General features: G+C 28.9%; 6 protein-coding genes across 7 annotated transcripts in view; 1 reads left to right on the plus strand and 5 right to left on the minus strand.

Annotated features, from left to right (window-relative positions):
- Window positions 1–14,171: 14,171 nt before the first annotated feature.
- Window positions 14,172–14,636, minus strand: LOC132932836 (piggyBac transposable element-derived protein 3-like). Its single transcript, XM_060999188.1, has one exon. The coding sequence runs from the start codon at window positions 14,634–14,636 to the stop codon at window positions 14,172–14,174; it is 465 nt and encodes a 154-aa protein (XP_060855171.1).
- Window positions 14,637–17,903: 3,267 nt separating this feature from the next.
- LOC132932837 (zinc finger BED domain-containing protein 5-like) lies at window positions 17,904–19,844 on the minus strand. The gene is made up of 2 exons (XM_060999190.1): window positions 19,717–19,844; window positions 17,904–19,668 (listed from the first exon to the last, which is right to left on the minus strand). Exons 1-2 carry the CDS (start codon window positions 19,842–19,844, stop codon window positions 17,904–17,906), a joined length of 1,893 nt encoding a protein of 630 aa, XP_060855173.1.
- A 1,424-nt stretch (window positions 19,845–21,268) lies between these two features.
- Window positions 21,269–21,753, plus strand: LOC132932838 (uncharacterized). Its single transcript, XM_060999191.1, has 2 exons — window positions 21,269–21,416; window positions 21,488–21,753. Exons 1-2 carry the CDS (start codon window positions 21,269–21,271, stop codon window positions 21,751–21,753), a joined length of 414 nt encoding a protein of 137 aa, XP_060855174.1.
- A 1,298-nt stretch (window positions 21,754–23,051) lies between these two features.
- LOC132932839 (uncharacterized) lies at window positions 23,052–23,540 on the minus strand. Its single transcript, XM_060999192.1, has one exon. The coding sequence runs from the start codon at window positions 23,538–23,540 to the stop codon at window positions 23,052–23,054; it is 489 nt and encodes a 162-aa protein (XP_060855175.1).
- A 26,138-nt stretch (window positions 23,541–49,678) lies between these two features.
- Window positions 49,679–57,788, minus strand: LOC132932840 (uncharacterized). Its single transcript, XM_060999193.1, has 11 exons — window positions 57,704–57,788; window positions 53,799–54,008; window positions 53,661–53,729; window positions 53,526–53,594; window positions 53,391–53,459; window positions 53,223–53,324; window positions 52,940–53,113; window positions 52,827–52,880; window positions 51,398–52,555; window positions 50,889–51,155; window positions 49,679–50,823 (listed from the first exon to the last, which is right to left on the minus strand). Exons 1-11 carry the CDS (start codon window positions 57,786–57,788, stop codon window positions 49,943–49,945), a joined length of 3,138 nt encoding a protein of 1,045 aa, XP_060855176.1. The 3' UTR covers window positions 49,679–49,942.
- A 14,153-nt stretch (window positions 57,789–71,941) lies between these two features.
- The window catches only part of LOC132937327 (uncharacterized), a 1,193-nt gene continuing 1,045 nt past the window's right edge, over window positions 71,942–72,089 (minus strand). For both annotated transcript variants that reach the window (XM_061004152.1, XM_061004153.1), the window contains one exon: window positions 71,942–72,089. This exon is cut by the window's right edge and continues 87 nt beyond it. In XM_061004152.1, the coding sequence (XP_060860135.1) occupies window positions 71,952–72,089 (138 nt within the window). In that variant the 3' untranslated portion in view covers window positions 71,942–71,951.

A 72,089-nucleotide genomic window follows, 5' to 3' on the forward strand; every position in this document is an offset into this window, starting at 1 on the left:
GCGATATGTTCTTTTTGGTCTTGTAACTGCTAGGAAAGTTTTAATAAATTTATCTTGTTGAATCTTGCTAGACAATTTTGATAAGTTATAACGGAACAAATTCAAATCTTCAATTGGCAGTTTAAAAATTTGACATTGAATATTTCTTTATGACCACAGTTGTTTTCAAAAGACCAATCTGAGTTTATATGATTTTTAACTAATTGTTTTTGTTTTTTCTGATTAATTGAGTTTCGTTTTTTACCATAGACTTCTACTTTTACAGGTTCGGGAAACTCTGGATTAGAACTTATCGAAGATAACTTGGATGTTGATGATTGAAAATTAGATATACTTGTGTTCATAAGAAGATTTGGAGTTGGATTTACAGTATCTAATATATTAATGACAGAATGTGCAAGACTATTATTGAAAGCTGAAGGTATTTCGATAACAACAAATTAATTATTGGTCACATCTTTATTAGGGTCATCGAAACAAAATTCCACATCCATATTTTCAAAATTTAGTACATTCATATCCTGTGTCATATACATGTCTTCATAAAATTAAAATAAATGTATTTCTGTATTAATTTAAGAATTCTTACATTTTGTCTTGGAATTATGGTTTCTTTGACAGAATTTATTGATACTAATAATTCAGAGTCAATGCAACTCATATTTTTTGATTTTTGTCTTTATCAACTTTTTTGAAACTGCTGTGATGGTATACATAATCTTTTCTGAAATATAAATGTACAGTACTTATGTATATTATATTTACATTAGACACTTCATTATTAACTCTTTAAAATGTACATACCTAAATACAAAACGTTCACTAATTTTATTGGAATTTATTACGATCCAATTTATGTAAGTCCGCGATGAAAATTAATTTACCCATTTGTCACATTGTTCAAAATTTAGTATATTTGAACGAAGTGTATAGTTATTTCCACTAGAAATAAACAAAATGTTGTTAACAAACGACGTGGTAAATTTGATAAATTTAAATAGGACGATTCCATTTTCTAAAATTCTAATTATTTAATCTATATAATCGTATTATAATATTATTATATAAATTATAATAAAGGTAATATAATAAAATATAATCAATAATAATGGTAGTATCAATTATACTACCTTTTTATTATATTCTATTCTATTTTTAGACGTGATGTTTTAGTAGTTGATACTGGAATTAATACTTGATACTTAATAAATGATAATAATTATGGAAAACATTTTGAATATCATAATTCATAATAAGAAGCAAACAGTGAAAATTTTAATAAATTAATGACACACAAACAATAAAAAAATATTTTTAATTACTTTCTAGTAAAATTATGTTTTGTATCTATTATAATATATGTACACACACACAAACACAATCAAATGGGAATACTTACATCTTCGTTTGATGAGCTTTCGTCAGTTAGGTACATTGGTATATGAAGACACTGACATACTGACAACCACAGGTACCGCATTCCACATATATAGCTTACCTGAAGAAAGAACCTTAAAAATAGTTATTAAAGGTCTCCTTAGGGAAATATCAGAAGCAGAAGTATTGGAAGAACTAGTCCAACTAGGATTCACAGCAACTAATGTTAGACAATTTGGAAAAAACTACCAAAAACTACCAACTCACATGGTAGTGTTAAAAAACTCACCAGAAAACAAAGGTATTTTCAACTTGCGTTCAATGTTTTACATGACGGTAAAAATAGAACGCTACAAGTCAAATACTCCACTACAGTGTTTTAACTGTCAAAAATTTGGCCACTCTAGTGCTCACTGTGGAGCTGCGCCCAGATGCGTTAAATGCGCTGGGAACCACCAAACTAAAGACTGCATTAAACCTTATGATGAAATGCCAAAATGCACAAATTGCGAAGGAGAGCACACTGCAAACTACAGGAAATGCCCAGCTTTCTCACAAGAGACAGAAAAAAGGCGTCCAATCAATCGTAATATAATAGGTCAATACACACATCCAAAACACCCATCATCAGTTCAAACGACATCGTTAGATGTAAACATACCCAACCTCATTCAATCAAACATGACCTATGCTGTTCGTAGAAAATCAAAAGACAACACAATCATTAAGCCTATTTCCAACCAACTCTAGAAAACCTAGTTGCAGTCATCACCTCAGGAAACACCGATGTTCAAACGATCATATCCACTGTAGTGGCACTACTTCCACTATAATTAAATCTCCTCAACCAATTATGAATTACACCAGAATCATGTTTTGGAACTGTCAAGGTGTAATTCGGAAACGCCTTGAACTCCTCAATTTAGTCCAGGAAAAGAAAATTGACATAATCCTACTGAATGAAACCCATCTGTCAACAAACAAAGAATTCAAACTCCCAAATTTCATCACATACACAACCAACAAAACCTTGGTCAGTGGGCGTCCACCAGCTGGTGGTACTGCTATTTTGGTTAACCGAAAATTCAGCCACATACAAGTCGAAATCGGCGGAGAACTATTTCAGCTCAACGATGGCGAAGGGTTAACACTGGGCTACGCTAGCAGGATACTAAAACTAGTGGAAACTCGATACACAACCACCGAGCAAGAGGCATTAGCTATTGTATACTGCTGCGCAAAATTTAGGCGATACATAATTGGTCACAAAAAAATTGCGCAAACCGACCACCAGGCACTGGTCCACCAAGGACAAAAACATGTTCAAAAACATGAGCAAAAAGGTAGCAAATATTATAAATACATGCGACGAATGCCAAAAGAACAAACCAATCAACTTTAAAGTTACAGGAAACATTATGGCACACAAACCAACGAAGCTGCTAGAAAGAATATCCGTCGACCTGATGGGACCATTACCAACCGGAAGGGGCGGAGTGCATTACATACTAGCAATATTAGACACGTTCTCAAAGTATATACGATTATATGCGTTAAAGAGAGCCACAACCAAAGCAATACTAAACAAGATCGAGTTAGACTACATCAAAACCATAGGCAAACCTGAATCGATACTTACAGACAATGGCACTCAATTCGCTAACAAAAAATGGCGTGAAAAAATGAACGAACTGGGAATAAAAGTATTTTCGACAATATACCACCAACAATCAAATCCAGTCGAGAGATACAATAGAGAAATCGGCAGAATACTGCGAACTTACTGTAACAACCAACATACTGCATGGCCAAATATGTTGGGAAAAGTAGAGGAATGGATGAACAAAATGAAATCCGAAATAACAGAAGAAACTCCATACGAAATCATGTTTAAAAAGAAACCAAGCAACCAAATACACAAGTTATTATATTAATATTATTCCCCGACCAACCAGGAACAGATACTGACATTATTTCTTTACCAAGGCAGAGAGAAGAGAAAAGAGAAAGGTAAACGCCAAAAGACACATATACGAAGTCGGACAACAAGTATTAATTAAAAACCACCAGCTGTCAAACGCGGAAAATGGTGAAATAAAAAAACTATTCAACCTATTTAACGGGCCATATGAAATAATCAAAGTGATTAGCCAAAATACCTTGGTGATACAGGAACATAAATATCATATCCGTCAACAAAAAGAGAGCAATTAACAAACGTGGCCGAAATCCGGCCATATTACCACTCAAACAACTGTCAGTAAGAAAAATGACACACGATTGGTCGATCGGATAAGCCAATCAAAACACACAACGGAACTAAGAATAAAGTATATAAGGACCGACACTTTACACAAGCAAACATCAGTTGTATTTAAGCCGGAACAATGGAGTCCAACGGTAAATACGAACAGTTGAAAAAAGCCGCAGCAGAAGCACGAAAACGTTCAGCTGAAGCCAACAAAGAAAACGAATATGGAGTAGCGTCAATCCGCCCGGTGAAAACAACATGTCACATTAAAGAAGAAGTGCGCAGAAAAAACAATGAAAAACATCTATATATGATAAAATGGGTCACGGAAGTAAACGTGGCCAGACAAAAAAACGACCGCGAGTGGAACACACCAGCGGACTGGAGAATGGTCACAGAAAGAACGTCCGTACATGTTTTCGCCCAAAATCGACCTTTTGGTTTTTGCCCAAATAATCTTTTTTACCCAAACACAAAAAAGAGTGATTTGGTTTTCGCCCAAAGAAATATTATTTATAGTAAACGAAATAACATTTTGGTTACCACTGTATTTTTTTTTTTATTGAGAATGTGTCTAAATGACTATACGTATACCTACATAATATTTAATAAACATAAGTTTATAGGTGTAAAACATTTAAAAAAAAATAGTATAATAATAAAAATCTAATAATTCGTCGAAGTTATGGCAGATATAGATTAGTGTAAAACATACTATAAAAAAAACCAAATAAATAGTCAATGTAAATTATATATGTAAAAACACAGAAAATAGATTTTAAATGATATATATAAGTGTAAGACATTTAAAAAAAAAATAATATTATAATAAAAATCTAATTATTTGACAAAGTTATGGCACATAGATCGCATATAATCGTAGTATTTTGTTAATTTATCATAAATTGGACAATCTTCCATTAAATCCTCAACAAAACAGTCAGAAACTTCTTCAGGCTCTAAAAATATTAAACCAAATGTACTATGTAACACAGTGGTTCAAAATTTAAAAAGGTGGCCAAAACTCCGAATTGTCAAACATTTTCCAAAACAATATATAATATAATATATAAAAACATTTAAAAACATTTTATACTCAAAATTTTTTTATTCAAACAATTTTTATTGTATATAAAAAAAAATACATTTTATTAATTGTCATCGCTACTATCACTATCTAAAATTATGAGTTCTTTTACATGAGGATGTAATTTTCGTTTTTTTTTTTTAACTTCCCTTAAATTACTTAAAAGAGGATCTGAAGATAATAATAAACGATTAAAAATATCCGTATTTGTATCAATTCTTGATGTTTTACGAGAATGATATTCACGGAAATTTTTTATGTCTTTATTTTTTGTCTCTTGCGCTTCTTCACTGAGTTGTCCTATTGGGATCATAAATGATTTTGCTATTGAGGACCCATAGCATAAAATTTTGTGAACGGAAGGTGGCATATAATACCAATTATATAATTAATTATATAATTATAATTTATATTTATTATTTTTATACATACATTTCTGCAGTTTCCCAACAATAATTTCCAAATTTGATAAAATTAATATTATAACCACTGGATAAACATTGGAGAATAATATAAAACCGAATAATAAGGTTTTTGTCGATACCAGTTATTTCTGCAGATATATCGTAGTTTTTAGAAAAACGTCTAGCCGTGTTGCCATCATTACTGCTGCCAAATCCTTGTTTTGGAAAATCAACAAGTAAACCCAACCTCTCGCGAAATTCATTTTGTATTTTAATTTTTCTATTTTTCATAATTGCATCATATCCACCCTTCTTGCTTGCCTGAAATAACCACACAGACATATAAGATTGTTATCATTTTATAAATAAAATATAATATATATATTATATAATACCTTCCACTTTTTAAAATCCAGTCTGTAAGATATGTGAAGAAGACATTCAAAAAATCGTATGTAGGCATGCAGCGTTGAAAGACCAAATCTTTAATAATGTTTTATTTAAACTTCAGAATTATGTGATTTAATTTATAATTATAATTAGTACTCACTTAAATGATGATTGCACCTCTCTTGTTTCTTTAATTAAAGTTAAATTGTTCATTTGTGATATTTTTAAACCACATACGTAACAAACCATTGACGAATTTTCATTTATTAGCATTGCATACCTATATTTATAATTTAATACAATTAAATAATACTCGTAATATTACATATAAATACAAAACAATATTTTTTTAATCCCTTTCCGTCAATCATTGTAAGTTCCAAATTGAAATTCACTGTCCCAAAGTCACTTATGTACGAAGAAAGATTTTTAAATTGTTCACTTATATATTTTCCTTCGTTTTGTGATACTTCAGTTGATTCTTTTAGGTATTGAAGTCTTATTAGTCTACAATATCGGACTGAAGAACACGTATGATTTTGCCATATTACATCATTTTTCGATTGGTTTACTAATCGAATAGGTACAATTGATGTTACAAACAACGAATCATGTACCAATAATTGATGAACTATCATTGTAATCACTGACTAAACCAAATTTTTGTATGCTTCGCCACCATGACTGCGTGAGGTGAAACCCTACAACCAATTATATGACTTGAAGGCCCAACTTTTGTAACGGCAATATGTATTGACATTTCAAAATCAATTACTACTTGTTCGGGTAAAAAAGTTTCTCCGATTCGATTACATTTATTGATAATTTGATTAAACACATATGCATAAGTTTCAGTTATTTTATTGGGCAACAAACAAATAAGCAATGGTATGTAATTTCCATTTTTAGAGCCATGTATAGTAAACATTTGAGTCCAAAATCGAGCACAGCATTTAAATGTTCCGTCAATGTAAATTGAATGGACCTCGCATAACATTTTTAAATTTGTATCGCATGAAAAAATAACAACATTTTTTATTTGATCATTGAGAATTAAAAATTGTTCACCTTTACAAGTTATTACATTCGTATTTCCTAAAGCTAAATGAGCTTCAATAATATTTTTAGGAATTGCTGGAAGAACTTTTCTACGACTGTCATATATAACATTTCTAATTTTATTTATATCGTCATTGGTGAAATTCTCTATAAAAGAACTATTTTGTGTTAACTCTTTTAGTATAATTTTTTTTTGGATAAGTATGGGCATCATCTATTGTCTTACTTTTTCACGCTGTACTTACAATTTGCCTATTAATTTCGTTTACATTTGATGGATCATGGTCGTGTTCAATGGAATCTAGTTCGCTCGTTAATATTCCTGCTGCAGTCGTGTATATCTTCGTTGTACAAATACGTTTAATACAGCGCCAACGAATTAAGCCAGTTGTAATATTTTCCGAACCAAAATTGAGGCGCATAGAACCACAACAGCTTAACCCACAAAAAATCAAATTATCTTTTATGTGACAAATTGTTTCAGATTGATATAATATTTGAAATCTACTATGGCCTATCCCTCAAAAAAAATTATTCGCTAGATGGCAGCACATAATTCGTTTTGGCATTGATAATTAAATTATTATTTTCAGTGCTAAAATGGCCTAACCCGTTGATAGCGGGTTAGGCCATTTTAGTTTTCAAATTAATTTGCCGCCAATATGTTAGGCAACTGATAAAAAAATAATAAAGTTACCATTATAATGTTATTTTCAATCTGTGAATCTTATCTAATAATAGATTATTAATTGGTATTTGGTACACTAAGTCTTACAAGGTTAAGTAGTGAACTTGTACTGTTGTACTAAATTATCTTTTATTCATTAATTTAATATGGAATTTATTGAGATTTGACCATAATTTTCCAAAAGTTATTAAATAACAATGGATGAGGAGGATATAAATTATGTTTTAGAAGCAGGTAAGAAACAAACATAAGATAAATAGTTAAAATAAATATTGTTTATGCATAGTTTATAATAATTTATTCTAAATAAATATTTGTAAATAGATTCTGAATCAGACTTTTTTGAGGATTCTGGATCTGACTATATACCTGTTTGGGCTGCCGGCTATTAGCTTGCATTTGGCCGGGCAGCTACTTAAATATAGGGAAAATGGTGTTCAACTTGGGACGGGATAGGTGACCACTAAATATAAATGATAGCACGTCGTATATAAATGATAATAGTATATTAAAGATACAACAAATTTGTATGTCGGTCGAGAAAACGTGTCTTCCCGAGCACGACTTAAAACAATAATAATAACAGAGATGATATAATAATAGATAGGTATATATTACCGATCGGCACATACGCCGCGGCGGGGCGGGGTATCGGCGGCGGCTGCAACAGCTGATGCGGCTATGTGACGACACGCAGGTGAACGGGGAGTGGCGGCTGCGACTGCGACACCGGACGATGGCAAGCGGCCGGATACGCAACTGACCGGATTACGTAAGGCGCAAAGGACGTAATCCCGGCACTGAAAACGTCGTCGAACGCGGAACACACGCAATAATAATATTGACGGTGGACGATATACGCGGTCGAACACGACGACAACGGCGTCGAAAACACGATAATCGCGCGCGCGCGAAATAACAATACACGACTCGGTACGCGTATAAAATAATAAATATGCCCGGATAATTCGCACCACATGCGGCTATCGATGAACGGCACAAAAACAACGGCCGGACGCGACGCACGCACGGTCTGCTTGCGTAGAGCGTAGGGCAAAGACAAGTTCTAAATCGCCGGCGACGACTCGGCCGGAGGCCGGCGTCCGTGGGCTGCGCGTTGCGCTGTCTCGCGGACCGGTTGCTGAATGTCGCGACGAAAACGGCGGCAAGTTCAAACAATACCTGATGGTTATGATTCTAACAGGTCACACGTTAGTGACTCTGAGGAAGAAAGAGCTGAAAATAATTCAAACGATGTGAATAATTATGTTTTACAAACAGGTAAGAAATAAAATTAAAAATAATAGTTTATGCTTAATATTTCATAATTACTGACTATTAACAGATTCTGAAACAGTATTAGACAGAAGAAATGAAAATTTGGAAGGTGAACCTAGGATTGTTTCTAAAAAGAGAAAACAGAATAAAGACACTTGGGTTAAAAATGTAAGAAAAATTAAAAATCTTCGAGGTGAAAGCTATACTAGTTCAAGGAGAAATTTAATGCCACCAAAAACATTTTTACCAGTAGTATGTAAGTGTTTCAATAAATGCCATAATTTAATCCCAGATTCAAAACAAAAATATCTTAATTCTAAGTTATTTCAAATGGATAGTTATGATTTACAATCAGCTTTTCTATTTGGTTTGATAAAAGTTATTGACAAAAAAAGAAGTTATACAAAAAATCAAGACACTTCAAGAAGAAAATTTACAAGAGAATATTATTTGCCAGTAGAAAATGGAAAAGATGAAAAAGTGTGCAAAGATTTTTTTAAAAAATTATTTTTGTTATCTGATGGTCGAATATCAAGACTCGTTAAGTCCAAAATGGTTTCTAATACTCCACCAAGGGACAAAAGAGGTAAACACACTCCGTTCAACAAAACTGATAACTTGAAAATTGCTAAAATAAAAGAATTTATCAACAAATTTCCAAGCTATGAGTCCCATTACTCCAGGATAAAAAATTTGAACAGAAAATATTTATCTCCAAATTTAAATTTAAAAATGATGTACAATCTTTATAAAAATTATAGCTCAAGCCCTGTATCATTTTATATTTTTCAAGAAATTTTTTACAAGCAATTTAATTTGCATTTCCACGCTCCTATCTCAGACAGCTGTAAAAAATTTGAGACATTTAACATGAAATTAAAGTTTTCAAATGATAATGAGGAAAAAGCTGTGTTGGAAAATGAAAGAGAACTTCATCAAAGGAAAGCTGATAGTGCTCGTGAAGGATTGCAACTTGATGGAATTAGAGCAAAAGGAAATGACAATATCACGTGCATTGCATTTGATCTTATGAAGACCTTAGCAACTCCTGTCTTGTCAACTGGCATATGTTACTATAAAAGAAAACTATGGACATATTGCTTTGGAGTTCATAACCTTGGTAACAATAATGTTATTATGTATGTTTGGGATGAATCCATTGCATCAAGAGGACCTCAAGAAGTAGGATCTTGCATCTTACATTATATAAAAATTATGTCACTTCTCAAAAACTTATAATGTATTCTGACCAGTGCGGTGGTCAGAACAGAAATATTAAAATGGCTGTTCTGTGTAATTATATAGTTGCAAGTCTCTCATTTACAGTAAATGAAATAGATCATAAATTTTTAGTTAGTGGGCATTCGTTTCTACCATGTGACCAAGATTTTGGTCTGATAGAGAAACAAAAAAAATTTCATTCTGAAATTCATGTACCAGATGATTGGAAGTCAGTGATAACATCTGCTAGGAAAAGAAATCCATTTCAAATTGTCAATATGACAAAAAATGATTTTTTTTCAAGTCCCTGGAGAAGCAAATTACTAATAGAAAAATTGATACAACAGATCAGAAAGTAGAATGGCTTAAAATACAATGGTTAAATTATAAAAATGACCAGCATTTTAAATTTAACTATAAATATTCCAACAATTCTGATTTCCCATTTAACAGTGTTTATATTGGTAAAAGGATATCTAAAATTGAAGATTATACTGGAATGTTAGATCTATTGTATCCCAATGGGCATACAATAACCGAAGCAAAAAAAAAAGATTTGTTAGATTTACTTGCATTTATACCACCAATAAAACATCAATTTTATAATAATCTTAAAGTTGATAAAAATCATGATGAAGATTATCCAGATCGAAACGAAGATGAACATAGTGTACATAGATAACTTGCAACCATAAAAATAATATTTTATAATTATTATTACCCATTATTATTAAAATGTATATGATTTTAAATTATATTATTAAGTTTAAATTTATGATTTTTAAAGGTTTATAAGAGTTCTCTGACATTAATATTATTTAAGTTTTTCACCCAGTGTTATTAGTTTGTTTTTATTTTTAATTGATTTTTATTTGAAGACTGATAATGTGATATCAATAATTATTATTAATCTGAAAGATCTCAGAGTTGTTTTCATAAAAAAAATATTGTAAATAGATAACTATTGTTTTTTTTTTTTTTTTAGTTTCCTTGTTGATTGAAGTAATTTGATGAAGAATAAAGTCTTATAATATTTCTTTAAATAATATTTATGTACATTACAAAGAAACTGATTAATGAAAATGAGTATAGAAGTAAATTCAAATTGTATATGTTTTTTGCACTAAGCTCAGAACACTGATTTTATCATGTGATGAAAATATTATAATCATAAAAATATATTTCAATCATCAATTATATTTTAATTGTATACTACAACTTGAAACCAGTACAATCAAGTTAATATTATTAAAAGAATCAGATCAAAGTAAATAACACATTTTCAATGACCGACCTAACCCACCTGACATTGCATATAATAAATATTTTTCAAAATATTGAGTGGCCTAACCCACATTAAAACTTAACCAATATTAAGTGGGTTAATGCTTTATAGATGGTTTTAAAGGCAAGGATTTATAATATATTTAGTTGAGTTTATTTTCTATAAGTGGATTTTATAAGAAAAAATTTTTTTTGAAAAATAGTCAAATCTATAATTGGCCATACTGTATAAAAGCACTTTTGTGGGTTAAGCTGTTGTGGTTCTATGCGTCTCAATTATACTTATAGTTCTTGAAAGCATTCATTTTTTTTCCTCTTTTACTTTCTAAAAACACCACATCCATTTTAAGTTTTAAGTAAAATGATATATCGGCACGAGCGAACGACTGCGGTATGTGATTTTATTTGGAATATTGTATCCGTACATTCAGTGCAATTATCGATTATAACTTATCTTTATCGGCAAGTAATGATAAGATGATCGCTAAACTAATTGTGGTACTAATTGGGTAAGCCAATAAAACTTTATCGGTCACAGATAAGGCGTACATATTAATATATTATAACATTGTCGTCGTATGTACCAATTTTAAATGACTATTGTACTGTTCGTACAACTGAAAAATTAAAAATATTCTTATGAACAAACGGGATGATAATAACTCTTTTTTGTCTACTAAAGATTATAGTAAATAATAAATAAATAATAATAATGCATTTTTTTTTACCAATAGGTACATCATTTTTCAAATTGTAGTATTTGAGAACATTAATTACCTGTGTATTTATTACTTGGTATTTTCCATTTAACGCCATTTACCTAACATATTTTTTAATTTAGAATATGGAGCTTTTAACTGGAATGCATTTTGATGTTTTTTTTTTTTATATTAATAGACAGTGATAACCAAAATGTCTTTTCGTTTACTATACATAATATTTCTTTGGGCGAAAACCAAATCACTCTTTTTTGTGTTTGGGTAAAAAAGGTCATTTGGGCAAAAACCAAAAGGTCGATTTTGGGCGAAACCCGATTCTCCCGAAAGAACAATCCACCGATACATTCAATTTGTACGAAAGAACATTCAGTTATCAGACGTAGTCAACTATATAACGGAATGCCTAGCAAAGTATGGAAAACCGAAAAATACAAAGTCTGCCATAGAAGAAATTACCCCGTTGTGGTATTTATCCCGAAACAAGTTACAGAGCGTATTGGAAGTTAACTGTGTGTTTGGAAAATGTATGGAAAATGTCAGAAAACGAATGTTAATGACACTAGTTTCTAACGAGAAAAAAGCTCATTGTTTGATGTGTAAAGCGATATTTAAAGATAGATCAATTTACTCAAAAAAATTAATGGCAATTCACATGAATAATGAAAAAATTAAGTTTGATAAACCTATTTATGTTGGATTTGCAATATTAGATATTTCAAAAACGATAATGTATCATTTTCATTATAATACAATGAAAAACATGTATGGAAATAAAATTGATATTGTATATTCAGATACTGATTCACTAGTTTATGAAATTAGAACTTTAAACTTTTTTGATGACATAAAACATAAATTGTTGATACTTTTATTGATACTTCAAACTATCCTAAAAATCACTATTGTTATAGTGATCTTAGAAAAAATCAACAGGGGAAATTTAAAGATGATATTAAATCTGAAATAATATTAGAATTCATTGCTTTACGTCCTAAACTTTATGCATATAAAATAAATAACGAAGAAGTAAAAAAAGCTAAGGGTGTAAAAAAGTATGTAATTGATAAACACATGGAATTCAGCGAATATTTAGAAATATTAAATGCTTATACCAATAATTTATCTGATCAAAAAATATGTAAAACAATGAATTTTATATAGTCGAAAGAAAATTGCTCTTAGTGCTAATGATGATAAAAGAATTATTATGCATGATGGTATTAATACTATTGCATATGGACACTATCTTTTAAAAAAAAAGTACATATTGTATTTTATTTTTAATCGAATAAAAGTGAATAATACATAAAAAAAAAATGTAAAAATTAATACCTACTAAATAAATTAAATATAGATGGAATAAAAAAAAAACTCACAAATAATATAACAAAACATTAATTAATTTTTATTATAATTTCAAAATTCATATTTAACCCCTTCATACAGGAATTTTTATTTTTTTGCGAAAAAAAATGTACTTATGTACAAATACATCGAAAGTTTAGTTTGTGCCAAATATGGCATATACGGCCACCAAGCATTAAATAGTAAAATTTTTATTTATCCCATTTTGGAAACATGCACTCAAAATATATTTTTGTCATTATTGATGGGTACTCATGCAATGGTCCAAGTGACTTTCTTGCATTAAAAATGTATTTAATACAAATAAAAAACACATTTAACTTATAAGAAAATTTATTAAACAGTCTTTGGTTTCTTTTACATAACAAATAACATTTTCAGTATTAACATTGGCATAATTAATTGAAATATTATAATATGTAATAACAATATCCTCTTGTCTTAATTATGAATAGAAATTTAATAAAGAAAATACCTACTTTATAACAGTCTTATGTTTTTTTTATATCACAAATTTAATTTTCAGTTTCAACTGTAGTAATTATTTAAAATTTAATATAGTATAATAAAAATATCCTCTTGTAATGGTTTAAAATTAAACATAACAAAAAATAACAATAAAATAAAATAAATAATACTTAGTAATAAAACAGCCTTGTTTTTTTTTCAATTTAAATGCTAAAAAAAACTTAATAAAATAATATAATACATTTTACTCATCGTATCACTGTGTATGAAATAATAGGAAGCAGTTTCTTTCTTGGTTGAAACATAATGGTAATGTACATTTAATACAAGAGGCCATCGTTTTAGACTTGCAAGTTGGATACTTACAACGAGAACGGCTTATTAGTTGAATTGGAAGGTGGTCCATCCCATCAAGCCTTAACTCTTCTGCTGGTAGTTCACTGCAAGGACCTCTTCTCTTCTTTTAGCATTATACAAAGATTGAGTTGTATTTTCTGATGATAATGGACGACCTTTTTTTTCGTGGACTTGGTTTTAAGACCTCACATAGAACCTCTGATATTAATAGTTTAAAATCCACCTATGGTATATGTATCTGGATACAGGTACGGTACAAAAGCCAGGCGTTTACCACACATAAATCAATCATATGATAGAACATCTTCATGTAGTACTTTCTTGATATTAATGATATTCTATAATAAACTAACATAGAATCAAGTAAGTCCACTCCACCCATATACTGATTGTATACATCAACTGCCTTTGGACATGGTACCATTTTCTTAATTTTTAATGACCTGAAGAACCGTCGTTTCTCTACAGTGGGTTGACTTCCAACATAGGTTGATACCATTGTGACTACTTTGTTGTCAAACCACGACACTGCAGATACTTTAACATTGTCAATTGTTGTAGTTTTTTCACACATTGAACCTCCTCCTAGTTTTTTAAACTCTTTCTCATTTGGCATTATCAGTCCTGAAATACGATTTAAACGAGCTGTTCCTAAAGGAAGTATACCTTCTTTATCTAAATATACCATAAGCGACAAACTTGTGAACCAACTATCAAAAAATAATTTATAATTTTGTTGACGAATTTTTTTAAGAATTACTCTGACATTGATTGACGATTTTGTGCTTATGGTTTATAACCTAATACAGTAACAGTTTTAATTCAAGAGATGGAGACGAACGTCGGTCTTCGAGAGTTCGAACCCAAGTACAATAATTAATGTACAATGTGTCTTCGTTTCATATCAAAATAAAATAAGTAAAAATAAATATTGTTAAAGCTAAATGTTTCTTATAAAACAAAAATAGATTGATACGTTTATTATTATTTTATATTTAAATTAAAACTGGTGACAGATAACAGGTCTGCGTTGTTATAATATCTATACAATATCATAATTTTTCAAAGATAAATATAGAACACACGACACACGCATTCACTATTCATAATTTTTGTTATTCTTTGTTTAAATAACCTTAATCCTTATCCAAGTTATGGACACGGTACACAGTAAATTAATGTATTTTATTTTAAACTGTGTTGTTAACTTGTAGCCTGTAGCTGTAGGTATTAAGGTAACTATGTAATATTATGTTCACAGGTTTATACAAATTACAATTATGCCTACTAAATTATATTATACACCCCAGTGCCAACAAACGCCCACCCACCCAATTTAGGTGGTTCATTTGAACCACCTAAAGTACGTACTCGGCGCCACTGGCACTCCCCAGTTTTTTTTTAAAATTAAAATTTAAAAGTAATTTAATAGGTATGTATTAGAAAATATGTAATAACAAATATAGGTGCTTTACCTGAATGATCCACGTAAGCTTTGTATTTTTTTTGACAACAAATTCCCTATTGGCTTCTGGAAAACTGGGCTTGCAAAAATTAACCATCTCATCGTATGCATCATTGCGTAGATGTTTGTTGCTATAATCTTTTGATTTACTTTTCCAAAGGCAGGAAAAGGACTTATAAATGTTTAAGAAATCTATTAAGAATTCTTTGGACCAACAGCGAACATCAGACATGCTAAGATACTTGAATAAAATAAATTATAATGTAATATTTATATTTTATTCTTAATGTTTATTAATAATAATTAAAAAATATATACATTATTTTAAATTATATGTACTTACGTATTAAAATATCATAGGTACCAGTAACCTGTTCGCTTAATTAATATTTAATAGTCTTCAATAATTAAATTTCTTAAATATCGGAATTCAAAATAATTACGCGGGCAGTGATTGAACGGCGCGTCGTCACAAAAATGAAAAAAAAAAAACGATAAAATGATTAACCACGCGCAAGAACGGGCAACAACCGTACAGGTTTGAACACGATCAATCCTGCAAGACGTTAAATCGTTTAGACGGAAATTCTTTCCCGCGTGATAGCCCTCACGCCATTCAATTGCGCGGTCAAAACTCTACGTGTGTAGTCCGCTTAAGTGTTTCCGAGAATCACTGTTACGTCGCGTCGGGCAGCCGCGCCGCGAATGCAACTCGCGCACATGTCAATACTCGCGAAAAACGAAATATATTTTTATATGCACAACCTATAAAAACTACTAAAAGCGGTAGTAAATTAAACATACTTCCTGAAGTTCAATTTTAATTTCGAAAAAAGGGTTAAATTCGTAAGCTTCTAGACTATGCTTTGTAGGAACCACTTTTTTGATTTAAGACCAGATGTTCCCAAAATAAACATAAATGTAATGCAATTATTTCATGAGGTTTTTTAAAACTAATTTCTTAATTTTAAGGTCCTTTAAAATTGAAAATTGAAAATCGACTTCCTAGAAAGCCTAGTAATTTTGTCAAAGAGTACATACATGTATTAAAAATTAAAATCAGACATTCGGAAGTATGCATATTTTACTACCGCTTATTGGTCTAAAACATACGAAAAATACGTATGATGCGATCCCCTTAATATCATCGATAAATGATAATCAGCGATATAGTTACTCGAGAAAACCATTATAACATTGATACATAGCTGATGCCTAAGTTAAATAATGCCGTGGTTATCTAACAAATTATCAAAGGTAGGTAATTTATTTTATTGGATTTTTTCCCCATAACGTATATTTTAACTATTCCAGTATCGTTGCAGACATCGTATTCGTTTGACATCGCTTTGATTCGCAGTTCATCAGTTCGAAATTTCGCAGTTCACCCGTTCAAGTGTCATTGCATTTTTAAATATTTATTTTTTATTTACGTAAAATATTAAATATGGATGTAGATACTATGCGTAGTAAACTCAACGATTTATTTAATAAGTTAATTAGTCAAAAACGGACTGACAATAATTCTTATTTTAGTTTATCGGAGTATAGTGAGCAAATTTCCAAAGTTAAAGAGTCAAAAAAAATATTAAGTAGGTACTAAGGGATTGAAAAAATCGGTAAAAGATTACAGGATGGTTCGTAAGTATGAAATATTAATGGTTAATGGAAAAGAACGCTTGATAAAACCAGTACCAGAAAATAATAATACTATGCTTTATTATGAATCAAATGAAGAGCTTTTTGATATTCTTCATACTACTCATTCGTCTATTGGACATGGTGGGAGAAATCGAATGGTTGCGGAAATAAAAAATAAGTATTGTAATATAACTAATGAATCAATTATGCTATATTTACAACTTTGTTCACACTGTCAAAAGAAATCTACAAATAGAAAAAGAGGACTGGTTTCCAAACCAATATTACACAATGCTTTTAACTCGAAAGCACAAGTAGATTTAATAGATATGCATTCCCAACATTTTAACGATTTTCGGTTTATTTTTGTTATCAAGACCATTTAACGAAATTCGTAATTTTAAGGCCTTTAAAAAGTAAACGTGCAGAGAAGATTGCATATAATTTACTTGACATTTACACGACCTTTGGCGCACCAGCTATTTGGCAGTCAGATAATGGCCGTGAATTCGTAAATTCGACTGTAACTGAACTGCACAATACGTGGGAAGACGTCAAAATTGTTCATGGTAAACCGAGGCACAGCCAGAGCCAAGGTTCTGTGGAACGAGCAAATAGAGATGTAGAGCAGCGATTCTCAACCTTTTTTCATTCACGCACCCCTTGACCACTCACTACTACTTTACGGACCCCCAAATGCCAATTTGTCATATATTTTTACATAAGATAGATATGAATTTACGAAATAAGTTTAATAATGAAAAATTTGATTTATTTTGATCAACATGCGCAATACATTGTATGTATAAAAATAAATAATAAAAATAATATTGAGTTAAAAATGTAATTTTAATGTGATCCTTGAGCTTGTTTGTTAGCACTTAACTTTTTGAAATCTGGCTCCACGGATGATAAAAAAACTCGTAAGTCTGAACTCACCGAGAGTCTATTGCGGTACCTATTTTTAATAAATGTGTATGACGAAAAGGCTCTTTCCACTAATACAGAGCTCGTAAACGGTAGCAAAACATTGAATGCTTTGTAAGAAAGCTCAGGATATTCGTCTTTCACATTAGCCCAAAAGGTGATCAGTGATTTTTTTTCAAGAAATGCTACTTGGAGTGAAGAGTCCGTTTTCAGTTCAATCAATTTTTCTTTTTCACGGGCTGATAAAACTGCAGATTTGAAATAAATTTCACTGAAAGGGAACATAATCCAGTGGTCTTCTTTTCCACATTTAGGGAAGTATTTTGCAAAAGCTGTTTTAAGCTCATTCAAATGTTGAACAATTTGGTGTTTGATGCCTTGTGATAAGTTCATATCAGTTTCACTGAGAAAATCATGCAGTGCTTCAAAAATTTCTGGTTGGTTATTCTCAATACACGTTTTCCAAAACTCTAACTTTTTAACAAAAGATTCTATTTTGTCATTAACTTGGAATATTGTCACTGCACTGTTTTGAAGAGTCAAATTTAGATTGTTTAATTTCAAAAAAACATCGGATAAGTATGCTAGTTTTTGAAGCCATTCATGGTCGTTAAATTTTGATGACAGTCGAAAAGGGTGGTCTTCAAAAAACATTTGAACTTCATGCCTAAGTTCAAACAAACGAGTAAGGACTTTACCTCGTGATAACCATCGAACCTCAGTATGAAGAAGGAGGGTTTTGTGAAGACTTCCCATGTCTTCACACAATAATGAAAATATTCTGGAGTTCGTGTGGCGAGACTTGATGAAATTGACCACTTTACAAGAATCGTCCAGAACGTCCTTCAAATCTGCAGGAAGAGGTTTCGATGCAAGAGCTTGCCGATGGATACAACAATGAGTCCACTTTATTAGTGGGGAAACTGCCTTAACACGTGCAAGAAGACCAGAGTAACAACCTGACATAGACTTACCACCATCAGTACTTAAACCACAGCATTGTGACCACTTTATTTTTTTTTCGGCGAAGTAAGAATCAATAGCATGAAAAATATCTGCACCTGTTGTGCGTCCAGTCAAAGGATGGCAGAGCAAAAGACCTTCTTCGCTTTCATTTTGTTTTATATATCTTGCAATAACTAACAAAACAGCTAATTGTGCTACATCAGTACTCTCGTCAACTTGAATGGAAAACAATTCACTGTTATTGATGTCTTTTAGTATTGTCTCCTCAATATCATAAGAAATGTCTTTGATTCTACGACTGACTGTGTCATTTGATAGTGGGATAGCATTTATTTTATTGACATATTTTTCTCCGAACATACAATGAACTGCATCTTTAATGCTTGGCAAAATCAAATTTTCACCGATTGTGTGATTTTTACCACTTCTGGCGATATTATAACTAATTCGAAACGATGCTTCAACTGCATCTACGTTAGCATTACCAGAAGAGAGGTAGGTTTGCATATTGCACTTATTTTTATTTTCAAGTAAACGTTTGAAAAAAGTTACATCTTTGTCCTTTAAATCTGAATGTTTAGTAATCAAATGACGAGTAAGTTGTGAAGGTTTCATACTGCTATTAGCTAGTATTTCCCCACAGATAACACATTCAGGTTTAGCGACATTATCAATCGCAATGAACGAAAACCCGTGGCAAAAATATTCTTCTGAATATTTCCTAATTTTTCCCGGCACTAGAAATTTAGTATTACTAACCTATGGTAACTTCTTAAGATTTTCTGTGGAAATATTAGTAATTGATGACGGCACTTCTTGAGTATGAATAGGATCGTTTGATTCAGTAGTTTTCCTTTTACTTTTACTGACGCTACCAGTTTTTAACCAATGATCCATGTTCGAAAAGTGTGAAAATGTTAAACAATGTCAAAAAAAAATAGTAATTACAAATACGTTGTGTGTGTGACACGGTCTCTTTGAAAGCAAGTGACTGACTAAATATTGGAATACAAATATCAAACAAATCATTCACAAGAATAGTTTTATCTGAATTTAAGATAAAAATAGTATGTAATTGTGACGAGCAACGCCACATTACCAGATTACATACAATCTTATCGTACCGCCGCGCCGCCTAGAATGATATATTATACCTATTATAGTATTATACACTTATACTAAATCGTATAAGTTACGAAAAACCTATTTACAACATTTACAATATTTCACTACTAGTTTCACAAGTAATTTCAATTAATTACAACAAATTTCAATTTTTCCGCCATTACGCTTTTTTCCGGGGACCCCCTAATACCTACTCGCGGACCCCTAGGGGTCCGCGGACCCCCGGTTGAGAATCGCTGATGTAGAGGATATATTATGTTGGCTACGTGGATGGCAGAAAACAAAAGTACGGATTGGCCCTCTGGTTTGAAATTTATTCAGTTTCAGAAAAACCGAGCTCTTCATTCAGGTAAAAAAAAGTATTTAGTATAATATTAAAATAATATAAAATAATTAGGTAATATAAAGTACGTACCAGACTACCAGCTATCACGATTCACGATATTATATATCGCGATATTATTATAATATATTAAATTTAAACTATTTCAGTATTATACATTTATATTTTATACTATTACCTACCTTTATAGATTATTTAGTATTTACAGTTTAGATTAATTAATAACAAATTTATTATATATAGTTATTATCAGTGATGTAGTCCTAAAAAAATGCATAGGTACACGCCTTAATAATTATAAAAAATAACTGTATTATATTTATTGTGCTAAAAAGTTTTAGGCTACTATAATTGTTCCAGGCTCAACTATGGTTTTTTATGGTAGTTATTAAAAATAGTTTTTACTTTTTTCAAGGTATTGGAAGATCTCCTTATGAGGCCATGTTTGGCTGTACTGCCAGAACAGGACTATTATCGTTTGGTCTACCAAATTATGAAATAAATTCATTAAAAACAGAAGAAGATATAGAAGAAATGTTTAAACAAATGCAAGAAACTGGATTACACGATTCAAAACAAATTATTGAAGAAGTTTTTTCACCGATTTCAGAACAGCAAGAAAATATGATAGATACAGGTAAATTAATATTATATTTAAAATTTTAAATATTATAAAAAATAACATACCTACTATTTAAACATATTAGATACAAACCTAAGGAAATGTGAAAGATGTTTTATTTTCCTCGAAGCAGACAATGAAAGTACAAATTGCATGAGTTGCCAACGCCATGAGCAAATACCGAATGCACTACATAAATCAAGTGAATGTTTAAAGAAACAAGCTAAAAAAATGATGACTATTTCAAATAAGAAATTTACTCCGCTAGAAGTTGGTACCGCAGTTAAAGTTTCAATACCCGATGTTGATCGAGCACGTGGATCACCACGAAACCTATTGGCAGTTATTATCCAGGTTGAAGATGATTTATATAAATTAGGTACTTATAAAATTATAATTATATTATTTAGATATATTTATTTGAATTTATAAATGCTTATCTTTAATTAGGTACAGAGAACGGCATTATTAAACATTTGTGTACTCGATCGCAGATCGATCCCTGCAAAGAATGTTTCATTGATTTGGTATCTGTAAATACCGAAAAAGAAATTGGACTGAGAGAAGCTGCAGGATTTAGTAGTGTCACTGGATCACAAGGTTACAAAAGGTGTAATTGCAAACTAAAGTGCAGAACAAACAAATGCATTTGTCGATTAGCGGGAATATTGTATGATTCAAAATGTCACAACAGCATGCCTTGCGAAAATATATAATTAATAATAAATATAATATATAATTAATAATAAAAAAAATTATAATATAATTAATATTAATAACTGTAGTCTGTAATTAATTAAATTAATGTGTATTTTCAGTCATTTACGTAATTGACTAACAGTCATTGGTTAATAACGTTAATATTCGATCATTGAGGTAAAATTGATTTATTTTGTTTTGTAATTTACAACAATAATCTATTATCTTGGAAACTGACGTTATTGCCCGGTAGCTTACGAAAATAACCTAGCAACTTGGCTTCTAACGTTAATGACCGGTTAATAACGTAAATGTTCAGTTTTCATCATTGACCGTAACATATATACTTCATAATTGTATTAAATCTGATAGACGTTTAACCACTAAGCCTCTAACAATTTTCCAATCCTTATACAACTTTACGTTACAGTTATCACGTTTTAAAATACAGCAACCTCTATCTAAATCAAAATACAGTTCCCTGATATTTTCAATATCAATTTCCATCAGATTTGGTATTTTAGGTTTAGATCGAATATTTGGTTTTGCATAAAGTATAGGTTTGTGCATACTGAAAAAAAAATGTAATATATATGTTATACAGCTTATGCTGCATAGTTAAATGTTTAACCCCACCATGCATGTAGTGCCATTTAATAAGTTTTTCATAGTTTCCAGCTTTGATAATAAAGTTACAACGTTACTGCATAGATGGCCAGATTCGGCACAAAAAAGCGAACTTGTAAGGTTGATGTAAGGTACCTACGTCTATCTAGCAGTAAAATTACGAACTAATGGTGAAAAATAAAGAATGTGAATAAAGAAAAAGCAAAAATGTTATTCGGATAATATATCTGTTTGTGATATAGCGATTATATGTTTTTAATAATTAATAACACTTAAAATTTAAATATTATAATTCATTAAATATAATTTTGGTTTAGAAAAGAAATGAAAAAAGTGATGGAAAGCCAACGTAGTGGTTCTTTTAAGGATGATATTTATGTACCTACACTGTGGTTTTATGATTTATTATTATTCACTAAAGACCAAGAAATACCCACGGACAGTATTTCAAATTTGGGTGAAAATGAATGTCCTGTGATGAATGAAACGATGCTTGATGATGATGAATCAAATGATATAACTGACAACACAGAACCAATTAGTTCAATTGTATCTGAGGATCAACCACAAAACACGGTAATATTCTATTCATATTTAAATTTCATTATTTAATTAATAGTATAATATATTCAACTATAATAATAATAATAATAATAATAGTAACAATGAATACACAAAGTTATAGATGCTAAGCTCTTCCAGCTCTAATCATAGCATCTTGCCATTCAACTCTTCCTTCAGTATTAAAGAATTCTTTATAATGATCTCTGTTTATTTTTGCTCTTATAGTAACAGTTCTTGAATTAACTGGCTGTAAACCCACTAATTCCACTGCATTGTTCCTCCAATCCTCTTGGTGTTTTTCACAACCATCTGTATCCTCGCTATCAACTGTGGTTGGTGAAATGTATGCATTGCATCTTCTTCTTAAAAAGTTATGTAAAACACATATCACTAATATAACATAAGATATATTTTTTGGCTTCATGTTGATAGGTGTGTGCAAAATACGAAACCTTGAAGAAATAATCCCAAATGCATTTTCAACTACATTACGAGCTCTGGACAATCTGTAATTGAAAATCCTTTTTTCAGAATTCAAATCTTTCTGGGCATACGGTTTTAAAAAATGTTCTTCCAAAGAAAATGCCTCGTCACCAATAAACACATAGTTCATATTATTCACAGTTGCGTTAGTATCTGGCAAGTTTAATTTCTTAGCCAATAATTTTCTGCCAAATTCTGTATATTCAAAAACACCCCCATCAGATAATCTGCCATTTTTTCCAACATCAACATAAATTCATAATTAGAGTTGACTAAAGCCATTAAAACAATGCTATTAAAATTTTTGTAATTATAGTATGTTGATCCAGATTTTGGAGGTGGAACAATACGTATGTGTTTTCCATCCATCGATCCTCCACAATTAACAAATTGCCATCTATTTTGAAAATCTTTAGCCACTTGAAGCCATTCATCTTTTGTTGTAGGAAACTAAAAAATATCAGAAAAACTACAAATATATTTTTATGTTGATGAAATATTTATAAGATAATTTCATATTATTTAAATAATGATTAATAGTCTGTTAGTTTGATATGTACCTATTTGCAAATTAAGTAGAATAATTTTAACTAAATTACGTTATTATTTTGTTTATAAAATTAAATTGTTAAATTAAATATTAATTCATGGTTGTTTAGAGTGGCATATTTGCAACACCTTCGTCAATTCGTCCTGGTATTAAAAAAAAAAATGAAAATGGCTGATACACAATTGGAATTTATGAAAGTATGTACAGCTGCTTTAAAAACTCAAAATGTTACTGATGTCAGTGAGTGTGAAGCAATCGGCATTACTGTGACCAAGAAGTTAGGAAGAATGGATCCAATTCAAATGGTTTATGCCGAATCGATAATAAATACAGTTTTACGTAGAGGCTTACTTAATACATTGACAGATGACACAAATGTATGTGATAATAAATGTTTTTCTCATTTGCTTTCTATCCCATCAACACATAATGCCGCACCATCTCTAACATCTAACCACTATCAAAATGTAACTCGGACATATCCATTGGAGTATACAGCCACACCTTCACGCCCAACACCACAATACTATACAGAAGAAATGTCATCTCATGGTCCACCTTCAACTCCAGATTCATATGCAGAAGAAATGTCATCTCATAGTCCACCTTCAATTCCAGAATGTACAGATGATTCATCGTTTATAGAAAACAGCAATCAACTTAGAATTTTAAAAACCTTTTATGAAAGTATAGGTTCAGAAACTTCAAAAAGTCATCTATAATTTCCATTTAAAAGTTTAAACGTAAAATAAAAATGTGAATAAGTTGGTTAATACTAAAAGACTAGGTCAACCTAACTTAACACAAAGTAAAGTTTTCTAATAACTATTCTAACCTGTGATGAAAACATTTTTCTGCGCCTACCTATGTGTTATTGTATTTAAAAATAATTAATTTATACTTAAATCAATGCTTTAATATAATATGTTAAACCAATGTTATACATTTAAAAAAAAACCATTTCTGTTTGTTGAAGTTAATGATTTATTAATTGTTACACCATTCATAATATACCAAGTCAGTAGTCACCAACATAATATTGTTAATTATTCCCAGATTTAAATTTATTAAATGTATTTATCTATTATATTGTTAACACTTTACACTAAAATACAGGTGCTAGTAACTATAATATAGTACCTATGTTCAATGTTATGTAATTATGTTCTAATTATTTTAATTGTAATTATATTGTAAAGTCAACTGAAGTTAGAATAATTTTATTGAAATTATAATGTTCTTAAATAAAAACCTAAGACATCTAAAAAATAATGTATTACCTACATTTATTGTTATGTAATTATATTCTTAAGTAAAGTGAAGTTTGAATAATTTTATTGTAATTATGATTTTATTAAATGAATCTAAGCCATCTTAACAAATAACAGTTGACCTAACCTATATGGGGCATGGTTGAGTATTTGATATTAGGTATTATATTTAGGTGATATTTCTAGATATAATACTAATAATACTATGATATTTTAGTTAGTTCAGTCGTACAGCCGTAATTAAATAAATATATAACATAATAATTTACAAATATTATAAGCCATAGGAACTTTACCTTCATATATTCTTCTTTCAACACTTCAAAAATGCCTTTGCATGTTTCAGGAATTAGTACACTTAATGATGGAGCAGAAATTCCTGAACTGAATTTTAGGTCCTCAAAAGATCTTCCAGTTGCCAGAAACCTTGACATTTATAATTTTTCATTATTAAAATAATTTACAAGTAATGACTTAAATGCTAAAATCCTAAATATATTTACCTAAGTGTTGCTGTGAGACGTTCTTCTACACTTATACATTTCCTAATTATTGTATCGGTTTTACAAATTTTTGGACCAACTAATGCTAATAACATATCAAAACATGCACTATCCATCCGTAAATAATTTTTAAATTCGTCTGGGTAATTTTCTCGTAGTTCCGATATTAATGGCAAATGACCCAAACGCCTCCGATATTCCTTCATCCACACACTGCGAACTCGTTTCAATTTTGATAGATTTTGATCCATTATTGAAAACAATCCAACAAACGCAATAGTACGAATACGATTGTTTTCTCGAATTTTCATCATTTTGAAAAAAAAAAATATTTAGCTTAAAAACTTCCACGCGACTGCAAAACTGTTGGAATTTCGAACACTCCGCGCGCCACGCTTTCACGCTTTCAAAACGTCGGGAATACACTTTAGACGAACGTTTTTGAGCGAAGGACGAATGGAAAGGAGGAAAGCGCGCGGGAAAGAATTTTACAGCAATTTGACTAGAGAGGATTGCGCGCCAGAGTATTGCGCGCAGTCAAGTCCTCGCTCAAACCCGTACGTTCCAGGAGTGAAGGAAAGATTCTACGTGTAAAGGCGCCTTTAGCCGATAAGAGTTACTGGATAGGTATAGTAAAATTACTAATGGGCAACAATAATAATGATTATTTCAAAAATTATACCTACATATTATAATAATTTGTACAACCCATATATGTACAGGAAATATACCTATGGTCTATGATTTATGAATCATTTCATTTCAGTACTTAGCGCCGATCAGCAAAGTTGTCTGTAATTTAGTATTGTGTTCTTTTTTAAATTTGTTTAAAAAATGGGTAAAGATTGGCGTTTTGGGCGAAAAACTAGATGCAAGCTAAGTGCGCACAGGCCAAAAAAATATCTATTAAAAAAATTACAAAAGAAAAAAAGTGATATAAATAATAGCAGCGATCAGGTAATTATAAAACAAAAATATAACATTTACAATAATAATAATATTCTTACAATTGAAAATAATTCAGTATTATTTATTTTAATTGTAAAAGGAAAATACGCATTTACCAGTATCTGAAAATGTGACGATAGAAGAAAACAATATAGAACTAAGGTAAGTAAAACAGTTATTGGATTTGGATATTAGTCATTGTGAAATAACAGTAGTAGGACGTAGAAGTTATAGATAATAATATGCTAAATGTCTAAATATTATCGACGGCTATATAAGTAATAACATATTATAAAAAAATGTAACTTATTAAGTATTTTTTTATAAATTACTTTCTAAGTTGTATGTATCTAATTTGTATGTAATTAAAAAAAATCAAAAATTGTAAGTTACAATTTTTTTTATAAGCGTATAAAGTTCAAATTGTTACAAAATATATTAAAATCACGAAAATTATTATTATTATTATTATCAAACGGATCTATGACTAAATTCATGAAATTTGACTTTATTATTGACTATGAAATCATGTTATTTTTTTGACGTGTTATATTATATTGAATTATTATTATAATTATTTAAAAAAATATTTTTGTAAAATATAGTTAAAAATTGAAAATGGCAACGATGCAGAGTTTGTAGGTTTCCTTTTGTATTTCAATTTCCTTTGATACGCAGACAAATTTGCTCAATCGTGTCGCAAAAAAATGTGTTTAATGCTCAATCGTGTCGCTATATCGTAGCGTCATTATCCGAAAAATTTAAGTTAAAGTGTCTGAAGTTTAATTTTTTACGAATTCGCGTAAAACCAGCATTATATAATATAAACATAGATACCAGATACCTGCAGAATGTCTGCATTCTATATTATTGGAATTAGAGCTACTGACTTTCAAATTATTGTAAAAGACTGATATAAAAAAGTACCTACTGATTAAAAAAAACTTATTTGGATAGTAGAAATATTGTAGGTTACGAAATAGGTTCAGATTTAATTTGTTGTGATTTTTATTTGTGCATAGGACTAAAACCAATGATTCAAAATGTATAAACGCCGAATCTTCGTACCACGATAATTTTGCTTTTCAAACCAAATCATTTTTTGCTTCTACTCCGGTGAATACAAAGTTATTTACTGAAATAGTTGAGGAGGAAAATAATAGTGCTGAAATAAATAACTCATTTGATAGTCTGGATGGAAGAAGATTGGTCAATATTAGATATATTTTTGAGTCTATTCAATCGATCAGACACCAAGGGTTTGATTTTTCATTCCGAGACTTGGAATTTACTAAAGAGAAAAGGAAAGGATTTGTTAGTACTTTTTGTTTTACTTGCAAAATATGTGGCTCAGAAGAAAATGTTTATAGTGAAAATCCTTCTGATAATATAAATATAAATGCTAATTTGGCCGTCGTATCTGCTGTCGTAAATACTGGTCAAGGATATGCCCAACTAGAAGAATTTGCTGCAACATTGAATATGCCGGTAATTTCTAATAGGATGTACCAAGAAATGTATTCAAAAGTGTTTCATTATACCCACAAAATGGCTTTGGAAGGAATGTTATTAGCAGGGAAAGAAGAAGGTAGGCTAGCCGTTGAAAGGGGTGATGTAGACCAGCAAGGACGTCCTAAAATAGCTGTTGTAGCCGACGGTGCTTGGAGTAAACGATCCTATAGATACCAACTATAATGCATTATCTGGTGTTGTAAGTATAATTTTTAAAAAATGTGAATAAATATCAAAATTAATTAACAATTTTTGGTTTTCAAATAGGCTTGTATTATTGGAGCAGTTACTAAAAAATTTATTTTTTTTGGAGTAAGAAACAAATTTTGTTTTCGGCTAAAAAGCTTGATAAAGAGGCAGGGCCTCATAGTTGTTTCTTGAATTGGGAGGACCTTCTACAGCTATGGAAGCCGACATAATTGTTGATGGGTTTAAACATAGTCTACAGATGCACAATGTTATTTATTCACAGCTAATTGGTATAATAAATAATGAATATATTAAACTAACTTCTGTCATTTTTAGTACTACATAATTATTACTAGGGCTCGGAACTTAAAAACATTATAAAGTATTTTTAAATGTCAATATTACTGAATATGCAATAATTATGCACTATGAACTTTTAATTTTTTTGTCGTGTCATAAAATTAATTTCAAGCTTATTAACGTTGCTAATAAATATAATAACCATAAAAAAACTAAATGCAACAACTTCGGAGCTTTTCGGTTTTGTTTTGCTTCTAAGACGTTTTATATATTATAATTGTATAGGTGATGGAGATAGCAGCGTTATGAAACGTTTACGCATTGCCAAACCATATTGTCGCCGCCACGACGGTAGATGAGCCGTAGGCACACCGCAACGACCGACACACACACAACACCGTCGCATATAATTGTTTTTATTTTTGTATTAATTGTGTGATTGTGAATTATTATATAACATTACGTAGATTATGAGTTAATTACCGCCGCCGCCGCACCGGCTGCGCAATCATTTTAACACGGTTGTCCAGTCTACCAGTCCGTTAACAAGTGTGTGCGGAATCGGTACGTGCGCTAATCGCCGTAAATTTATATTTTTTGTAAACGTTTTAAGGCTCAAATAGCCAAAATTCCTTTTATTATTGTGTGTGCGAAAATCGCCACTATATTTTTATTTGTAAGGCGCTAATCGCCACCGTTATTATCGTTATTGTCGTGGCGCAATTCGCCACCGTTATTATTGTGATTATAATATTATTGTTTCGACTCATTGTGGGTGCCGTTTTTTATTATTAATTATTATAGTTATTATAGGTATCAGCTGGCCAGCAGATCACCGACAACTGTGAGTTATTTATTATATATTATTAATGCTATTATATTGTATCTATTCTATTAGGCTAGAAGAGCCATTTATTATTATATTTTACACAGTTATGTTGCTGTAATATTATTATTTTTATATTCTACGTATTGGTCGTAAGGATATATATATATTATTATTATTCTGTTGCGCCACAAGGGCCATATTTATATTATACCTTGTTTCTGCTTTACCATAAGGCCTGAGCGTTCATGTTATATTTTATTCTGTACCTTTATCGACTAGGCCAGAAGGGCTAGGTATAATATTATTACATATGTTTTTATACTTTTCGTTATTTTTGATGCTATTATTATTTTAATAAAATATACAGAAACTCATGCAACCTTAATTACCAACAATCGTGTTACCATTATATTTATCTACTATTAGTTTTAAACACACACACTACATACAGATACATATACACACCCACCATCACTGGCACTCTCTAGTTTTGCTCGGCGACCCCTTCCACCTCTATTGAGTCGCTATACAGATATACACACGTACACAGGTCGGTCGGTGTGAGTGCGAATTATTTCTGGAGACCGGGCAACACGCTCTATTATTGTACCGTTCCCGGCGCAAACACATATGGACCTAATTGTATAGTAAAAGAAGTTGAATGCAGCAACCATTTATTGAGAAACTACATTAATAGATTACGAGATTTAACAAGCAAAAGAAAAAATTCTAAAGGTGAGCCAAGACCGGGTTATCTCAGAAAAATTATTCAAACTCGTCTATTGCGATTACGGTACGCTGTCACTGAGGCTGTAAAATATAACCAACATCTTCAGAAAAATATACATCTGTGGAAATACCCAATACCGTAATTTGGCCGCCATATCGTTATCGACAACAATAAATTGTCATCGGTAATTACGGTCGACTCCACGTCGAGAAGATTCGATACCCCGCCCCGCCTGTTCCATCTGTATCGCCGTCTGCCGTCTCACCGCGAACCCGTTACCGCCGCGTCAGTGCGTTGTCGTCCGTTCGTCGCAACTTTTGCTGCGGCAACCCCGGCTCTTGTGTCACGTCCGGGTTTCGCGCGACAGACTACTTTCACGTGATCGGTGGTTCTGAGTGTGCCGAGTTACGTATCGGCCGTGGCGGTTTTGCGCCGATCACCTGTGGTACATTGTACTAATTGTACGCACCGAATGCACGCTAAAACGACTTGTTGTCTCGTGATCGCGTTTGTTTTGTAGCCGTCGATTTTGTGTCGCGTTGTGTGCCGGCAACGTGCGGGTCGTGTCGTCTTCCGCGTCTCCAACAGTACATTTCACGGTGCCTCCCGTGGACCACGGCATGATTTATGGGTTTAACCTGCTCTTCGTGGGCCATCGTGGGATTCCCAGTAGCCAGCGTTAGATCGCCGTGTGGACCAGTGGACCGTTGAGAAGGACCGAGTGGCAACACTGTCGATGGTAATCAGCGGATACCGAGGAGACCGGTGATTACACTATTATTCATTATCATTGTAAAACATCATTGTTTGTTATTTTGATGATATGACATTATATATTATTTGTAACAATATTATTAATTGTCCCCGTAGAGTTAGTTAGTGGGCGCCCATTGCATATGAATATAAAATATTGTAATTTTCTTATGAATAGTAAGGCGGTGCTTCTGGCCCGTCACAAGAACGTATTACTTGTTGTTATTCATTGACATCTAGTTTCAAATTAATCACACAGTGTCCACTTCCCTCCGTGTCATGCGTTGCGGTGCTTATTAAATAGGAGCGTGGGGCAATAACAAAAAAAACTGGCTAAAATAAATATTAAGTGTAGCCGAGTCGGCCGACGACCTCTGTGTCGGCAGTAAGGACTTTGTACTACAATACCATACGAAACCAGATTAATGGTTTTAAAATCAAATTTAGTAAATGGGCCCAACCATGTGTTCGGAGATCATACTAACTGTAGACAGTACTTCTGCCAGGGCACAAAAGAAGGTAATATCATTGAATATAACTAGCATATATTATATAGTTTATAAATATAGTGTATATTTTTAAAATGTATAGGTGAAGATAATTTTGTAGATGAACTAAAACGATTTGAACTATGGGATGATATTACACGTGCTAGAAATTTACTGACCTACCACACGGAAAGTCTTATGTACAATTTTAATAACAACGCGGCAGAACTTTACAATTCAATATTGGCCAAATTTATCGGTGGAAAACGGGTCAACTTTTCTCACAAAGGTAAAATTTTAATTTTTGCTCTATTGTAATATTTAAAACGTGTTTATTATTTTATCTTGTCAAAATTCATCACAATTATGCCACATAACAGTTTTAAAATAGTAAAACTACAGAAAAAAAATAAACATTACTGTAAAACTAATACATTCATCGCTTCGCTTACAATCTAATGTCATACATACAATGATTTAAACTCATGGCCGATGCAAGACATCATTTGAGAGTAGGCTGCAAGTATACAATTTGACGTCCCCTACACTATGGCTTTTAAAAACAATTTTAAACACCTATTTAATAATTTGTTTTTTATTTTTCAAGTTACATAATTTATTTCGAATAAATATAAATTTATATTTCAGTACATATATGTTTTACCTAAAATTCCGCCTTAGACAAGTGCCTACTCCGTCGGCCCTGCATAAACCGTATTGAGTATACTCAAGTACTATAGTACTATAGTACACTAGGATAAATTTACAATACACACGTATAATATTATTCACCTTTTAATTTTAAACACAAAATTTTTAATAAATGTTTTAAATGTTAGGTTCTTATGAACTTCGATGTAACGCGGCAGTCACAGCTTACAATGAAGGGGCAAATCGTCTATCTTCGTTTAATAAACTAATAACTGATAAAAGCCCAGGGATGTATACTAAACATTACATAAAAAAAAATGTAAGGAGAACCGAAAATCATAACCGGCGTCGTTGCCTTTTTAAAACATCTGAACGTCCAAAAACTGTTGTCAAACCACTGACGAATACCGGACCAGATGAAAATTACGGGAATGTATTACATGACCCGTTCTTAGATTTGACCGAAAGCCAAATTGAAGAGCATAAACGTGATTTCTTGAATAACTTGAAATTATCGAAGAGTCAAATAAAAATGTTGGAAATTAGAACAAGAAGGCAACACCAGTGTGAAGAATGGTATATTGAAAGGAAAAAACGGTTAGTTCCTATGGTTTATTTAGTATTATTTATCAGCTCAGATCCAAGATTTGTTCCGTGGTGGAAGGGGTGACATTTTAGGGAGATCTGAGGACATCCTCTTATTTAAACTTTTTTTAAAGTATTACTGTATACAGTAAATATATATTAGCAATTCTCCCTCCTAGAATTACTTATAGAATATATGATTATTATTATTATTGTTGTTGTAGTTAACTATGCATTTTATTGAGTTATAATTTATAGTTTATATTAATTAATGTAATATTTAAAATATTGACAGTCTCACAGCATCCATTTTTTGGGAAAGTGTGTAAAATGCGTGATAAAACGTCACGTCCTAAAACTGTGAATGATATTTTATTTGGTACATTCACTGGAAATGCCGCCACTAGGTATGGCATTGCCAATGAAATAATTGCTAAAGAACAACTAGAAGGCATTCTAAAGCAAAAAATACAACCGGCAGGTTTAATAGTTGACAACAATATGCCATTTATAGCAGCCTCTCCTGATGGAATACTGGATGATGGATCATTAATAGAAATTAAGTGTCCAGCTAGTGCCAAAGACCTTACACCAGAAGATGCTATACAAGTCAAGAAAATTAAATGTTGCTCAATTAAGGATGGACAATTGTATTTAAAACGCAACGATAATTATTATTATCAAGTTCAGGGTCAACTGCACATAAGTCAAAAAACGTATTGCTACTTTTGTGTATGGACCCCAAAAGGTAAACAAAAATTATAAAATTATAAACTTAAAATATAGCTTATAGTAAAAACTAATTATTACAGGTTTGATGTATGAAAAAATAAAAAGAGACGACGATTTTTGGCAAAACAACATGGCAATTAAAATTAATTCGTTTTATTTAGAAAATCTTTTACCCGTATTAACTAAAGAAAACTTGCTTCAATAAATCTACCGCAGTACTTTTTTTTAATCTACAAAATATATATAATATATATTATTATAATTTATACCCGTAAATATATAATAATTGTATTTGTCAACACTTATTTATTTACTCTAAATTGTATCTATCGTAATTCATATTCATGTTATATTGTTTTACTATGCACATTGGCACATAACTCAATAATGTTCATTTTTTACTCACACATAGGCATGGCTCAACTGTATATGTCGTCTTATGAATAGTATAGTTTTGGAATTAATTGATTTAACATATGAGCGTGGGTTGCCTATCAGGTATTGTTTTATAGTAATACTTTTTTAAATAGTTACATTTAAAATAAAGCTGTGTAATAATGAAAAAGTCGAGATAGCGAGTACTATGGTAAAAGATAACTCTACAATATATAAGATATTCGTACGTACGTAGGTAAAATGACACTTTTATTATTATTATTTGTACATTTTAATTTTCATCATCGTAGTTCCGGGAAACCATTAAACTGTCGGTCGGTAGGCGGTGGCGTGCGATAATGGATACACACACTAATGTTTATTTACTACTCACACAATGACACAGTTCAAATGTACGTGAGATATGAATTGCCTAAATATTACTCCTTAAAACATGGTATGCTGGAGCCCCCTTAATACATACTAACGCAGTAACGTGTCTGGAATCTGGATAGATACCTAACTAACAGTGACCTGTATGTTATAAATGTTTAAATGTATAATTAACAACAACGTCCAGCAGGAGTAGGGAATTGACGTGAATAATAAAATAATACCCGTGTTTACAACATTAACCATTATGTGTCGCCATTTACGTAAATTACCGGTCATTTACGTAAATTTGTATTGTACAAGATCATTTTCGACATTGGCCGGGCTTTAACGTAAATATCATCATTTTCGTCATTGACCGTAACATATACAACATTTAGTATACAGTTATTAAAAATGTTAACGATTTAATTAAAAATAAAATTAATTAATTGATCATAAAAATTGAATCAATACCGTACATTATAATGATGAGATGCTTATAAAATCTGAACAATAGGTGTTGCCGCCGCAACATAACAAATATAAGATTAACCATAGAAATAAGATATCGGCCACGGAGGAACAGCTGGTCACACACACACACACAATCACCGCTGTAATCATTGTTTTATTTTTGTATATATTATTCAAACGTGTCCAGTGAATTATTATGTAATTGTACCTATAGTATTATTATACATAATTATTTTTACTATCACCGCGTTATCGCACTTCGCCGAGCTGGCTCCGCGAATATTATTTAACACGGCCGCCGCGATTTTTGTCTCGTATCGTACGTCTTTCAGCGAACACCGACGTTTGCAAAATAATTATTTTACTCCGTTTTTGCTCTAAAAGTAAAGTGTCAATATTATAGATTTTCGTCGTAACGGTGACCAGACACGAGTCTATTATACGTCTATTCGTATATTATTATAATATCTCTATATTATATTATGTTATTAATTATTATTGTGAGCCATAAGGGCAATACCTACTTATTACATTATTATTTTTGTCATTTGCGTGTATTGTACCCATATTATAGCACAGGACCAGCTAGCTAGTCTGCGCTCCACAAACTGTGAGTGTTTCATTATTTTTATTATTATTTATTTATTTATTATGCACATTTAACTGTTGGGCCAAAAGGGCTATAGATATTTTATATTAGTAGTATATATATACCATTCCTGGCGCAGTCCATATTATATCAATAAAAGATCACAAAGAAAACAATGTGTAAAAAGATCAGAAAATCTAAATGCAATAATAATTAAAATATTTTTCGCAAAACTTATGAAATGCAATAATAATTAAAATATTTTCCGCAAAACTTAATTATTAAAAATAAAAATCGAAATGCAATAATAATTAAAATATTTTTCGCAAAACTTATGATATTAATAATTAAAATCTAGATGCAATAATAATTAAAATATTTTTCACAAAACTTATGATATTAATAATTAAAATCTAAATGAAAAAATGTATTAAAAACTTATATATTTAACACTCACCCAAATGGGGCACACGTTATTATTATATATTTTTCTAATCTTTTTGATTTTGATTTCTAATTAGTGTATTGAGATGGTCTACAAAATCATTTCTGTCTATTTTTGTTTTATAATGTCCCCAAGCTAATGTATCAATACCATTTTCTAAAATAAATCTTTTATCATCATAAACACTTAAAGCTTTTTTGTTTTGTTCTACAGTAAAAATATCATGTTTCTTAGTTCTAAATAAATTTTGTTTAACATATTTTGATTTTTTTGTTAGTAAACAATTTTCAAAATCATTAAAACATATTTTATTTTCCACAACATTTTTTTTAACACCTTTAGCTTTTTTAATTTCTTTTTCAGAATCTAAGATTCGATGTGAATATAATTTGGATCTTAAACCTATAAATTCAGTCATAATTTTTCCATTTAATTCATCTTTAAACTTGCCTAAGACTTTTTTGTTAACTAAAGGTAAACCATAAATATTATCTTTTGGATAATCTGAAGTGTCAAAATGATCTAACATAATTTTCATATCTTGATAAAAATCATTAGTTTTTATTTCTAATATAAGTGAATCTGTATCTGTATATAACAATCTAACTCTATTTCCATATTTTTGTTTAATTATATTATAATAAAAATCATACATTAACATTTTAGATAAATCTAAAATACACATTCCTACATATATTGGTTGATTGAAAGTTATTTCACATCTTTTCATATGTACTGCAGCTAAATTTTCAGTAAAAATTGTTCTTCGATCAAAATTTGGTTTTGCAATTAATTTTTCTACTTGGAGTGCATTAGAACATAATCTTATATCAACATGATTTCGAACATTCATCATAGTACGTCCATAAACACTATTATTCATTAATTTGAAAAATTCTTTTTCAAAATCATTCTTAGCTTCTGATCTAAGATTAGTATTAAAATCAATATAAACTTTTAACCAAGGAGATTGACTAAATTCTAAAACTCTGTGAATTTTCTCTATTTTTAAACCTAATTTAATATATAATTTTAGTGTTTCATAATGTATTATATATTTTTTCTTATCATACAAAGTTGTTAATAATTTTGGGAGTTGTTTGTCATCAAAATGTCTTTCCGGTGCTAAAGGGAAATCTGAATGTAGATCATGAAGTTCTTCAGGATAAGTTAAATCGACTTCTAAAATATAACCTTTAGATGATTTGTCAGAAATATTCATTACATCAAAATCATTTAGATTATCAACCCATTTGAAATCTCCAGTAGGTAAATATTTACTCATTGCCCAACCGTAAAGATTATTTGCATCCAAGTATTCTAAAAATATTGATTCCTCTTTTTTTTTAAATTTATCTCCCATATATTTATTATTTGCTTTTGAATATCTTTGACTACATTGAGATAAACCACCTCTGATTCCATTTTCAAACAACAATATTTGATCTATATCTGTTAATAAATCTAATTTTACGTTTGTCATTCTTAACATACAATCCCATGCAAATCCTGGTGTTGTAAAATACCACATAGGATCTAATTTATAATTTTTTAAAGAAATATCTCTAAAATTTTCTATTATGTCTGTTAATAATAAAACATCGATCTTGTTATATAAACTAGTGAATTCACGCATATTTTGTATATTAAACACTTTCCAAATTTTCTGTGAGTTTTCATATTCCTCTTTAGTTATATTTTTATCAATGAGAGAACTATAAAATTTTTCAATAGGAGGTAAACATGTTTCATTAAATTTTTCTTCACAATCCATATACTCATAGGGATAAGCTAACTTTCTAGTAACTAAATCTAAATGTTCTTCAGGAAAATATTTACTAAGTTCTTTAAATTTATTTTTTAAATTTAATTTCGAATCATTTCTTAAATTATTTGTTAACTTGTCTAAAGAACTGGGTAAAAATTTGAATGAATCTATAAATCTTAATTCTGTAGATATTTTTATGTCTTTGCCATTCCTAGTTACTACACGTGGTATAATTTTTGAAAAAGAAATATATTTTTCCTCATTATTTGCGAGCATTTTTATTTGTTCATTATCGTTCCCAAATTCTTTTATAAATAGATGGGCATCATAACCTGAAAGATTATGAAAAACAATTGGAATAAAACGTGGATTTCGGTAGTTAAGATTACAGATAGAATGTGCTGCTCCTCTATATTCTCCAGTTAAGTGGTCATGATCCCGAACTTTTCTCATATTTTTATTTTTATTTTCTATTTCGTTTTTAAGTTTATCTTCATACAATTTAAATTTTTTAACATCATCAGTATTTTTATAATATTCAATAGTGTTTTTATATATTTTAAATTTTTTCTCTAACATTGGAGGTATTTCACTTAAATATCTTTCACAAATATGACATTTATTAGATTTATTATAATAATTATTTAATTGTTCTTCATTCAATGATTTCATAGGAACTATTTTATCATATATTTCAGAAATACTTATTTCTTCATTTTTCATACATTCATAAAATACTTGAGCTACGTTTGGACCAGAATATGTTACAGGAGGTTTATAATCACCATTACTATATTTAATATAATAACAAAAATTATTGGGTATATGTTTCTGATAACAATTAGTAAAAGACTCTGTATCATTTGGTTGACAAGTATATATTGGTTTAAGAGTACATTCATAGTCAGCAAAAACCACAAAAGGTACTCTTAAGGAATTATTATATTTTTCAAATACTAAAGTTTTATTATAGGGTTTTGGTAGAACTATTTTAGCAGCTTTATTATTAGCACAATAATGTTTATGTTCATTTAACTTATTTTCTGTATCAAAACTATTTAAACACATTTTACATATTTTTCTTTTATGACCATCTTTTGTCATTTGACTTCCACAAAGTTTCCATAAATCCTTAATCCAACAATAATGACCTTTATTCTCATTATCCTCTCTTAAATACATCAAATCTATATGATTTGTTTTTTCATTTATAGTTACTTCTAATGGTACAATTATATGCTTATTTTTATTTTTTTCTTCTAGGTAGTAAATATTAACAGATAAATTGTTAATTAATTTAACAAATTTTGGAACATCTTTGGTACTTACTGGAAATTCTATTTTAGATTTTTTAATTACATCATCATATTCATTTTCCCATTTTTTATATTTTGTAACTCTTTGTCCATCTTTTTTAGCAGGATGTAAAGCTGAGAGTATTGCCCAAAGAAAACATTTATCATCTTCATTTTTAACATTTATAATAGCTTTTTTATCTCCAATGTTTTTAGGTAATTCAATATATGAAGAACCCTTAAAAGGAACATATTTATTTATATTTATTCCCAAACTTAAAATTTCATGAAGTCTCCATTGAGAACCTTTCAATATAAAATCTTCTTCTTCTTGTACAATTTTAATTTTTACTTCTGTATAAAAATCATTTAAGTTAGAATTTTTTGTTAAGATTATATTTTGTGTTTTAAAATTTTTTTCCTCATATTCCATATTTTTTTTATTTTTACCTCTCTTATATATAGCAATAAACATAATATTAACTTTTAAATTTTGTTTCTTTAATTCATGTTTAACTCGTCCTATTACTGGATTATCTAAACGATTTAAAAATGTTTGTATATCTTTAATACCCATATTATTTTTAATAATATAAGTTTTTAATCTACTTTGAAATGCTGTTTCTTCATTTTTTAAAATAGGTCGAATCGTGTTGTTTATTTCGAATATTTCTTCATTAAAATTAAAAACTCTATGTGATTTAGGTATTATCTCTCTTGATATTCTTGGTCTTATACCATTATTTTGATGACGAATAGACTGTAAATGTTTAGACCAACTGTTGTATTTAACAGTTATCTTACAAATATCACAAGTTTTATCTGCAGGTCTTTGTATGCTCTCTTGTCTTGTTCTTACATTTGTTGTTGTTGTACCTCTGTATGTTCGTCTAAATCGAGGTATAATTGTTTGATCTGGATCATTGTTTTGATGTCGAATAGATTTCAAATGTCTAGACCAATTTTTGTAACTAACTGTTAAGTTACATTTTTCACAAGTTTTGTTAACCATTTTATTATTGTTAACATTTCCTTTAACTAAAGATTCAATTTTTTTATTTTCCATTCTTTATTATAGATAATATTATTATTTTTTTACATTCAATTTTTTAATAAAAATAATATTTAAATAATATTAAGATCCCATACTAAATTCACACATTTTAATATTTCCTAAATTTTGAACAATCTTAATATCGTCTAGATAATAGTGATTATAATCATCTGTTGCAATAATTTGATCATTGGCTATATGACAAAGTTCTAACCAAGTTGGTGAATGTAATAGTTTAGAAACATAAGGCTTTCCATTTCCAAAACCATCATCTCCTTGATTAATAATGAAAATATTTCCATCAATTGGAATTTTATTTAGATTATATTTAATACTCTCAGAATATTCATAGTATTCAAAAGCACAAAATTTCACATAACATTTATTATTTTTTTTTTTGTATACTTTTTTTTATTTCATTTCGCATTACTTTCAAAAAATTAAAATTTTTTAGTCTATATTGATTAATTGGTACACCATTATATTTTGTATTAACTCTACAAGGTAAAATTGTTTGATCTATATCATTTTTTTGATGTCGAATAGATTTCAAATGAGCAGACCAACTTTTGGAACCAATTGTTAAATTACATTTATCACAAGTTTTAGCAGGATATATTTTTTTATTTAATACATCCATTTTATTATTGATATCAATTTCTTTAACTAAAGATTCAATTTTATTTAATCCTTCCATTCTTTATTATAGAAAATATTATTTTTTTTTTTACATTCAATTTTTTAATAAAATAATTTCTATTAAAAAATATCATTTAAAATTTTGTTTTTTGTAACTCTTGGTTATAAAAACTCCCTATAATCTCTTCATTGTTTAAATCTATAATTTTATAAGTAATAGGATTTGTGTATAAAATTTCATTAACTATAAATATTTCTTTTGTCCAATTATTACTATATTTATTACCAAATGTTTTTTTAGAAGCTGTTATTCTTACTCTATCACCTACACTAAATTTAATTTTTGGTTTAGGTTTGTTTTTTGTAGAAAATAATTTATGAAAAACATCATCTTCGTTAGATTTATTTACTTCACAAGGTCTCATACCAATAGATCGATGTATGTCTTTGAAATTATATTCATATATTAAACTTTTTAAAATTTTAATCCATTTTTTAGAATTTGTAACTTCAAAATGTAATCTCATTTTACTGTTTAATGTTCTGTTAAATCTTTCAATAATTGACGATTTTTCTTCATTTTGGGTGTGATACATTTTAATTCCATATTCTTGCAAAACTTTTTTAAAATGTTTATTTTCAAATTCCAAACCTTTATCTGCGTGGAGTAATTTTGGTGCTTGATGATTTTGTGATATAGCTTGTTTTATTATTTTTTGAAATGTTTCTGAAACATTAATTCCATCTTTCTTTTTGAGTTCTAAAGCCCAAGAAAATTTTGAAAACGTATCTATAACAGTTATTATATAAGAATAACCCTCATTTTCATCAGAATAATTTCTCATTATAACTAAATCAGCAGCCCATAAATCATCAATACCTTTAGTAATTATTCTTCGTTTAGGAAATTTTTTTCTAACTGGTTTATGAAGTTCTTTAGCTAATATCATTTTATCTGGGTCATTTAATTTTTTATTGGAAATATTATGTCCAATTGTAGGATTTTTTATAAATTTACTTTTATTTGTGTTACATTTAAAACATATTGATGAAATTCTCCATCTACCATTAACTGTTTGAATTTTATTTGCATTAATATTTTTTGTTTGAATTTTACATTTAAGACAATATATAGTTTCGTTCATTTTTTATATTTATATTGAAAAAAATTTTTTAAATAGAAATTTTTTAAAAAAATTATTGAAAATAAAAAAAAATTATATTTTCTAATATAAATAAGAAATGGAAATGGAAAACTTTAAAGATGCTTTAAATAAAATGAACAATGGATATACATTTATAAAATTTAATGATTTGGAACAAGGAAAACCATACAAAGTAAATAAGTTCATAATGATTGATACAAAGTTTGGAAAAAGAATAAGTGTTGTATTAAACGATGAATATATGTTAAATTTACCAGAAAGATATACAAATGAATTTACAGAAAACAAAATAACACGGTATAATACATGTTCGGAAACAAAATTGAATCTTATTTATAATTGTGAAAAAATTTTAAAGAATGGGAAAACAAGACATGATTTTGATTTTAAATAAAAAAATAAATTTACTTTTATAAATGGTATTTATAAAAGTTAAAAAGGGTTGTATTCATTTAAACAAACCTATTCACAATAATGATAGTGATCATTTTTTAGGTCTCTATTCATTAGTTTTGAAAGGCAACAATTTTATTAATATTGAATCAGAGTGTTGTATAACAATTAAACAGAATATAATACATATAAAAACAGGTAGATATAGTATTGAACAATTGAACAAAGAAATAGAACCACTTATTATATCATTTTCTGATGAAACTAATAGAATTACAATCAAATCTCCTTGTTATTATAAATTAGATGAAAAATTAAAAAAATATTTAGGTTTTAATGGTAATATAGATTTTTCAATGACAAGTGAGAAAAAAATGTACTTTCCTATTGATGGTGAATATTACATAAATATTGAAAAAGAATGTGAATTTAGATTAGGTCGAAATGGTCAAATCCCACTAGGTACAATATTTATTGGTATTTATTCAATAGGTGAAATTGAAAATTTATTTAATTCATTCGGAACTAAATTTGTGGAAAATTTTCCTAAAATAAATCTTGAAATAAATAAAAATTTATTAAAAATAACTGCTTCAATTGGTCTGTGGTTTGATGAATATTTATCAAATTGTTTAGGCTTTAATTTTATAAAAAAATTAATCCCTATTAATAAAACATGGCCTAAAGGGAAAGAAATTGTATTAGGTGTTGTGTATACAGCACCAGATATTGCTTATACAGTAATAGGAATAAAAACTCCACAATTTTACACTCAAGGTTTCTTAAAAGAAATAAATGGTATTATTTCTAATGAAAATAGTAAAACATTATTAAAAGGAAATTATTCAATTGAGCATTTAAATATCTTATTCAATTCGATTATGAAGTTGGAAAATAATGGTGATTACATTAAAATAACAACAAAAGATTATTTTTCATTTGATAAAGATTTAAATTTAAGTTTAGGATTGAATGATACAATACATACACATTATGGAGAAAATTCATCATTAAATAATAACAACAAAATATTAGAAGTACATTGTAATATAATTGAAGAATCTATTACACATCATATTGATGAGCTATCTCATTATGATGAAGTTTTATTTTTATTTCAATATAATTCTAATAGTGCTTTGATTAAACCTCATAAAATGATATATAGACCAGTGAGTAAAAATCGGTTTCAAAAAATAGAAATTTATATTTTAGATTTGAAAGGTAATATTGTTAATTTTGATGAAGAATTTATTGGTGTTCTTGATCTAATCAAAAAATAAATATGAAAAGTTTTTTTTCAAGATAAAATATCTTGAAAAAATAAAGTATGGAACGATCTTTTTTATAAAACTTCCTCAACTATTCCTCTTTCAATATCAAACGTATACACTGCACTAGAAATTAAACAAACATAACAAATTGTGTTCTCAGGTAAATTTTTACTGAAATCTACGTTTAAAATTAGTGTACAGTTGGTGATCGCAATTTGACTTTGGTGTCTACTCATGTTAACAACAAAAAATGGTCTCTTTTTAAACATTTGTTTATCTAAATACATTAATGGATTTTCTTCATGTGATTTATAATAGGTTTTTTTATAACTCATATGATCTTCATATGCTTGACAAATTTTGAAATCATTAAAATCAAGATTTTGCAATTCATTAGGATATTTTTTTCCATTAACTTTAAAAGAATAATTTACAACATTACAATCATCAAAAAAAGCAGCATTACTATCTTGATTGTCTAGTTTATTTTTTTGAAAATAAACAACACCAAAAAATGGATGTTTATTATTTCGATAATTAGATGATAAATCGTATCTTATATTTTTTCCAGTAAGATTTCTGATTTCAATACATTGCCATTTTTTAAAATCTAAAATAAACGGTTTCTTAATTAATTCATCAACTATTTGAATTTTTGTTATTTCATCATATTCTATATTTTGCATTTGAACTTTTAATTCTAAAATATTAACTTTACCACGTTTTGCTTTAACATTTTTTGACTCTGCTGTAGCTTCAGTGTTTGTTTCTAGAATCAATGCATCATCATCAGTATTTCTTGTAAAAATTATTTCAAATCTAGCATTGTAAATTTGTTTTATATCTTTCATTGACCCTAAACCTAAGTGTGATAAAGGAATGATGAGCTCAACACTTCCTCCTCCTTCAGATGTAGATTGAAATCCTGAATTTTGTGTAGGACCATTTCCATCAACAGCATAACTCATATAACCTTTTACTGTACTTAGTCTTCCAGTATTCTCACTTTCATCTATAATTTTATTATTTAATTTAATTGTAATTTTTTGAAACAAAAATGCTCCACCATTATCAGATAACATAACATTAGATTTTGCTGGATATTTAGTACCATCTTCTTGTACATATTCAAGTAATAAATAAAGTTTTGAATTTTTAACATTCAGAAATTTATCTTTACCATCTACTATAACTATTGTATTTCGGTTTGGTTTATTTAATTCTGTTGTGATTTGAGGTATATAACTTTCATATTGGCTATTTATTATATAATTATCATATTTATTTAAAATATTTTCCATTTTCTTATTTATATTACCAAATATATATTTTTTTTTAAATAAATGGATAAAGTAAAAGTAAAATATTTTATTGAAGATGAAAATAAAAAAAAATCTTTATTTGAATTACCTTCACGTGTTTTAATTATAGGACCATCTGGTTGTGGTAAAACAAACTTGTTGTATAATCTGATTATAAATTATTGGATTCCTTATTTAAATCTATATATTTTTACAAAAAATATTGATCAACCAATCTATAAATATATTAAAAAAATATTTGATGATATACCTTCTATAAACACACATTTTTCTAATAATGAAATAATATCTGTAGATGATTGTGAAGAAAATAGTTTAGTGATTTTTGATGATTTTCTAAAAGAAAAACAAGACATGATAATTGAATATTTTATAAGATCAAGATCAAAGAATATTAGTGTTATTTATTTAACACAAAGTTATACTTCAGTAGATATAAAAACAATAAGAAATAATTTGAATGTTTTAATTGTTTTTAATCAATCAAATTATTATATTGAAAAAATATGGTCCGATTTGATTAGTGAAGATGTACCTTTAGAAAAATTTAAAGAAATTAATAGAACTTATTGTAAAAAATATGATAAAAAAAGTAAAACAAAATCATATGGTTTCATAACAATAGACTTGATAAAAAATTTAATCTATGACAGTGAAGGTAATACGATTTTATATATCGATGAATGATTATGTTTTATTTTTATTTTGTATAATAAATGGATATTAAACAAATTCAAAAAGAATTAAAAAAAAAAATTAAAAAAAATGTTACATTTGAAGATCAAAAACAAAACAATTCCAAGGTAGGAAATAATTTAAAAAACACATCAGATGTAAAGATTCAGACAATAATTAATACTAAAAAAAAAATTACAAAATAGATTTAAAGATAAATTTTTTAAACCTAATGAAAAAGAGACTGTTATTATAAAAAAAGATGATGAAGATGAAGATAATATTAAAAAAGAAAAAAAACAACATAAATCTACAGATGTAAATAAAATAATTAATATTCAAAAAAATTTACAGGATAGATTTAGAAATACAGTTGTAAAACAAAAACATGTAATTGAAGAACAACAAAAAAAGTTTGGACCAATAATAAACGCATTAACAAATGTTAATACAACAATGAATGCAGTTAAAGATGTTGCTATTAAAACTGAAGGAGACATTCAAAAATTAAATAAACCCTATTATTATCAACCTAGAAATCCAGAATTAAAAAGATTAACAAGTTCAGAAGAGACTTTTGGAACTCCAAAATATTCTAGTCAAAAATCAACAAGTAATTCTCCATTACCTAAAAATGTTATAAACTTAGGTGCTATTTCGACAAGATATTTACCAACTGTAAAAGATACTAATTCTTTTGGAATATATTATAATAAAGAAGATGATATTCATATGATTGGAAAAGATAAAATAAATTTTGAAAATGATAATATAATTTTAAATGGAAAAACATATACAGGAACTCTAGGTTTGTGGAGATTATTAACTCATGTAGATACTACCAATCCGAAATTTTATACAGATGATGATTTTAATATTTATAAAAATATATTAATTGAAACTAATTCTATATATCAAAACAATGATCCTTCAACGAAAAGAGCTAAATCAAGTCGTGGTGAAAAATATAATGATATGATTAAAAACATTTGGAGAGAAATGAATGGAATTAAAACGAATGAAAATGATGAAGAAACTACGGATAATAAAAAGAAAGAAACTACTGATAATAAAAAAAATAATAAAAAAATTAATAAAAAGAAAGAAAATAATGATGATAATGAAATTATGGAAAAGAAAGAAAATAATGAAATATTAGCTGAAGATAATCAAATAGGGGAGGGTTTAAAGAAATACACAGAAAATCGTATTGAATATCGTTATATTAGTAATGTAAACCAAGTTATAGATAATTTACAGTTTATTTCTGCAGAGGAAAGAGCTGGAAATAATAATTTTAAAAACGAAAAACTTGGTATTCTTCATTTGTTTAAAATAATTATGGAAAACCATATTGATACTCCTGAAGGTATTGAATATTTACTAAAATATGTAACTTGTTTACCAAATGATGTGAAAAATATATCAAAAGAAAAAATAATTAAACGTATACATTATATATCAATTGAAGAAAGTACAGGAAATAATATTTACCATGATGAAAAACTTGATATTCTTAATATTTGTATTAGAGAAATGGAAAAATTAATTGATATACCTATTATTGGTGCAGATTATTTATCATCATATGTTTCATGTTTACCAAAGAAAATTATTACAGGTTCAGGAATTGTTAATTTTCTTTTGAATTGTTCAAGTTTACCTCAAATACATTGGCCTGGTTATAATTATTTAGGACCGGGAACAAAGTTAGAAAAAAATAAAAAACCTATGAACAAATTAGATGAAGCTGCGAGAGAACATGATTATTTTTATAAAGATAATAAAGATACTAAAACAAGACATATTGCTGATAAAATTTTAGAACAAAAAGCAATGGAAAGATTTTATGATCCTCATAGTTCTATAGGTGAAAAAACTGCAGCCATTTTTACAGCAAATGTAATGAATGTTAAAAGACGATTTGGAATGAATTTAATTTAATTTATTTTTTTGTATTATAAAATGAATCTAAATTTAAATAAAAAACAATTTAATAAAATATTGGAAGCTCATAAAAATAATAAAGATGTATCAATTCTAATTGAAAATAATCAAATTGATAGTGGAAAACATAAATTTATTCTTGAGCCAGAACAAATAAGAAAATTAAAAAACGCTAAAAAAAATAATACCAGATCAAGATTAGAACTTAAACATATTCAAATTAAAAAAGGTGGATTTTTACCAATAGCTATTGCTGTGATTGAAGGCGTAAGTGCTTTGGCTGCAGGTGCAAGTGCAGTTTATACAGCAATAACTGATGCTAAACATAAAAAAAAATTGGAAGAAGAAACAATTCGACATAATAAAGAGATGGAAAAAATTAGATCACAAGGTTCTGGTTTGAAAAAAAAAAAAAAAATATTGAAAAAAAAATTAAAAAAATGAATAAATTTGAAATAAAAACATTTAGAAATAATATTGAAAATTTTGAAGGTATTTATACACGGTTTTGGATTAAAGAAAATAATATAAAAATTGACCCATTGAGTAATATAGATATAAATTACTTTGGAAATAAAATAAAAAATTATAGAGGATGTTTTATGTTAAATGAATTACCTACAACACCATGGGAAAATGAATGTGGAGTATTTAATTTAAATGATTCTACTCAAAATGGTTCTCATTGGGTTGCATGGAAAAAAATAAACAATACATTTAAAATATATTTTGACCCATTTGGTCATATAGTTGGTGAGCCACCAAAAGAATTTTTAAAATATTTGGGTAAAGATAATCTTTTTTGTACTGTTTCCCAATTTCAATACTATAATGATCCACCTATATGTGGTCATTTATGTTTAGAATTTATTGAAAATTATAAAAAATTTATTTAAATATCATAATTTTTTTTAATAGAAATATTTCTATTAAAAAATAACAAGTTAACGAGTCGTTTTTTTACGTTAACGAGTCGTTTTTTTTACGTTTACGAGTCGTTTTTTTACGTTAACGAGTCGTTTTTTACGTTTACGAGTCGTTTTTTTACGTTAACGAGTCGTTTTTTTACGTTAACGAGTCGTTGATGTACTCATATGTATGTTTTAATAATTCGATGTTAAAAAAATATATTTATATTATAATGAAATTAAACTTTCACTAAACAAACTACGTAAATTAATACAAGAGGAATTACATGATTCGAATAATAATAATTAAAGTGTAATGACCTAGTTTTAATAATAATATGTAACTCGACTGATTATTTTTTAACATCCTGTTGTGGAATGTTATCAGCTGACTACTATACAATGTGAAGTATACAGTGTGATGTATACAGTGTGAAGTATACAGCGTGGTATAATTATACTAGTTTAATTTTATTTAAATAGTGTTACATAGTATACATTACATGCCTAAGCATTGTGGCGCGGTGGGTTAAGGCGTGTGTTTTGAGACTGAACATCATAGACAAGAATACTAATAGATAGGCAACTGCCGTGTTAATTATTGGAGTATTGCAAACCCCGCTACCGGTGCTTGGTGTTAGAACTACGGCGGCGGCGGCGGCCGCCGCCGCCAGAATACATTCCCGCTTTTTTTTGAATTAACCAATTGAAATTCTTTTTTTCCTTACCAATTTATTTTTATTAATTATTAGGTGTTTTGAAAACAATAGAAATTAAAATAAAAACATATTTTTTCAATATAAAACATTTATTAAAAATATTCAACAGCATAATATACATAACAATAATATACACATTTATTAGGCAAACCATAACAAATTAAATTAATCATAATTGTTCATGAAATATTGTAAATTTAGTGACAGTCAAAATTAAATCATATATATAACATACAAAAATAGTATAAATCATCCAATTGATAATTATTATTAATTATATTTAATAATCCATAGTATAATATTATAGTAATAATAATAATAATGATAATAATAATAATAATAATAATAATAATATCTATAATATACTACACTATTATGCATATAATAGTGGTGTGGAATCTTTGTTACGGGTTAGTTTCTAATCTACTTATTCAATTGTCATGAATTTTTTTTTTAATTAAAGAAGAGCTACTAAAACGAAAAACTAAAATAGAGCAGGTTTTAGGTATAAATTTAGTCCAATAAAGTAAGTAAATAATCAATTATTAACAGGGCTCGGGAGTTCATGCATTTGCATATTAGTTTTGGTAGTTTTTTTCGGTTAAATGATATTAATAAATAATAATTTTTGATTATTTAGGTACTTGTAAATCAATTTTTTAGTAAATCAAAAATATTAATGTAAAATGTTCATATTTAACGCGTTAAAAATTTTGTATAGAAAACAAAACGTGCGTTGATGACTAAATTTCATGCTTTATGACAAAATAATTTTAATTAACATGTTCATTATTTATTTAACAATTAAGACAAATTATGACATAATATATCACTGTAGCAACGAATAAAAAATTATAACATTATAATATTAATTCAACTTAAATACTATAATAAATAATAAAAATGTAGTCTTGCATGTTTTCAACGTCACCAAAAATTCACATGAGGTTATACACATAGTCAATATTAATAATATAATTGATAAAATTTAAAATTAAAAGTACAATAGTAAGGTACGTAAGAATATAATATGTTATATTCACAATACTAAAAATATGAGTAACAAAATAAAATTATTTGTATTTAGACTTTTTACAAAAAGTTTGGTAACGATGAAAGGCATTCACTTTTATTTGGTCCCTTTCATTTTTACCAATGCCCAGTTTTCCAGACAAAATTCTATTGATTTGAGTGCACCAATTGTGGACCATTAATTTAATTACAAAATCGAAAAACTGTTTAGGAAACAATTGACCATGCTCTTCACAATTTATCACATTAACATTAATTTGGTGTGTCAATATTTTTGATAATTCATTTTTTAATGTTTTATGATGACAAATTGAGGGCAAAAACTGAGCAATCAAGTCAATTGATTTTTTTACTAAAGAACAAAAAATTTTGTTAGGGTACTTTAATAAAAGTTTACCATTTGGATTGTAATCTCTGGCAACAGTTAGTTGATGTCCCTTAGCTGTTGTTAAGGAACACACTTGATTTAAGCAAACTGTGCAGTTTTTAAATAAAATACTATTTAATTTTTTAATTACAAACCCAGCTATATAGTTGTGAGTCTGGAACTGTAAATCTTGTAAGATTTCTGAACTAAAATTTGTTATTTGTTTTGGAGTACCATCCGAAACTCTAGGTTCAGGTTCATCACATTGTTCTGGCAAGTTGTCTTCAAACGTTTCAAACAATGTCTTATACGATGTTAAGCAACCGTCGCTGAAGTCTTCTTCACAATTGCTCCCAGGAGAATGTGAAGACATTAAGTTGTTGAGAAGCAGAGTTCTGTATGAGGAAATGAATTGGTAACAAGTCGGATTGGTGTTTCTGTAGCCCAGGGCACGCAATGCTCCGAAAAAATTCTCTAGTGAATCTTGGTTAAAGTTTCTTAAGAGAATTGATTTTATACCCATCTTGTTCAATAACTTAAATACCTCTTGAAATCCTACAAATGTTAAGTATATATATAGTTACATACTCCGTGTAATGAAATGGACAATTAATATTTACCTTTAATAGTTTTTATCCAATTCTTAATTGTTGGAGGTTGAGGAACTGTCTTTTTTTTACTGACAGGATCTATGAAATACATTGACTGCAACACTTTGAGCGACACTTCCCATAACTCATGGTGTGGAGAGTACCTTTTCAGGCCGGTGCGATATATTTTTCCATCTACTACCTTGTCATAGCTCCCGTTTACTGAATCAAATAATTTGTCAAAAAACTGGCAGAATTTTGCAGTGTCTTTCGCCTTTTCTTTTAAAATTTTTTTTGCTGAAACATGATAAACAATTATCGTACTTATAGAATTATGCATTTTTTTAATGTCGGAAAATATTATTGAGTGTTAAGTACAACAGTATTGATAACTATGCTTAAATAGCTTGGACATTTTTAAACATGCTACTAAAATAACTAAAATAACTAAATAAAAAAATTTTTTTATAGACTAGATTATATTAGATACATTTGTACTTAATGCTCAATGACGGTCCATTGCTGATATTTTTACTTACAAGCTAAAAATGACATTATGGATGCAACTCTTTCGGATAAAACCTGCACAGCACATTTGACTTTCATTTTTTTAATTTTATTAGGAATTATATGTTCGGCTGTCAGCCTTGGTAGCATTCTCACATCCTCGATCTTGCAGTCCAATTCATATAGTTCGGTAATGTCACTCCAGCTGGCCTCCATTTGTTGTCCGTCCATGGTGAATAAAACATTTTTATTGAGAATGTTGTTACGCACTCCTTTCAGTAGATGAGGTGGATCATAGATATGTACAACATTCAATATATCTGCCCCACATTGAACATTGTAAAACTCTTCTTTAAATTGAATATTATTTCTTAGTGCCTCCGCTCTAGTGTCACGATGCAGCATATTAATGGCACCTTTGTTTGTGGCTCCTTGATCGCAAACAGATGCAACAACATGCAACCCTGTTTCGTGCACTGCTTGAATCACATTTTTTATTTGGTTTGACAAATCGTGGCTACTGGTGGTGCCCTTGCAAAAAGTATAAGATATGGGTTGCTTATATTTTTTAACCACGCCACGAATCATGAATACCAAGCTGTGGTCAGCAAAATGTTGGGTCCTTCCTATACCATTGTCTTCAAAACCAGTTATCATGCCGGTATTATGATCATAAGTTAAATTTGGGTCCAGACTGACCTCATCGAATAAAATTGTACAGAGTTTTTGCCTAGCACTTAACTTGACGACATTGGTTTTCAAAACTTTCATCAATGTTTGATCAATTCCTGGATTTACTGGGATTTTGGATAGTAAATTCGTCAAAGTTTTTCTGCCAGGTAGAGTGAATAGTTTTGCTAATGTTCGATATGATTTTGCACTCTGTTTGTAGAGAGATAAGCTGAGTAGTTTTTCATCTAAAGTAAATCTTCTACCTCGCGCTTTTTGATTTGTTGCACGCAGTTGTAAATTAGTGAAAATGGCAGCTGCAAAAGTCATACGACTTACGGCTTTTGAATTTAAAAACCCTTCAGAAAATTTCTCAGCTGCTGACAAACGACTTTTGAAGGTGAATGATTTCTTTTGTTCCCATCGCAAACGTCTACTCAGCAATACACTTCCTCTGTATAGTGACTTGCATTTTGGTGTTAACTGGCTCATTTTTCTTACACCAATGTTAGTCAATACCCCTAAAAAAATTTTCAAAGCAATTTTAAAATGTTTGAATTAAATACTATTAATTGTAACTAAAAAATCTAATTCATTAAAAAAATTTATTTTGGTTTTTAAAAGCTACAATCAATAAGGATAAAAATAAGAAAAACATTAATAATCACCAGTTTTTTTTAAGCGTTTTACTGGTTTTTTGATAGATTTTACAACTACTGCATTAGCTTGAAAACAAAGCAATAAAATCAAGCAAAGAGATGAAGCATAAATACACTAGTTTATTATACATACATTGAAGAAACGAGTCATCGTCTAGCTTGGAAATTCCTTCCAACTCAGATTCTTCTGTTGAACAAAATTAAATTTATTGAACGGAAGATATAAAGACTTTTTTATAGGCATACCTGAGGATTCACATTCAACAAGTTGTCTGTTGAGATGTGATGGTGTAGATGATGGTAAACAAGTTGAGCCTAGGTCAAATGCATTTATTACTTTGTCTGATGTACAAGTAACTATAAACAACAAAACAGTAACATTTGAAAAACTTGCCTGCCAGGGTTTGTTTTTAAAAAATTCTATAATTTCATTAAATTAGTAAACATATATTTGTATAAAAATTAATATGCATTAAACTATAACTAATAATTATTTGTTGTTTTAAAAATTAAAAATTAAAATACATACGTTGAATAACTGAATCCTCATAAAATATTGAAATTTCTTCTAAATCAGTGTCTTCTATACTACAAGAAGTAGACGGTGTTTTAAAAGTATCAACAATAGAAACTGTAAATAATAAATGTAATTTATTAGATTTTTTATACTAGTTACACATCAGTTAAATTAGCATACCAGATGATTTGTACTGTGGTCGATCACTACAAGAAGTGGACAGTGTCTTAAAACTATCAACAATAGGAACTGTAAATAATAAATGTAATTTATTAGATTTTTTATACTAGTTACACATCAGTTAAATTAGCATACCAGATGATTTGTACTGTGGTCGATCACTACAAGAAGTGGACGGTGTCTTAAAACTATCAACAATAGGAACTGTAAATAATAAATGTAATTTATTAGATTTTTTATACTAGTTACATATCAGTTAAATTAGCATACCAGATGATTTGTACTGTGGTCGATCACTACAAGAAGTGGACAGTGTCTTAAAACTATCAACAATAGGAACTATAAATAATAATAACAAAAAATGAATAAGTTTATAATACTGAAACTAACCTATAGTAAATAACTTACCAGATAAATGTAAAGAAGGGACAACCAAACATTTCAATTTTTTGGTCCCTGGACTTATATCATTGTCTAGAAAATGACTCGAACAGATCCGTTTTTTCTCATAGACTATTGATGGATCGAGAGATCTCAAATCTCCACCAACAATTTCTACCCATTTATCAAAAGACTCTTTATTTTTTTTTGGATTTGGAAAACGATGTGATGATGTGCCTTAAATTCAAATTATAATGTTATAGTATTTAATATGAAGTTTAGAGAAGGTATAATTTGTTTACAAAATTATGTTATTATAATTAACTTTTTAACTAGTTAATGCCCACCTTTGGTTATACAATTATAGAATAGCATGTATCTACTGAGTATTCAATGTTAAAAGATTTACCCTGTATATAATAAATATTATATTGTATCTATGCTATCTAAAGAATATAATTTCTATAATATTTAACAACACTGACACATAACACATTTTGTTGACTCAAATAATAGTAAGATAAGGTCTGCAAAGGGAATTCCCAGTAATTAAGTTATTTTACTTATATTATTATTAAACCAATAATTATATTTTATGATAAGTTATGAAAAAGGTCACTCTATAATCTCTACGTAAGGAATTTCCAGTAGTAAAAAAACTTATTTTACTCTACATTACACCACAAGTTCATTATATAATGTTTAATATACAAAAATACACCCAATAAAAATGATGAATGAAAGATATATTGCAACCACTCATAAAAACCCCTTAATATATTTTTAAATTTCCAAGATTCTACTCTAAATGGCTTTATTACTCTATGAAGACGGACAATTTTTGGCCTAATAGCGCTAGCTGATTATTTATTTATTTATTTAATGTTCAGATGTGAGTAGTTAAGTGAAATCATTGAAATCATTGCCTAAGTACCTACTACTCCGCTTTTTAAACTCTAAATACTTAAATCAATCTGAAAATATTCTACTTCGAAATATGAAATTAAAATATGGGACCTGGTTTAAAAATTATATAATTTAATATTTTTTAATCAAATAACTACAATATAATATACAAACCTGTTGAAAAACACCCAACCACACAACATTTGTAAGCGTATCTTGGCATCGTTTTAATTTGCCAAAAACCAAATAAAAACAAGAGGCGGCGATGTAGTCAAGCCGGCACAACAGTTTGAAAAGTTTAACTTGAACTATTTACAAGAATTTAGAATACTACTTGAACAGTCACAGCAGAAAACAAGCATAAATAAGAACACTACTTGAATCATAGACAAGAATACTAAAAATTTGAAACAGTGAGTACTGAGATGAACAGTCAGAGCAGAAATGCAAAATGCAGATAACAGTAATTCGGTAATCGGTATCAGCGGCGGTACGCAGCTGATATGATGGGTCATTGGGTGGGTGGCGGTGTCGGTGACTAGAGCGCTCGTGGTGCCTGGTGAATGAACGTCCAATGTCTGTATAACTACTATACAGTTACCATCCCCTGCTGAACATATTAGGTTCGAATCTGACTGCAGCAGATTTGTTCCTACTGTGTTTGTTCTCGTAGTGGGGGGCATTATAAAGCCGGCAATTGTAGCGCTTCGGGCGATTGGTGATTTACATGCGAATGTAGGTTGTCACGTGGTGCGGCCTACGTTGTCACCTTGATTTGTATCTACCTCAGTCTTGTTCCAAGGCTGACGTATATAATGTCCACCTCTGACTTTAAATTCTACAAATAAATACCTGTCTAACCCACCACGTCACAGTGCTTAGGTAAAAAAAATATCTCTGTTGTACAGACAACCAGTTAAAAAAATAAAAAATAAAAAAATAAAAAAAAAAGTGAGAGGTGGCCACCATTCTGGATGTCTGTACAACACAGATATTTTGCAAATTTTTTGCATTTTTTTATTAATAATGAGTTCGTATAATTATACAAAGTTAAATATTACAAGTCCTATATTTCATTTAATATTTGATATTATCATGTCGGATCAACACAGATGTGTTTTATATGCTTATCTACACTACATATTAAAAGTTTACCCCCCGCTTCATATTTTTCATTTAAGTATAACTCCGTTGCTATTTATGTTAGAATCTTCATTTTTACATTAAACATTTTTGATTTTAATTCTTTATAAGTCCCCCTCATAGTATCATAGTGTAAAATTGTTTTCAAAGATTTTTGGATTTTAATAACACGTGCCCAATTCGGGTGAGTGTTAAATATCATATTTTTTTTAATAAAACAATTCTATTAAAAATTAAATTAATTAAATTATTATATTCTAAGCATTTTGTGATCGGAATCTGTACCTCCCATACCAAGACAACATATTTTAATATTTCCTAAATCTTGAACAACACAAATATCATGAAGATATTTGAAAAAATAAGTACCAGTTGTATTTATTAAATCATTAGCAATTTTACAAATTTCAAGCCATGTTGGTGATTCTAGTATTTTAGAAGCATAAGGTTTTCCATTTCCAGAAATATTGTGTCCATGATCGACAATTAAAATATTTCCTTTAATTGGAATTTTATTTAGATTATATTTCATAATTTTAATATTTTTATTTTTATTAGTATTATAGTATTCAAATTTACAAAACTTAACAAAGATTTCATTATTTAATATTGAGTTTTCTATTTCGTTTTGCATTTCATTTTTTTGTAATTTATTAAAATCATTGATAGTTGTTTCCATTATTTTATTATTTATTATATTTTTAATTTTTAAATTAATTTTTTCAATTTCTTTTTAATACATTTTGCAATTAAATATGCTATTTCGATTTTTATTTTTGATAGAACAATTCTATTAAAAAAATATTTTGGGGTGATTTTGCAAAAAATATTTTAATTATTATTGCATTTAGATTTTCTTAAAAATATTTTGGGGGATCATGGTATTTCAATTTTTAATTATTAATATCATAAGTTTTGCGAAAAATATTTTAATTATTATTGCATTTCGATTTTTATTTTTAATAATTAAGTTTTGCGGAAAATATTTTAATTATTATTGCATTTCATAAGTTTTGCGAAAAATATTTTAATTATTATTGCATTTAGATTTTCTGATCTTTTTACACATTGTTTTCTTTGTGATCTTTTATTGATATAATATGGACTGCGCCAGGAATGGTATATATATACTACTTATATTATTATTAATTTGTTGGCCAGAAGGGCCACATATTATCTTATACGAGCTTCGGCTCAAATAGCTGTGTCAATACATTATTATTATTTCGGTTGGCCATAAAGGCCGGTCATTTATTATTATCATTATATTTTTATTATTATACATTGTTGGACCAGAAGGGTCACATTATTTTCATAGCGGCTCCAATAGCTTTTTTATTATTATCATTATATTATTATTATTATATATTTTTTACACGTTTGTGTGGTACTGTGAGTTTTTAATATATATTTTGTACTGCTATTATTTAAATCTGCGTATTATACAGCAACTTAACTATCAGAAACCGTGTTACCATTTTTTATTAACTATTTGTTTAATTGTATACACACCCACATATATACACACTTAACACACAGATAATACACATAATTACACTACACGCATTACGTAGTTCGACAGTATTTGCCCGGCGATCCCGACCACTGCTGTTCGAACTATTACACCATTAAGGCGCGTCCACACTTGAGCATATTCATGGTGAGCATACATACTCACATTAAATTGTTTGCGATGAATTTGTATGTGGACGGTAAATTGAGCAAATTCAAACCACGCAAACGTGATCGCGATCCATGCTGAGCACGAGCCACTGACTGTCGGTCTCCTGGCTATGCTCAAAGGAAAACGGCGCGCGAGCTCATAGTGTGCTATGTTCAATTTGGACGTAAATAAATCTGCACACAGCGCTCAGGCCGCTCACGATCCTGCACAGACATGTTTCTACAAAACCAAGATTGGTTTCTGGTTGGGACTTTAGGGGTCTTTTTAAGTTTATGTTTATTCATTTCGACTAATTACTGTCAACTGTAAACATACGTGTTTAAACAATTCATTTACCGCATACTAGTATTTAATATTTAAAAAAATATGGAATGGTCCAAGGAAAGCTGTTTGAATTTAATAAATGAATACGAAAAGTACCCAGTATTGTGGAGCCCAAAAGATCCAATGTATTTTTCTAAAAACAAAAAAATTGACGCTTGGGCAGAAATTGGCCGTAATTTAAATATCGACACAGAAGAAGCGAAGAAAAAAATGATAAGTTTATCGGGATCGTTTCGCCGAGAGAAGGCCAAAACTAAAAACAGCTTTGGAACAGGGAAAGGTAAATTTTATTTAGTTATTTTAGATTTTATTTTTATAAATTATAACAATGTCTTTATTTGTTTTAATAAACTATAAATACTATTATATAATAATATACCTGTATTAATTTACGTTAAAAATTATAAGGTCGAAAAGAGATTTATGCCTCAAAATGGTTTGCATATGAAAGTATGAAATTTATGATGGATAGAGATGATCCACGTCCAAGTATTAACACTTCAAATGAAAATATTTCTGATGATGTAAGTACAACATTTATCACATATTTATATTTTATGATTGAATATTTTGATGACAAATAAGACTTTAATTAAAATAACATGAACTAATAAATACTGATTTCCGATTGGCTTTACTAAAATAAACATATTATTATTTATACAAATAATAATATAGGTATAATAATACTAGGTAACATAATACATAAGTAGTGTTTGAAAATTTCATGAAATTTAAAAAAATGAAATATTTCGTGAAATATTTCATGAAATATTTCAAAATGTGTGAAATATTTCAATTATTATTATTTTTGTAGTTTTGTCTTGTAAAATATTAAATAATTAATCTAAATAAATTAAATACCTCATTAGTCATTAACACACATTTTTTTCTTAGTTTTAATGTATAATAATATAATATTGTATTTTTTTGCTGTACCTATTATTTGATGTAAAAATGTAAAATAAATAAGGAATAGATAGGTATATTGTATATGTACCATGTACGTGGTAACTTATATAGTTATATGTTAATAATCAGATCAGAGTTTTCTTGATCGAGAATCCTTATGACATGTATTTGTATAATTGTACATAAAAAACATAATAAAAATAAAAATATAAAAATTGAATATAAATTTAAAAAAAAAACGCTTAGGTATAACGTTTATCATATATGTTATGTTATGAAGATCATTGTTTCTTCTTAATGTTGACATATTGTATTATAATTATATAAAACATAAACATAATAAATATTAAAAAGAAACAGTAAAAGGAAACCAGTACTTAGGTATATAATATTATAAAGATCATAGTTTTCTTGCTAACGATTCACATAAAATAATATAAATTATAATTATAATTTATATATAATAAAAATATAAAACAAAATAATATTTAAAAAATAAAAATGAAATAATTAATAAAATTCCAATATTTCACAAAACATTGAAATATTTCATGAAATATTTCTCATACTTCAAACACTATACATAAGTATTTATTTATGCATAATCATTTTGCCATGCGACACATCCTGTAGTCGTAAAGTATTGTGCGTAAGTGTCACGGATATCTTTAGATGATAGTGTCGATCTTCGTGGAATATTTCTAATTTGATTCAACGTGGACACTCCTGCTTCTCTCCAAGTTCCTTCTACTATTGATCCATTTACTTCACGATCCAATGATCCATGTGGTGTATATTTATTTTTAGATGCTTTACTGTTCCTTAAGAAATTGTGCAAATGAACGATAGCCATAACAATAACTTGCGCTTTTTCAGGCTCTAACAGCATAGGTTTTCTGAGTACACGAAAAACTGATGATGAAATACCAAAAACATTCTCTACTACCCTCCGAGCTCTACTAAGTCGATAGTTAAATACTCGTTCCATTGAACCTTTACCGTAGTTGCCAGAGTAGGGTTTCATAATATTATCATTCAACGGGAATGCTTCATCAGCCACAAAAACAAAAGGAAGTTCTTTTTCTATTCCCGGTAATGCTGATGGCGTTGGTAAATTTAATGTTTGAGCTTCCAACATTTTACAAAGCTGTGAATTCTTAAATACACCTCCATCAGATATTCTACCTTGTACTCCAACGTCAGCAAAAATAAAATTATAATTAGCGTCTACCAAAGCAAATAAAACGATACTAAAATGTGACTTATAGTTAAAGTATTCAGTCCCACTTCGCACTGGAGCCTGTAAAACTATATGCTTTCCATCCATCGCTCCGATACAATGTGGAAAGTTCCATAAATTGTCGTAATCCTTGGCTATTTCTAACCATTCTTCTTCAGTTTTGGGTAACTGAAATGTTGAATTTTAAATACTTAAATCTTTTAAATTTTAAAGTTGATATAGAGGCCAGAGGGAATAATTTTAATCATGTACTCACAGTTAAAAGAAGTTAGTTTCGTGAAACATAAGAACGTTAATTTAATATCAGTAAATTTAAATTATTTTAGATTCTGAGCAGAGTGATGAATGTATTGATATTACAATAATTTATTGTTTAAAAAAAAATGTATGACTTAATTATAGGCCTAGCACATTTCATATTTTTTTCTAGGAAAATTCATGGTATTTAATAAGTAATTTCGTCTAAAGTTTAACTTAAAATAACTTTAAAAAAAACTGTATTTATATATATTTTTTAGATTTTTTGGTTACAGAATTAAATACTTAAGTGCAACTTTGTTTTAAATTTTCAAATCTTAAGTATAAAAGTTATTCATTTTATAAATTTTTAACAACAAAATAGTTTGTACATTTTCAATTTGATAAATTATGTGAACATTTGAACTAAAAAGCTTATAAAAAAATTCTTGGTAACTTTTTATAAAAGAACAGTATATATGCTTAGATTTGTTGTGAAAGTTAATATTACTTTAGTTAATAGTACTTTGGTTAGTCCTAATAGTTTTCAAAAGCTCAAGGAAAAATTGGAATTTTTATGCAAAATCGGTTTTTGACAAAATTGAAGTTGGTTTTTAGTGTAGATACTTAAATCCTCACTGAATTTTTATATTAGCACTTTCTATACACGATAAAATATTTTGATTAGATTTGAACTGTTTACGGACATTTTAAGCTTCAATTTTTTTTTTGTCGTGTCAAAAAGCTTCAAAATTTAATACAAGACTCCTAATATATTGTAACAGTGATATTTGGGAAATATTAAAAATTCAAGGTCACAAAATTATTGTATACCTACCTAAGCATTTCAATTTCAAATCTTGACAAATTACGTAAAAATTACGAAAATTATTTTGAGTTAGAAATTCCTAAACATTTTTCTTTTTAAATCTAAGATTTGAAAATGTAATAGGTACAAAATATCTCAAAAGTTAATCTACCTCTATCCAAAAAAAATGTCTAAAATACAGTTTTACGAGCGTTTGAAATTCTTAACTTTACAACATTGGACATTCACTCGATTTCTCATGTAGCGATTTTCTTATTTTTTTCAATTCAAAAACGAATAACTGTAGCCTGTAGGTGCATGAAATTTCACTGAATATTAATATTCTCATTTTCTATACATCATTAAATTTTGAAAATATTTTGACTCATTTTGAGCTGTTTGTGGACAATTTCATATTTTAATATATTTAGTTTTTTTTTTCTATAAATATCAATAAAATTGTATTTGTTGGGCCAAAAAGCTTGAAAATTTAAAACAAGGCTCCTGATATATTTATGAATTTTTTAGAGCCATTTAGATAACTTTCTAAATAATGAAAACGAAGAAGAAATACAGAGTTTGGCACCAATTTCAAACTCTGTTACCAATGATGACATCAGTGAAGAACCTGCAGCTGATCTGAATAATGGTTTAGATGATGTGCAAGGAACGTCTACATCAAATGTGCCCAAACCTTCGGTTAAGCGTCCGAGAAAGAAATATAACACTTGTGATGATTCCAGACTGGAGGAAGCATTTACAATTTTGAAACAGTCTGTTTCCTCGCAACAACAACAGCCGTCGAGTGGAAGTGTTATATTTGGCCAACATGTAGCTAGTAAGCTAGACACATATACACCAAAGACGAGAGCTTTTGTAGAACATTCAATAAACAACATTCTTTTTGAAGCTGACATAGGCAGGTTTGAAAATTATTTTCAAAATTTTAACCAACCTCCATACTATCAAAATCAAGGCATTCCTCAACATTTTAACCAACCGTCATCCTGTCAAAATCAAGGCACTCAGCATTCTTCGTCAAGAGATTCTACAAATTCTATAATAACAAATCCTGATTCTCCGTATAATTTACCTGCTTCATCTAATCCCCCTACCTTAAATCCACCGTCTAACATTTCTACTACTACTACGTTTGATGATTATATTGCATTTAATTAATAATTTTATTTTTATTTTTATTTTTTATTATATTATAATTTCATTGATTCGTCATCAACCGAGTAGGTAAAAACCTTAAGTAAAGGATCACAATTTTTTTTTTTTGTTGTACCTATTTTTATTTCAATTTACAATTTTATATTCTAAAAATTTTAAATACTTATATTTAAATGTCCTATATGCATATTGAAATTTTGTTTTTGAAAGAAATAATTTTAATACGTCATAATAAAGTTGTTGTAGTTTGTTTAAAAGAAATAAAGAATAATATTTTACATTTTATTAAATTTAAAAATGCATTGAAAAGTAAATATTTTAATTTATTTAGAATTATTTATAAAAGTATTTATAGTTACCTTGACATATTCTTTCAATACTTCAATTAGTGATTGGCAAACCTCAGGAACTATTAATGAAATACATTGCTTTGAAATTTTAAATACGTATTGAAGGCTTGTATACGATTCACCTGTTGCTAAGAATCTTAGTGTCACTGCAAGTCTTTCATTAACTGGAATTGGTTCCCTGAAATGAGTAGTCTGTTTTGCTATTTTCGGCGAAAGTAGCGATACAAGGTGTTCAAAATCCTCTTGTGACATTCTTGCAAAATTTTCAAACTGACCGGAGTCTGTATGAAAGTTTAAATCACGTATCATACTTGTGCCATTGTATATTTGTCTTGATCGAAAAATTTGAGTTGTCCACCATCGTCTCTTTTTAATACTTGACTGTTTTTTTTTTGTTAATAAATGCATAACAATATAAGCGGCGCTAGCAATTTGTAAATTGTTTGCCATTGTTGTGCTAAGTTATAAAAAAAATTGAACACAAATGGCAACTACTAGTGACCAGTTCCTACCAGCGAATGACTTGAGCACCAAAATCGTTCAACATTGCTCACCTAATTTATGGCTCGCATCGTGCGACGTCTATACTGAGTACACACAGCGATCGCGATATTTTGCTCACTGTAATTATGCTCACGGTGCTCATCTTTAGCGTGCTCAGGTGTGTACGCGCCTTTACACACCCAGCTAGTGCTCGCATATTTAAGACCTAGGTGTTAGTGGTGAGCGATTATAAGGTGTCCGGGGTGCGCGTATTGTCGTCATAGGCTCCCGGCCCGTACAATAGGTATTGATTGATACAATTCGTTTAATTACAAATTCACTAATTAGCTATTTTAAAGTATCGTTTACAATTACCCACGAATTATGACTATTGTCAAAACTAATTTTAATTTGTATTAATTTGTATTATATTTCTTTTTATTGTAATCGGCTTGGTTCGAGCTTCGTGTGGTGTACATTTTATTGTTGAATGTTTTGTGTTATTATTACTATATACAAATTTTGAAATTGAATTGTACCAATTCCACGAACCTGTTGATGTAAAATGTTTGTGAATTTTATTTTTTATTGTTTTAATTACACGTTTGGCCATCCCAGCCTTTATACTACTGTATGTCGAATAATGTCTAATATTGTATTTTTTCATAACACTTTGAAATTCGTTGTTATAAAACTCCGTACTATTATCTGTTTGTAATAATTTTGGTTGATTTTTTTTTAGTATTTTTATTATTCCTTTTGTACATTTCTTTGCTGTTTTATTTTTCAGTGCTTCAAACCAAAGATATTTCGTATATGTATCAATAACAATTAAAATTAACTTATAACCATTATTCTTTCTAGCATGTGTCTGCATATCAATTAAATCAGCTTGCCAAAGATCATCTTTAAATCGAGTTATTATACTACGTCTAGGAAATATTTTTCTCGCCGGTTGATGTAACTCGTTAGCTATACTTTCTAAAGTTGTTATTATATTATAATATTTCTCTCATGTAGTTCCTCTAAATTAGATATAATTTCATTATTAACACCAGTATAACCAACACTTTTTGATGATGACAAAAGATTTAATCTGGTTACTAGCTCATTCGGATCGTCATAATAAACTAATTGGGTTATATAAACCAGAGCCTTTGTTAGTCTGTGGTGTTGAAGTAAAACTAATCATCTCTTCAACTGTGGGATATGTGGACACAGAACTGCTTGCTGACGGACGAAAATCAAATGGTTCATTTTCTATGGTTGTATTATCATGAATATTACTACGTTTAGGGTTCAAACTAGATAATTGATTCATAAGTGGTATTAAATTAATACGAGTTTTAGAATTATTAATTTTAGCTATATCTTCGTTAAACTGTTTTTCCTCGTATTTCATTCGATCATAAAGAGGTTATACAACGGTCATCCATTTACGGAACTTTGAGGTTTTAGGTTTCCCATCTCTTTTTAAATGTACACCAATGTTTTCAAAATGTTGTAATAATTTTCCATATTATCTATTGTCGTATTTTTTGGCACGTACATCACCCCAGCCCCACTCATTTGGAATTTTAAAACATTTTGTACTTAATTTTTTATGACAATTTTCAAAATTTGTACGGTCTTGGTTAATCCATTATTAACAATAATTATGGGTGGGGCTGGGGTGATGTGATTTCAGCCCCACCCAAGGTCAAGAATTGCAAAATAATAGTCATCACTACGCCATATTTTAGTACGTAATTTGTATGAATTTGTACGACTGCTTTTAAAATTTGTACGATATTCGTTCGGCGGCAATCGCAAATACTTAAAATCTACCGTCACCCCAGCCCCACCCATCGTCTAAATTTCAGTGTTTTCGAATTTATTCCCGTGCCATATTTTAGTACGGAATACCTGGAGGAGAGGTAACGAGCTTTATATTCTCTACATCTTGATTATTTTTTATGTGTACATAATACGTACGGTGTATACCTGTATGGTAAAAATAATCTGTATTCGATTTTGAAAAAAAGAACAAACAAATTTAAGAATGAAATTTTGAATTGTTTATTAATATAAAATGTTAACCTTAGCTTTACTCGCTATTGAATAGTCTGTTTAGTTTTTTTTTTTTCATCGAACTCTGAGAGAGTTGATTTAAAAATAGGTCTAAAAATAAATATTATTATCTATATCGCGATATCTGTAATATACTGCTTAATACGACAAAATAAAAAGGTGACCGAGATAATTATTTTATCTTGTCGTCGTATTTGTTATAAATACAAGTAGGCTAGTAGGAGAATAGGCCTAAAAAATAATCGTATAATATTATTGTTTTTTTTTGATAGTATAATTTTTGTGTAAACACTTAACACATGTAATATTTTTAACTTTGTAATCATAAAACTAAACACATATACATGGTGATTTTTATCAAGTATTATTATTAATTAATATATTAGAAAATAATACGAATAATTATAAACAAATACAATTATTAGAATTAGCAAACAACAATTAAATTATTATTATTGACGATCGATAGGGAAATAATGTCAACCACATAATTATTATTTTTTATAATTTCTGGACTATAAAATAATATAATCGAAAAAATATCCAAACAATTGTTCGCATAGCGATATAACGAGTTTTATATTCTCTACATCTTGATTATTATCTATGTGTACATAATACGTACGGTGTATACCTGTATGGTAAAAATAATCTGTATTCAATTTTGAAAAAAAGAACAAACAAATTTAAGAATGAAATTTTGAATTGTTTATCAATTAATATAAAATGTTATAGTAAATGTTAAATGGTGTAAATAAAAAATTCGCAAGGTACCCTTGTATTACCTTTCACTGGAATTGGTTTGGACTTTAAGTCATCATAAAGTTCCCAGTTGTTCGAATGGTTCCGCTTGCAGTATGATTGATAATGTCCAATACTTTGCCGTAAACTACTCATCCCGTGTCTATGTGAACATATACCTCTCAGCTCATACTTTAGGTTGCTTGATGTCGGAAACTATTAAACAGTTATTGATATTTGACCAAATAAAATATTTTGTCACTACATCATCTGTTAATAAGTACGTTGGATTTTCAGCGATATGTATAAATTGCCCGTGTTCATTAATTGGAACGTATATTGGTATAATGTAATACAATTTGAAAATTTCGCCGATACATAGTGGAATTTTTATTGAAAATATTATTCTATCGTTCATTGGGTGAAGGTCTATATGTAATATTTTGTATATTTCTTGTATATTATTTTCATTAAATTTGATAGGGATTTGTAAATTTTCAGGTAGAATATTTTCTATTTGTTTTATTTCTGACAACAACTGATCTGGTGTAATTATAAAAACATCTAATTTATTTGTTTGAACGTTTGATATCATTCTTTGTAACCTCGTTACAAATATATGTAATTCAAATATATTATTTTCAATTAGGGATATTAATCTTAGAACAATAATTTGTTTTTTTTCGTCTATTAATTCAATATTTATGTTGTTAATAGTGGTTTCAATTTTTTTAATATTTTTGTCAAATAACAATTTATTGTCATTAAATGTTGTTATGGTCTCATTGAAATTTGTTATTGTGCTCCTTAAAATAGAGACTTGGTCTTGAACTATGTGTATCATATCTTCATGATCATTCTCTAATTTGTTAATCGAACTATCATACCTTCGTACATCGTCAGCATCGGCAATACCAAACATCCACTGTAGTGCCGAACAGGGTTGCCACCCGTACTATTTTTTAAAGTATTGTACTTTTTTTTTCACTTTTGTACTTTGGACTTAGTAGTTTTAATAAAGTAAGCTAAAATACTTTATTTCTTATAACATTAATTACTTGAGGAAAATAGTTCATCAATAATTATTCTTAACACGGAATATAGATATTGTTGGAAAAAATCATTCATTATATACTAACTTAAAAAAATAAATTCCTAATTTATTAAAAGCAAACTGTCATGCACATAATATTCACAACTCTGTAAGACATGCAATGAATTTTATATCATTTGATATAGAAAATGTAATTTTAAAAATATATGCTCATTTTTCTCAATCTTCTGTAAGAAGTGAAACATTAAAAGATTTTTTTAAATTTTTAAACTGTGAATGGTCTGAACTAAAGAAACATGTAGTGACTAGATGGTTATTTTTACACCCTGCCATAGAAATGATTCTAAAAAATTGGGAACCAATTAAATCCTATTTCTTATCCTTGGAAAAATGCCCTCCTTTAATATTAAAAATACTATTTAGTGATGATCAAGTGACAATAAAAACTGACATAGAAATATACTTTTTCTTTTTAAGTCATATTTTGCCCTTATTCAATGAATGCATTAATAAATTACAAGGGAATAACATATCAGTTATGGTAATTTATGGTTTGATGAATTCATTGAAAAAATCTTTAGAAATACGAATAAAAGATACATTTTTTGGCTTTCACACAAACCAACTTATTGAAACGTCAACAAACAAAAATATTCTTATTAATGATTTTTTAAACTTTTTGAACAATGCAATTAATTACTTGAATAAATGGTTTGATTTCTCAGATTTAAATTGGTTAAAACAAGTAAAATGTGTTAAACTTTCAAGTGAACTTATATATTCTGAATTGTTAAATTTGATTAGTGAGCTTAAATTAGAAAATAAACTTTTTTTGAATATGAATGAACTGTATGACGAATGCAATTGAATAAATGAAATGTTACCATTATTAAAAGAACCTAATTCAAATTCATGTAATAAATGGCAAAGTTTATTTAAAATTGCAAATCTTGAAAACAATAACTTTTATCTAAAAAATCAAGCAACATCAAGCTACTGTAAGACTGTAAGAGAGTATTTTCTATGATGAACTTAAAATATAGAGATGAAAGAAATAAGTGTGGGCTTGAACTTATCAAATATGAATTAATTATCACTCTTAATGCTAAAGAAACGTGCACTGAAATTTATGATACTTTTTTAAAAGATAATAAATTACTAAAAAAAATAAAAAGTATACATTTAAAAATATCGTTAATAAAAATAATTTATAATATATTTATAGAAATAATTTAATAATAAAATATTGTTATAAGTTTGTTAAAAAGCTTAGTTCTTAATACTATGTTTTAATTTTATGATGTTTGTATGATATCAATAAATTCACATTTTTTTATTGTTCAAATAATTGTTTTTTTTTTTGTTCTGTACTTTACTCATTACTGGTTTGGTTCAGTATTTTCACAATTTATTTTGTGTGCAAAAAAATCTCCATAAGTCATGATGTACTTTATTTTAAAAACAAAAAGGTGGCAACCCTGGACTGCCGAACCTCCAGACTCAAATGATCGCTTAACCTAGCCATTTGCCTAATTACCTGTATATCTAAATTTATTTTTTTTAAATGCTTCTCTAAGTTATTTATAGTTATTTGGTAAGTGTTATTAATTGCATATGTGTCAATTGTTTTTAACATACTCCTTATATCACTAAGGCTATTTATTAAATATTTTAAATCTATAAATGTATTAATGGTCCAACTACTTTTACATAATTTACCTTCCCCTAATATCTCGTACTGTAACCCCGGACTATTGGTGGTAAGAGTGAGGTTGAAAAATGCATTGTCTTGATTTTCACTGGATATAATATGATTGATCAGCAGAAACTGTAATAGTATGGTACGACAAATCAAGTTCCAGACATCCATTTTCATTGTAATACTCTGATGAACATTTAACACAATTATAATATTATTAATAATAGAAAAAAAAATCAATATGAATTTATAATATTGGTACTTACTTTGTTTAGTAGTTTGACGTTACACTATGATGCGGACCTAATGGGGGCCGCGTGGGTGAGGTGAGGTTGAGGTTGAGGTAACCAAAGGTTATACGACAACAGAAAAAAAAAAAAAAAAAAACACAACTTTTGCACTGCGATGGTTAACTTTATTGTTACGGTATTGGCCCGGTCGGTAACCGTTTTTAACGCGAGTCCAAAACAAACAATAAAAAATAAGAGAACAGACGATTGGCTGGGGACGTGTCGGTGTCCGTCTCGTGCGGGTCGTCGATGATAAACTGGTGACTTTTCAATCCGGTTCACCCAACGGCCGGCCGACGGTTCGCAGCGCGGGTGTCGCGCGCTGGCGTCGTCCGTCGTCGATTGGCGGTTTGTTTGAGAAGCGTAGCGCGGCTTTCCGCGTAAAAGGCTATTTGAATTCAAACAGCTATTACGCGGGACCGCGTCAACTATAGGTATTTGACTATATTGTATTGCAACAAGTATGATAGGTGTAAAAAAATATAAATGTAAATAATAATACTCTATGTTCGTATTTCACAAGAGGCAGTTATTTGCTCAAAAATTACAAGTTTCCATAGCAGCTCTGCTATACTCAGCACTGATATAATTACTGTGTTTGTTATGAAATTGGTATTTAAAAATTATAATCATAGCTACAAATTGATGACCTAACACTGGACCAGTGTCACTACTCACTGGTAATACTACGACCGACTGACTTGATTCAGGTTTGTGTGTTGTCACGACAGTGCTCCGTGTCACAAACAAAAACTCTTATTCAGCTGATCCCACGGTTGCAGCATCGTCCAACACACTATTTCTGTTTTATAATTACAATAAATGTCATGACTTTGATTTAGTTTGTTTATGAATATCAGGACGCGTCCGTCGAATGTCTTGTTCTAGTTTCATTAGTGTATTTAGTTAATACGTGACGCGCAATGTAAGTAGATATAAGTCAAATGTGACATTGTAATGTGCAAATACAGTGAATATATTATTAACTTTGATCGATCTGTAATTTTTATTGTTTAAACATTTATATACTTACAAAGTTACAAATATGTTTAAAACATATAATCAACCACATCATTTATATGTATTGACCAATCGGTTAAAAGTTAATTTACGAGAAGCAATACAAATGCTTAAAAATCCGAACAAAATATCAGTGTTGAATGTTCAAGACTTGAGCCACAGCCAGGTAAGTGGTATATTTGTACAGAACATAATAATACAAAATTAATGTCAGATGGCATCGAGTGGCAAGCGACAGGCACAAATTTATTACCTAGTGATAAAAAACCAATTATGCAAGTCGAATACTTTGCATCGGAAAATGTATACAAAAGTATTTTTAAGTTGACTGGAAAATATCGATATAATGCTACTTTGATAAATTATGCACAAACTTCAAACGCAAACATTACTGACCCACCGGAAAATAAAATCCATACGCCACAGTTTATTTCTAAAAAAAGATCCATAAAAAGTGTAATGAAACATCGTTTTAAAATATTCAAAAAATTAACTAATGAAGAAATAGTGAATGATCAATCTAATATTGAACCAATTAGGTAATATAACGCCTATTTTTTAAAATTATAAAATATTATTATATACTACCATTTTTTTTAGAAACATCAATTTTGACCCACGTGCTTTAGGAGCTGACTTTTCCCTTCCAGGTACTTCATCATCTATTTCTACACCACATTGGTAATAAACTATTTATTTTATACTACATAATTATGTTCTACCTTTAAGTTATCTATTACCTATACTCATTCATCGTTTTACAGCTCTGCTGTCCACCCATTCCAATATTTTGAGCATGTTTTACATGAACATGATGCAATTGAGTCGTCTGCTTTTGAAGCTAATGCATCTCCGAAGTTATCATTTGAAGTACCAGATAAGTATGCACTATATTATACATGTATTATATACAGTGACACAACTGGGGCTAAAATGTTGGGAGGGGGCTGTAGTCCTCCTGATATTACATGAAAAATAACCCGTCGGGGCGATGCCCCCACATCCCCCATAATAATTTAATTAAAAATATTAAAAAAATCTGCTTCAAAAACGTCTGCTTCATTTATTCAAACACAAAAAAATACCTTTTAGTTTTTTTTAATTTGTTGTAAGTTACTTGGAGTTAAATTGAAAAAAAAAACAATAAATGTGGCATATATTAAAAATGATTTGTATATTTAGATGTGTAGGTAATGTACTGTCTACTATAGAACCGACAATAACATCCCCTAAACTGAAGGACCATCAACTATAAACATAGACAGTCATACTAGTCATACTAATAGGTAAATATAATTTACAAAATTGTGATTTGATTTGTTTATTTAAGTAATTATTTTTTATAATTTCTTAGTACAACTTCTGAAAACTTGTTTAAAGGACGACGAGTAGTAGATGTGTATCATATTTTCAATCAGATTCAAAATACCGTCCACGTAAATGATATTGGTTGTTCGTTTTTAGATATGACTTTGATAAATGAAAAACAGTTTGGATTTAGAACAGTATTTAAATTTATTTGTAAAATGTGTAACACAATATCATACATAGAATCAGAAAAACAAAAACCTGATACTTATATGCCAATTAATCAATCAGCAGTAAGCGGCACTATTGCTATTGGTATTGGCTATAGTCAATTATCAGAATTGTGTGCAACAATGGATATTCCATGTATGTCTTCCAATACATTTCTATCGGTTCAAGAAGATATTAGTCAGCAAATTCATATAATCGCTGAAAGAGAAATGCAAATTGCTGGCGAGGAAAAAAAACGGTTGGCCTTAGAGTCTGGTTCAATTGATACGGATGGAACGCCAATGTGTATTGCAATGTAATTAAATAACAAGGAACTTTTTGTTACTTATATCACATTTTTTAAGAAACTGTTAAAAATGTAATAATATTAAAAGCAGTTTAAAACAAAATATAAAATTTAAACAATGTAAATTAAAATTAAAAATATAAAAACAATTAAATAACAAGGATCTTTTTGTTATTTGTATTAGGTTATAGTGTAATGTCATATTTGATGAAATTAATTTAGTTCATTAATTCCAATTTTCTTTTTTTAATTTCTAACTCAACATTTAATATTTCCATTTCAACTATATATTTTTCTTTCATTTGAGAAATTTCAAGCTCAATTTTAGTCTTGTTTAAGCATGCAATTTTCATTTT

This window comes from Metopolophium dirhodum, chromosome 1 (assembly GCF_019925205.1).
Source record: "Metopolophium dirhodum isolate CAU chromosome 1, ASM1992520v1, whole genome shotgun sequence".
NCBI classification, from domain to species: domain Eukaryota; kingdom Metazoa; phylum Arthropoda; class Insecta; order Hemiptera; family Aphididae; genus Metopolophium; species Metopolophium dirhodum.

What these genes read in the sequence shown, in the direction of transcription:
- LOC132932837 (XM_060999190.1), bottom strand. Translation starts at nt 19,844, where the DNA reads ATGGATCATTGGTTAAAAACTGGTAGCGTCAGTAAAAGTAAAAGGAAA. An exon ending in TCCACAGAAAATCTTAAGAA is followed by an intron (nt 19,669 to 19,716) that starts GTTACCATAGGT and finishes GGGAAAAATTAG; the next exon opens with GAAATATTCAGAAGAATATT.
- LOC132932840 (XM_060999193.1), bottom strand. Translation starts at nt 57,788, where the DNA reads ATGAATAAACATAAACTTAAAAAGACCCCTAAAGTCCCAACCAGAAAC. An exon ending in ACCACAGTACAAATCATCTG is followed by an intron (nt 53,460 to 53,525) that starts GTATGCTAATTT and finishes TATTATTTACAG; the next exon opens with TTCCTATTGTTGATAGTTTT. An exon ending in TGAGGATTCAGTTATTCAAC is followed by an intron (nt 53,114 to 53,222) that starts GTATGTATTTTA and finishes ATGAAATTATAG; the next exon opens with AATTTTTTAAAAACAAACCC.
- LOC132932838 (XM_060999191.1), top strand. Translation starts at nt 21,269, where the DNA reads ATGATGACTATTTCAAATAAGAAATTTACTCCGCTAGAAGTTGGTACC. An exon ending in AGATGATTTATATAAATTAG is followed by an intron (nt 21,417 to 21,487) that starts GTACTTATAAAA and finishes ATCTTTAATTAG; the next exon opens with GTACAGAGAACGGCATTATT.
- LOC132932836 (XM_060999188.1), bottom strand. Translation starts at nt 14,636, where the DNA reads ATGGTATATTTAGATAAAGAAGGTATACTTCCTTTAGGAACAGCTCGT.
- LOC132932839 (XM_060999192.1), bottom strand. Translation starts at nt 23,540, where the DNA reads ATGAACTATGTGTTTATTGGTGACGAGGCATTTTCTTTGGAAGAACAT.